This window comes from Zalophus californianus, chromosome 11 (genome assembly GCF_009762305.2).
Source record: "Zalophus californianus isolate mZalCal1 chromosome 11, mZalCal1.pri.v2, whole genome shotgun sequence".
NCBI classification, from domain to species: domain Eukaryota; kingdom Metazoa; phylum Chordata; class Mammalia; order Carnivora; family Otariidae; genus Zalophus; species Zalophus californianus.
The window spans coordinates 108,268,522-108,334,627 of record NC_045605.1 but is presented as its reverse complement, the minus strand read 5'-3'; the positions used below and the strand labels follow the sequence as shown (position 1 = coordinate 108,334,627).

At 56.4% G+C, this 66,106-nt stretch overlaps 6 protein-coding genes and 1 long non-coding RNA gene across 14 annotated transcripts; 4 read left to right on the top strand and 3 right to left on the bottom strand.

The window, feature by feature from the left end:
• Window positions 1-9,847: 9,847 nt before the first annotated feature.
• Window positions 9,848-12,638, bottom strand: GSTP1 (glutathione S-transferase pi 1). The gene is given in 7 exon segments (XM_035722790.1): window positions 9,848-10,093; window positions 10,235-10,342; window positions 10,424-10,527; window positions 11,679-11,766; window positions 11,882-11,988; window positions 12,383-12,418; window positions 12,539-12,638. Coding segments are annotated over 7 exon segments (633 nt in total). The 5' UTR covers window positions 12,540-12,638; the 3' UTR covers window positions 9,848-9,904.
• A 7,143-nt stretch (window positions 12,639-19,781) lies between these two features.
• Window positions 19,782-23,558, top strand: CABP2 (calcium binding protein 2). Its single transcript, XM_027579109.1, has 7 exons — window positions 19,782-19,838; window positions 20,383-20,559; window positions 21,164-21,194; window positions 21,947-22,081; window positions 22,567-22,676; window positions 22,791-22,938; window positions 23,533-23,558. Exons 1-7 carry the CDS (start codon window positions 19,782-19,784, stop codon window positions 23,556-23,558), a joined length of 684 nt encoding a protein of 227 aa, XP_027434910.1.
• A 3,946-nt stretch (window positions 23,559-27,504) lies between these two features.
• On the bottom strand, window positions 27,505-43,208 carry LOC113914163. Its single transcript, XR_003517398.2, has 4 exons — window positions 43,094-43,208; window positions 28,973-29,095; window positions 27,993-28,139; window positions 27,505-27,564 (listed from the first exon to the last, which is right to left on the bottom strand). It is a non-coding gene; the product is annotated as an uncharacterized LOC113914163 (long non-coding RNA).
• CDK2AP2 (cyclin dependent kinase 2 associated protein 2) lies at window positions 28,164-30,479 on the top strand. Of its 2 annotated transcripts, none has more exons than XM_027579110.2 (4): window positions 28,164-28,974; window positions 29,281-29,381; window positions 29,470-29,602; window positions 29,972-30,479. In XM_027579110.2, exons 1-4 carry the CDS (start codon window positions 28,893-28,895, stop codon window positions 30,037-30,039), a joined length of 384 nt encoding a protein of 127 aa, XP_027434911.1. In that variant the 5' UTR covers window positions 28,164-28,892; the 3' UTR covers window positions 30,040-30,479. The 2 variants fall into 2 exon arrangements, with proteins under 2 accessions (XP_027434911.1, XP_027434912.1); XM_027579111.1 differs by having other exon boundaries at window positions 28,165-29,116.
• On the top strand, window positions 31,640-44,865 carry PITPNM1 (phosphatidylinositol transfer protein membrane associated 1). 3 transcript variants are annotated; one of them, XM_027579106.2, is made up of 24 exons: window positions 31,641-31,834; window positions 32,792-32,910; window positions 34,347-34,561; window positions 34,648-34,769; window positions 34,977-35,201; window positions 36,666-36,992; window positions 37,083-37,178; window positions 37,261-37,368; window positions 38,080-38,141; window positions 38,242-38,492; window positions 38,808-38,997; window positions 39,084-39,191; window positions 39,420-39,577; window positions 39,667-39,872; window positions 40,266-40,436; window positions 41,111-41,275; window positions 41,493-41,641; window positions 41,753-41,863; window positions 42,283-42,399; window positions 42,580-42,728; window positions 42,819-42,968; window positions 43,072-43,255; window positions 43,566-43,694; window positions 44,339-44,865. In XM_027579106.2, exons 2-24 carry the CDS (start codon window positions 32,833-32,835, stop codon window positions 44,600-44,602), a joined length of 3,735 nt encoding a protein of 1,244 aa, XP_027434907.2. In that variant the 5' UTR covers window positions 31,641-31,834; window positions 32,792-32,832; the 3' UTR covers window positions 44,603-44,865. The 3 variants fall into 3 exon arrangements, with proteins under 3 accessions (XP_027434906.2, XP_027434904.2, XP_027434907.2); XM_027579105.2 differs by having other exon boundaries at window positions 31,640-31,834; window positions 37,264-37,368; window positions 42,283-42,728; XM_027579103.2 differs by having other exon boundaries at window positions 31,640-31,834; window positions 42,283-42,728.
• Window positions 44,866-45,528: 663 nt separating this feature from the next.
• On the bottom strand, window positions 45,529-51,550 carry LOC113914363 (aryl hydrocarbon receptor interacting protein). Of its 2 annotated transcripts, none has more exons than XM_027579517.2 (6): window positions 51,322-51,546; window positions 48,585-48,764; window positions 47,089-47,277; window positions 46,290-46,466; window positions 46,049-46,190; window positions 45,529-45,785 (listed from the first exon to the last, which is right to left on the bottom strand). In XM_027579517.2, the coding sequence occupies exons 1-6, from the start codon at window positions 51,418-51,420 to the stop codon at window positions 45,580-45,582; spliced, it is 993 nt and encodes a 330-aa protein (XP_027435318.1). In that variant the 5' UTR covers window positions 51,421-51,546; the 3' UTR covers window positions 45,529-45,579. The 2 variants fall into 2 exon arrangements, with proteins under 2 accessions (XP_027435318.1, XP_027435319.1); XM_027579518.2 differs by having other exon boundaries at window positions 45,575-45,785; window positions 46,057-46,190; window positions 51,322-51,550.
• A 7,768-nt stretch (window positions 51,551-59,318) lies between these two features.
• On the top strand, window positions 59,319-64,226 carry TMEM134 (transmembrane protein 134). 4 transcript variants are annotated; one of them, XR_003517677.2, is made up of 8 exons: window positions 59,319-59,595; window positions 60,391-60,455; window positions 60,946-61,035; window positions 61,188-61,264; window positions 63,288-63,371; window positions 63,491-63,535; window positions 63,745-63,798; window positions 63,872-63,913. XR_003517677.2 is itself a non-coding variant. In XM_027581476.2 (7 exons), the coding sequence occupies exons 1-7, from the start codon at window positions 59,422-59,424 to the stop codon at window positions 63,952-63,954; spliced, it is 588 nt and encodes a 195-aa protein (XP_027437277.1). In that variant the 5' UTR covers window positions 59,321-59,421; the 3' UTR covers window positions 63,955-64,226. The 4 variants fall into 4 exon arrangements, 3 of the variants coding, with proteins under 3 accessions (XP_027437279.1, XP_027437278.1, XP_027437277.1); XM_027581476.2 differs by lacking the exon at window positions 63,288-63,371 and having other exon boundaries at window positions 59,321-59,595; window positions 63,872-64,226; XM_027581478.2 differs by lacking the exons at window positions 60,391-60,455; window positions 63,288-63,371 and having other exon boundaries at window positions 59,320-59,595; window positions 63,872-64,226.
• Window positions 64,227-66,106: the final 1,880 nt, after the last annotated feature.

Here is a 66,106-nt window from a genome sequence, read left to right as displayed (position 1 = left end):
CATTGATCCAATCTACTCATCTTGTTCAGATTACCCCAGTTATAGCTGGGCTCGTGTGTGTGTGTGTCTAGTTCTGTACAATGTTATCATCCGTGTAAGTTCATGAAGCCATCATCACAGTTAAGACACTCAGCAGTTCTCTCACCCACGGATCACTTACATCACCCTTTTATAACCACGTGCACTTCCCTCCGCCACCTCCCCTCTCCTGTCCTTAATCTCTGGCAACCTTTAATCTGTTCTCCATTTCTATAATTTGATCATATCAAGAATGTTATATAAATGGAATCAAACAGTATGTAACCATTTGGGATTAGCTTTTCTTTCTTTCTTTCTTTTTTTTTTTTTCTAACTCAGCACAATGCTCTAGATTTACCCAGGTTGTTTTATACATCAGTGGTTCATTCCTTCTTGTTGCCAAGTTGTAGTCCATGGTCTGGATGTCTGTCTGGGTTATTTCCACTTTGAGGCTACTCTAAATAAAATTGCTATAAACATCCATGTACATGTTTTTTTGTGTGTGACTATACATTTACATTTCTTTGGGATAAATGCCCAGGAATGCATTGCTGGGTCACATGGAAATTTGCCTGTTTGGTTTTATAAGAAACTGCCCAGCTGTTTTCCAGTGATTGTACCAATGTATATGCCTACCAGCAGTATACGAGTGATAGTTTCTTCAGATCCTTGCCAGAGTTTGGTGTTGACACTATTTTTTTTTTTTTTTAGCCATTCTGTTAAGTATGTAGTGATATCTCATTGTACTTTTAATCTGCATCTCCCTAGTGGCTAATGAAGTCAAACATCATTTCATGGGCTTATTTTCCAACTGTACATCATCTTCACAAAGATGTCTCTTCATGTCCTTTGCCCATTTTCAAATAGAATTGCTTGGGTTTTTTAACTGTTCAGTTTGAGGGGTCTGTTTTATGTTCCAGGTACTAGTCTCTCACTGGGTAGGTAGTTTGCAAGGATCTCCTTCCACCCACGGCTAGTCTTTTCATGCTCTTAATAGGACTTTTTGCAGAGCAAACGTTTTCATTTTTATGAGATCTGACTTATCAATTTTGCCTTTTATGGGTCATGCTTTTAGAGTCACTAAGAAAATCTTAGAATCTAAGAAATCTTCACCTGGCCTAGATTCTGAACATTTTCTCCCATCTGTTGGCCAACGGCAGTCTAATTGTTCCAGCACCATTTGTTGAAAAGGTTCTTTCCTCCATTGAACTGTTTTTTCATCTTTGAAAAAAAAATCAATTGGTGTGGCGCCTGGGTGGCTCGGTTGAGAGTCCGGCTCTTGATCTCAGAGCAGGTCTTATAAATAAATAATTTAAAAAATAAAAAACAAAAAATCAATTGGGCATATCTGTGTGAGTGGTCCATTTACATTTAATGGAATTGCTGTTATATATTTGGGTTCCAATCTGTCTTATTTTTGTGCTATTTTCCTCGTCCTGTTTCTTTTCTTTCTTGCCTTTCTTTTGGATTGATTGGGTGCAGCATTCCACTTTTCTTCACTACTAGTATATATGGCGTACTCAGTTTATGTTCACAGAGGGTTACCCTAAAAATTACCAACATATTCACCTTCTTGCTTGCTTGTACCTCTATTCTTTCCACCTGTGCTCATTCATCTTCTGCCTGAAGAGCATCAGTGGTTGATTGCAAACTGACTACAAGTTCTTCCCCTTTTCCTACACATGGCCCCCTGCAATATGAATTTGGTGCTCCTACCATCGAGGCGTAAAGAATTTCTCTACCTCCTGAGTCTGGGCCTGGCCATGTGGCTCGCTTTGGTCAATGGGATGTCAACGAAAGTGGAAGAGGCCACTTGAGCATTGAGGCTTGCCCTGGCCTGCCGCTGCAAACCCTTCCACCACTGCACAATCGAGCTTGGGCTGGCCTCCCAGGAAATAAGGGATCAAGGAGAAAGCCGTCCCTGCCATCTCTAGCCATGGGACATGTGGGAGTGAGGGTGACCTACACCATCAAGCCCCCATTGAGTCAGCCCAGAACAGAGGAGCCACCAGGCCAACCCAAGAAATAAGACATATGAATTATTTTAAGCCACTGCACATTGGGATGGTTTGTTATGTAGCAAATAACAGATATGGTCACTTCCAGTGACACCAGCAAACAGAGAGGAAGTCTTTCTTTTGGGAGGCAGGGCTGGAACTGTACACATACGTAAAAATTAATGGAGCAGTATACTTAAGTGTACCTACTGTATGTAAGTTGCAGCTCAGTTAAAAAGTGGGAACAGAAAAAGACAATAAAAGGGTGATCCCTTCTCTCTAAACGTTTCTAGTCGAATGGTAAGGAAACAGACATCAGCGAGCATTCCTGCACAAAACCAAATGTGCCCTTGGAACCTGGAGGCCCAGAAGTGCTTTGGACACATAGAGGGGGAGACATGGGGCCACTCCCCGGAGAAACGGTACAAACCACTGGTTTGCAAAGGGACACTCCACTTTCCACACCTTGACCCGAGTGAATGCTGAGCAGCTGCAGCTTCAAAACAGCTCAGGCCAGCTCCAGGCTGCGGGCATCAGCCCTCACTGCAAGGCAGGGAGGCGTCCAGATCGGAGGGCCTCAGGCTAGTCCTGGAAGAATGGTGCTGGGTGAGAAAAGATCTAGAGGCAGAGGGAGCAGCGTGCAGGGAGACAGCTGTCCCGCACAGTGGAAGCAAGAGCAGGTGCTGAAGATACAGATCTAGAGGGACCATCATGGAGGGCTCAGATGCAAAACTTAAATAAATAAATAAATAAATAAATACATGGACTGTGCCTGATACACAAAAGGGAAAACTACCCAAGCAATTTGTGATGGTTAATTTTATCAGTCAACTTGACTGGGCCAAGGGACGTCCAGATTACTGGCTAAACATTATTTCTGGGTGTGCCGATGAGAGTGTTTAGCAGAGAGATTAACATTTGAATCGGTGGACAGAGTAAAGCAGATGGCCCTCCCCGGTGTGGGTGGGCCTCATCTAATCTGTTGAGGGACTAAATAAAACGAAAAGGCAGAGGAAAGTTGAATTCACTCTCTGCCTGATTGTTGAGCTGGTGTATTGGTGTTCTCCTGCCCTCAGCCTTCCCTGGTCTCAGGCCTTCAGACCTAGACCAGAATCTTCCTCAGCTCTCTGGCTCTCAAGCCTTCAGACCCCACCACCGGCTCTCCTGGGGCTCCAGCTTGCAGACGGCAGACTGGGGGACTTCTCAGCCTCCAGAATCCTGTGAGCCAATCCCTTATGATAAACCTCTTTACAGATAGATAGATGTAGATATAGACATAAATATATATATATATATATATGTAAATCTATAGGTAAAGATACTCATATTGGTTTTGTTTCTCTGGAGAACCCTAATACGCTACTTAAGCAAATCACATATCAAGGCCTGGGTCTGAAAAGGTAGTTTTTTGACCTGTTTGATGTGATTAGAAAAATCACTTTCATTTTGATTCTTTAAGATTTTATTTAGTTTAAATTCAATTTAATATAGTGTGTTATTAATTTCAGAGGTAGAATTTAGTGATTCATCACTTGCATATCACACCCAGTGCTCATTACATCACATACCCTCCTTAATGCCCATCATCCAGTTACCCCATCCCCCCCAATCTCCCCGCCAGCAAGCCTCAGTTTGTTTCCTAGAGTTAAGAGTCTCTTACAGTTTGCATCCCTCTCTGTTTTCATCTTATTTTATTTTTCCTTCCCTTCCCTTATGTTCATGTTTTGTTTCTTACATTCTACATATATGAGTGAAATCATGGTATTTGCCTTTCTCTGACTAATTTATTTCACTTAGCATAATACCCTCTAGTTACATCCACGTCATGGCAAATGACAAGATTTCAAATTTTTGATGGCTGTGTAATATTCCATTGTATATATATCCCACATCTTCTTTATCCAGTCATCTGTCGATGGACATCTGGGTTCTTTCCATAGTTTGGCTATTGTGGACATTGCTGCTATAAACATTGGGGTGCATGTGCCCCTTTGAATCACTGTTTGTATCCTTTGGATAAATACCTAGTTATTTTATTTCATTTTTTGAGAGAGAGAGCGAGCAAGAGAGTGTAAGCAGGGGAGGCACATAGGAAGAAAGAGAGAATCCCAAGCAGGCTCTGCGCTCAAAGCTAATGGTGATGATAAGATCTGCAAAGCTGGGTACTTAAATTTTGTCAGCCGTTTACTGGGCACTTGTCAGGCGCTGGGCACTGCGCTGAGTGTTTTGGGGTGGTTGTCTTGTTTGGGTGTCTTGCTGAGGATCACACAGCCAATGAGGGACAGAGTTGGGACCTGAAGTTGAGCTCATCACCTGTTCTCTTAACCTCCAGGTCTCCTGTCTCTTCAACATAAACAAGGGGCGTGGGGAAGATGCATTGCTGGAATGCCCATCATCAGTGCTCGGCCACACTGGCTTCGGGAATCAAGAACATCAGAATCAGAAGGATGTGCCCTCGTCCCAAGCACTGACCAACAGCCTTGCTGAGTGGCCTCGGAGAAGACAACACGCCTCCACCAAAAGAACCAGAAAGCCTCTGGAAAATAGCTCAGGAGACCTCAGAGCACCTGCCTTGCAATGTGAGCCTGGAACACTTTCTGCCTCACATTGCGGCCATATGGTGTTGGCTTGGTCCTGACTTGATACTAATTATCTATCACTGCCTAACAAATCACATCAAAATTTAGCCACTTAAAACAACTAGCATTTATTAGCTCTGTCTCTGAGTCAGAAATTCGGGAGTAGTTTGGCTGGGTGGTTGTCGCATGAGGTCTCTGTTTTTAAATTTAGCTTAAATTCTTCTTATTTAGGTATGGCAAGGCCAACAGATAAGGAAGCAATTGTCAATTGAAAAGGTAGTTTGTTAGTCACACATCCCAAACAAGCAGAAGGACAGAGTGGAGCTGGCCTTCCGGGAGCTGGAACCAGGGACCTAAAAAAAAAACTCCTTCCTGGGCGCCTGGGTGGCTCAGATAGTTAAGCATCTGCCTTCGGCTCAGGTCATGGTCCCAGGGTCCTGGGATCGAGTCCCACATCGGGCTCCCTGCGGGGAGCCTGCTTCTCCCTCTGCTTCTCTCTCTCTCTGTCTCTCATGAATAAATAAATAAAATCTTTAAAAAAAAAAAAAACTCCTTCCCCCCCCCCCACCCCCTTTCCCCCCCCCCCCCCCCCCACACACACGAGTCACTTTCTCTGTGCATGGCTCCACTCTCAGCTATAACCAACCCCAGTCTGCTCTGAATTCACATCCTTGCAGCCTCTTGAACAGAAAAGAAAATTCTGGCCTCCGACGGAGCCCCTGGCGCCTGGCCAGCAGCTCTCTGGGATGGGTCAGGGGAGGACCCTGATGGACCCAGCCCCGTTCACGTGCTCCCCCAAGCCCTGGGCCTGGGTCACAGGGGTCCGGAGGACAAGACCCGCTAGCAGCAGGGGGTGGTGGGGGCTGGGAGGTGTGCAGGAAGAGAAGCACAGGGACATTGCCAGCCTGCAGCTGGGCGGCCATCCCAGTGTGCGCGCCGAAGTCGGAGCTGCCCTGTTTTGGAAACAACAGGAAAAAAGCAACTGCTCCAAACTCTCAAAATGGTGACTTTTCACAGATGTGGCCTCATCAGTAGGTCTAGTCCAAGACAAGCATACTGAGCCTGAATCTTCAAGAAGCCACCTTCTCCTTGTTGACACACCGTCAAGCCAGAATCCAGTCTTGCTGACCAGGCAGATGATGGGTGGGCCAAACAGCTTCATTTTATTTTCTCCCCTGGGCGCTGCTCTTAAGAACAAGGCTCGTGAAAGTAAGTCGAAGAGGCAGCAAGCAAAGCTCATGCCCCCAGGATCCTGGGCTAGTTTCCTGATCTTGTGGGCGATCCCATGTGGAGATAAAAAGGCTTCCCCCTCAACCTGTCTGAAGTCCTCCAATGGGAAGATTCGAGCTCAAGTGTCGTTTTGTTGCCAAAAACACCTCCCAAACACTTGGCATTTTGCGGGGAGGGGGGATAAATGTTTCTGTAGGTTCCCTGAGAGGAGACCTCTGTCTGCACACACTCACCCCGATTCCAAATCCACACGGACGCAGAGCAGCATGGAAGCCAACAGCAAAGCAGGCCAGGCGTGGGCAGGACCCAGGCCCTTGCTCATTAAAATCTCTGTGGCTTTGACGTGATTTCAATCAGGATATTTAACTAACACGAACATTTTAAAAACCACTTCATTGACTCCTGGATGCGTCCAGAGCCCATTGGAGAGCATTTTCTGGGGCTGTTTGGGAAAGAATGTAGGCATGCTGCTTAGCTCTGACCTGTTTGTTTTCTCATCTGTAAAATGGAGGCTTTAAGACCTGCCAAGTGTCTGGCTACAGGAGGTGCCTGGTAAAACAGTGGGGCACTTTGTGACCAGAGGGATGACAGAAGAAATAGGCCTGTAGAGGATTGGCCGCTTGTCCCTGGCTGCGGCATGGGGTAAGGGTTCCAGGGTCCCAGGGTTCCAGACCAGGGTAGGGAGAGTCCTCAGGCACCCACAAGGCGGGGTAGGGAAGAGGCATGGGGTGGGGGGGTTGTGGTGGAAGGAAGCCCAAGTCAGAGTCATCTGGGAACCCTAACAGAGCTGGGAGAAAGTGGTGGAGGCGGGATGCAGGGATGGAACCAAAGGCAGTGTTGCTGGGCGGGGGGGGGGGCGGGTGAGACCCACAAGCTGAGACCTGAACCCAAGACCCTGAAGCGGCCTCGAGACGTACCCCTGAGGTCTGGGGTCACTCCCTGCACCCCTCATCCCCACCCTCCCAGAGCTGCCTTAGGGGAACTGACAACAGCCCCCTGGATGCCACCCCACCTGAGTCAGTGGCAGCTCCTTGAGGACCGGGACCCCCGGGAGAACTGGAGCTTTTATTCTAACCAGTGGGGAGCAAGCCCAGTCAGCAGTCCCTGAACGTTCCAGTCTTCAAATGGGAACTAGCCCCACTTCTGCCCCTGACGGGCTGGAAGCCCAACCTTCCTCTTAGGGTTCCTGTCCCCCCATATAATTAGAGGGGTCACCAGAGTTACCAAGCCCCTGCGGGTAACTGCAGTCAAGCTGTGCCAGGATATAAAAAAATCGTGGCTCAAGCCTCCTATAGCAGAGTCATTCCAAGGATAGGCTGTGGGGCCGGAGTTCAAATCCTGCCATGGTCTCTTAACCAGCTGTCTGTCCTTGGGCGGGTTACTTCACCTCTCTGGGCCTCAAAGTCATCTGTAAAATGGGGATATTAGTAGCATCTACTAGGCGGGTTCTCCTGTGAAAACTAAATGAGTTAATATATGGGAAGCGCTTGGGACATTGCTTGGAGAAAGCTCCACCTTGGGGGGGGTCACTTGTCACTTCTCCAGCTGGAGGGGCTCCCAGCCTCTCCCCAGCTGCCCAAACGGGGGCCCTGCCACTGCCCAGGGTCCCTCCTCCTCCTGGCTGCAGGGAGCCTCTTCCATCCATCTCCTTGGGTCCACAGAGCTGCACAATCAAAATGCCCAGCCCAGTCACCCCAAAGAAGTTGGAAGCTGTTGGTCACACGAAGCTTTCAAAAGAGCAGCTTTCCTCCTGCTGCCTTGGGACCCACAGGATGCCCGACGGTCCCCCGTGGCTGTTCTGTGGCCTCCTTACGGCCACTGTCAAGCCTGCCCGAGCCGTGAACCACCACAGCCCAAGGGTTCTGCGCTCCCCACCGCAAGCCACTGGCCGCGGCTGCCTGCCCCGCTCACACCAGGCAGGGTTGCGAGCTGAACACGCTCTGGGGGAGGCTAAGAGCAGACAGGGCACTGAGGAGGCGCACAGGCCTCAGCCCTGCCCTGCAGGCGCCCCGGGCAGGCTCATGATGCGAGCAGGACCACAGACTCTGCCCCCAAGCCAGTGGGAGCTTCTGGGTCCCATCCCTGTCCTCTCGGGGACGGATGGGCCCGTCCTGGTGCATTCCACACAAAGACGCCCGCTGTCCTCTAGAAACCCAAACTGCCAGCCAGGCCCCCAAATCCGAAGCACACAAGACCCTCCGCATGAGGCCTCTGCTTGAAGTCCGTTGAGCACAGGCTCCTCTAAGGGGCAGCCAGGCCTCCAGGAGCCTGGGAGTGTCATAACCACCTTGCTCTGCGAACCCCTCTCCGGGCCTGCTTCCCCATCTGTAGGGTGAGGGTACTGGGTTCCATGACTCCCACGGCCTCCTGAGCACTGGGGCTGCTCTTCTTCCATGTCTTCTTTCAAGTCATCTTCCTGATCAAGGTGGAGCCTGCAGTGGCTCCCCAGGGCCCTGGGGTCAACTCCTAGTCCTCGCTGTGGCGGGCAAGGCCTCCACAGGGGAGGCCAGTGTCCCCGCCCACTCCCCCGGGCGCCTCAGCTAGCATCCGGCTCCTGCCGACTCCTGGGTCCCTCCTGCTCTCCTCTCTGGCCCTCAACTCTCTCTCACTTCTCGCCGGGGACCACCCCTGAGAAGCCTGGGAGTCTCCCAGACTGGGTTTCAACCCTGCCTCTCCCGTCTGAGCCGTGTGGCCTCGGACAAGTCGACTTACTGCCTCACTCCTGTCCTGAGTCTGGATTTCCTCCCTTGAGGGGGTTAGATGAGATAACTAAGTCCCCACACGGGGCCAGCACGGTGGCGGGGGGTCGGGGCACCAGGCCTGTGAACTCAGGCAGGCCTCTGACGGAGACTCCCGTCAGACCGACCGGGCTGATGCGAGGGCTAGCTCGCTGCCAAAGCGGTCTGCCCTTGCTGGCGTTGGCACATGTATTCCGACGGGTGAAGTGGATTCAGCCGCCTCACCCAGGGCCAGGGGGACAGAAAGGAGCCAGATCTGATCTCTGACCTCACAGGAGGGCGGCTGGAGGGGAGACAACTGGGCAGGCCAGGACGCCCCCGGAGTGGAGCCGGTGGGCGGGGCAGCGAGCGGGCCAGGAGTGCTGGCGGGGAGCGCAGGGACCAAGGCAGGGAGGGGCCGCAGGTGAACTGGGCAGGGCAGGCGGGGAATGTTCTGGAGGGTGGAGAGTCCTACGCGGGAAGGCCTGGCAGTCTCATCAGGCTGAGGACTTTGTCCGCAGGGCAGCAAGGAGTGCCTGGCAGGGTTGTGCTAGGAATGCCAGGCAGTCCGAACTGTCCGACTCCACCTTGCTCCATGAGCTCATAGGAGGTGCAGGCCAGCTGGGGGAGCCAAGCAGGGGGCGGCCACAGCTTTTCAGGACGGGGAGATGGGCCAGGACTGGGCAGGTGGCAGGACACTCCCACCGGCGGCCGACAGGGGCTCTCCGGAGCTGGGGGGGATCGTGCATCCTCCTTCGGTCCCCAAGCAGCCGGGCCACCAGGAGCTCCAGGCTTGCCTTCAGCCACACACCTGCTGGGCCCTGCTGGCCATCTGCCGCACCAACCTGGGGGTGACCCCTGGTACCACCCGAGAATGCGCCACACTGATGCTCGTGTGAAGCCCCCGAGGGTATGCGTCACTTCCTAGGGTCCATGTGTGCATAGCCTCTGACCGTGAGCCCACGCTGTGGCTCTCTCAGATGTCAGCGACTGTTCGCCACATTCACGGCTGCCCTTCTCTCAGACTGACGGGGTTCCCTAGGTGGCGGTCATCACGCCTGCCCCTGGTGAGGGCACCTCCCTCCTGCAGAAGTCCTCTGGGGTGGATCCTTAAGGCTTAGAGTCTCATCTTCCTGTCTGGATCTGGAACTGCTCTGTCTCCTGGCAGATTAGCTCTCCAGGCGCCTAATTCTGTTCCAGGGCCCGGACGCCCAGCCCGACCCTCATCCACCCAAGGCAGCCTGGGAAGGGGCAGGGGGTCCCCTGTGCCCTCCAGCCCCTCAGGGACCACAGCACAGCTTTCCTCTCTTGGTGTTTATTGGTTCTAAAGGCCAGGCTTTCTCCCAGGGGAGGCTGAAGGGGCTCATATCTTTTGGGCTCCGTGGACAGGGCGGTTCACGTGCTCGGGGGAGGCCAGGTAGGCCTTGAGCTTGGGCCGGGCGCTGAGGCGCGCCACATAGGCCAAGAGCAGGGGGTGGGAGTCCAAGCAGCCAGGGGCCAGGACCTGGTGATTCAGCAATAGGTCCAGCAGGTTGTAGTCGGCGAAGGAGATCTGCAGGGCAGAGGTCAGAAGAGGAGGGGCCGCAGGGAGCCAGGACCTTGGCTGCTCCAGCGAACCTGCCGTGGCTCCCCTCTGGGCCTCAGCGTGCCCTTCTGAGAAATGGATCTACCACGGGCCGGACCCAGCACTCACCTGGTCACCCACCAGGAAGGCCTGGCCCTCCTGGTTCTGGATCAGCAGGGTCTCAAAAGGCTTCAGGTGCCCCGGCAGCTCCTGAAAATACTTGGCCTTGCCCTCCTCCTGTCAAGGGCAGTGATTCAGTGGCAGCCCCCAGCATGCCTGGCCAGGGTGACCTCCCGGGCCCCGGCCCTGAGTGCTTACGTAGCTCCGATAGATGAGCTGGCTGCAGTGCCTACGGATGTCCTCCACGCCGTCGTTCACCATGTCCACCAGCGCCGCCTCCCGCGCGTCTTTGCCGTAGAGCCCTGGGTCAGCAGCCAGGCAGTGGGTCAGGTTCAGGGCTCAGGCTGGGGTGCCCAGGCCCCTCGACTGGGAGGGCCCGCTCTGCCCAGCCCCGCTGCTCCCATTTCCAAATGGGGCTCAGTCGGTTGGGTGACCGACTCTTGATTTCAGCTTGGGCCGTGATCTGGGGGTCCTGGGATGGGGCCCTGAATAGGGCTCTGAGCTCAGCGTGGAGTCTGCTTCTCCCTCCTCCTCCCTCTCTGCCCCTCCCACCGCTTGCAAGCACCAGCTTGCTCTAGCTCGCGCACTCTCTCAAATAAATAAATAAAATCTTAAAAAAAAAAAAAAGCCCGAGGGGACATGCCCAGCTGAGGACCATGCCCCTTCTCAGTCACATCCTAAGTCCCGTCCTGAGACTCAGGAATTCCCTGCCCAAATGGCCCCAAGCTCCCCCCGCCCCCAGATCCATCCCCGTGCAAGGGCGAACCAAGCCTCTGGTGCGCGTGCCCTGGGCTGGAGGGGCAGCTGCGTGCGGAGCCCGGACAGCACTGGGCCGTGGAGACTGGTGTCCCTCTGCAGCGCAGGACGGCACAGGGGCAGGACGAGGTGGCAAGCCATAGTCAGAGGCCTTCGTCCTCCTGCCCTGGGTCCCATAGAAGTCAGGGTAGGCTTGGCCTGGCTGCCACCACGACTTCTCTGTCCCCTTCCCTGATTGCCACATCCTCCTGGGACCCAGAGCTGGTCTAGACCCCCCAAAGTTAGCCAAAAAAGAGGCAGCTACCTCTCTCAGCCATGTTCCTGCCACCATTATAACAAGGCCACAGGCTTGCTCACTGCGAGCAAGGGTTTTCTGGATTCAAAAGAGGCCAGAACAGGAAAAAATGGGCAGGAGGCCTACTGTGAAGCCCCTGGACACACCTGCAGCGGCCTCTAGCCTACACCAGCACATATGTGGGAGCTGGCGGCCTCCTCGGAGTTGTCCTCCGGGAAACGGGCACAGTGAACGCATCTGGCACCAGCTGGCTGGCAGAGCCCTCCTAACCCAGGCCCTGCCCCTTCTTTTAGGGTCATCTGGCCTGTCCTCCACGCGGGAGGACTTCTGGTTCTCAGGACATCCAAGTGGGACCCATCGGGTACTCTGCAGGACCGGACTGCCCACGACCTCAGAACTCACCAAAGGAGCGGCCCAGGTGTCACAGGATGGCATTGGACTGGTACAGGGTGAGGTCTCCGTCCTGGAACTTGGGGAGCTGCCCATACAGCTGGGGGGGGGGCGTGGCAAGGGTCAGTAAGAGATGCTGAGCTCAGCTGCCCCCCACCCTAGTTTTGCCCCGCAAAGGCCCAGCACCTGCCCCCTGCCAGGGCGCAGTCACTCACACAGGAGGCCTTGAGCAGGCCCTGCAGCCAGCTCTCCTTGGTCACCACCTCCTCCTTCCAGCTCTGGCCCTGGTCAGCCAGCAGCAGGCGCATGGCCTCGCAGCGCCCTGGGGGAGGGGAGAACAGGGTGGTGGGACGTGTGCAGAGACCCCAGCCTCACAGCGCCCTGGGGAGGGGGTCAGGAGTGTGGGGACCGGACAGAAGCTTCAGAGCCTGCTGAAGAGATAAACCACGGAGAAACAGTGGAGACCGTGGAGAGGGAGACAGGCAGAGACCCCAGGCCATGGTGCCCCAGGACGCGGACAGAGTGCAGCCAGGAGACCGAGAGGATGCGGCCCTGGGAAAGCCGGACCTGGCCCCGCCCCCGCCCTCCCGGCCCCGCCCCACGACCCGAGACGCCTTGTCCAGACTCCGGCCCCGGCGGGACCCCAGGGAGCCGCCCGCGCGGGCGGCCTGACTCCGCCTGTGCCCTTCGCCCTCCTGAAGGAGCAGGGCCCGCACCTCGGGTGGGGAAGTAGACGATGGTGTAGGGCGGCACTAGGAGAGAAAAACAGGGCGTGAAAGAGGACCCCCCCCCCCCACGGAGCTGCACCGAGAAGGGGGTGGCTCAGCCTGGGTCCCGCCCCCCCCCCCCAGCGTGGTCGAGACCCTACTCACTAGGTCTCGGTGACGTGGAAGAGCAAGCAGGAGGAAGTGGCTGGTGAGCCCAGTGGTCTTATATTTATGGTCTGTTCCACACCCCACCCCCCTTCTCGCCCCACCCAGGAATGCGCCAGAGTCCCTGAGCAGAGCTTGGCCCTGGGCAAGGCTGGGTGTGGCGGGGGCAGGGCCGGACAGGCTCACCTTCACCTCTGCGCGGTGTACTCTGCCTGAAGGGTACTGACTTCAGCATCACACAGCCACTACCAGCATCCAGGCCACACCCAAACCCACAGAACTGCTCAGGGCCCCCAGAGGGCCGGGTCTGAGTCCCCAGCTAGCTGCTGGGTCCCCAGCACCAGTGCACAGTAGGTGCTCCTTAAATGCTTCTTGCATGAATGAGTGCAATTTCGATAGGCATATCCATTTACACCTCCTCTCTCCGGAATAATAATTATGGCAAACCCTTAGGGGCTGAGGACTGTGTTGAGAACTTTATATAGATTACAACCCGAGGACTTGGTATTGTTCTGATCCTCATTCTACAGAGGAGGAACTGAAGCCCAGAAAGGTTAAGTGACTTGCTCAAGGTCACACAGCTAGGAAACAGGCCTTAAAGCCAGGGCTGGCTAGCTTCAGGGGCCTCACTTTTAACCCTCAGTCTTTGTTCTACAAACCCTTGTTATCTCCAAACCATGTTTTGTCTGAGTCTAAATGCTAACGCACTTTTCAAATCCAACGGGACCTGGGGGCATGGGTGGATGGAACGATAGACAGACCGAAATGGGCAGGACCTCCTGGGCCTGAGGGGGCTGTGTTCTTCCAGGCAGAGCCCAGTGCCTGCTTCCCTGCGGGGCCGTATTGATGGCACCCCCAGCCCACTTCTGGCTGCCCCTTCCTGGGTGGGGCAGGGGTTGAGGGGTGTCTCAGTGGGGGGGGGGGGTGGTCTTCCCCGGGAACTGGAGCCTGACTGAACCAGACACCTCTCAGCCAGTTTTTCCTGTCAGAACCACCAGGAGAGAGGAAGGTATCTTTCCCTGGTGCAGTACCTACCTAAAGCCTGGGGGGAAAACCCAAAACATGCCTAATCAGGAGCATCCCTTAGCCTCATTTGAGCCCACAGCTGCCTGGGGCTGGGAGGGGTGGGGGAGATGGTGCCAGGGCTGGGTTCTATCCCTGACTCACAGCTGGAGGAACATCTGCCGGGCACTTAGCAGCTTACAAAGAGCTTTCATGGAAATGGTCTCATTTCATCTCCACCACATCCTGAGAGGGAGGGAGCCTTGTTCCCATTATACTGATGAGGACACCAAGGTTCACAGAGGTTCATTCACCTGCTCTGGCCTGGAACATTCACGCCCTCCCTTTGCGCACAAGCATCAAAGGCCTGGGAGACCCCTTCCTGCCTAGTGGGCCAGCCTCCTGCCGGCTCACACCCTCCAGCCCTCACACTCAAGCTGTCCCCCAGCTCAGCTCCGCTCTATTCGGTGGTGTTCCAGGGGGCTGCTTTTACCAACAGTCCTCGGGCTCCCCAGGCAAAGCCGTGGACTAGCTCCATGGCCTAGCTCCATGGCCACCCTGGGGCCTCCACCGCTGGGGTCCAAAAGCACAGTTTTCCCGGCCCAGTGGGCCAGGAACCTTCCTGTGCCCATCCCCGCACCCCCAGTCCACGGGTATGTCAGCACCTGTCTTCGGCAGTTTTTTTAAAAATATAAACAAACCACTTTGTTGCTACTTAGATTTCACCCTTATAAAGTGAACGTTCGGTGGTTTTAGTATATACAGTGTTGTGCAACCGTCACCACTAAGTAGTCCCAGCACATTTACATCACTCCCCAAAAAACACCCTGTACCCCTGGGGCAGTCACTCCTCATGCCCCTCCTCCCATCCCCACTAATCTAGTGTGTTGCTGTGGATTTGCCTATGCTGGGTATTTCATATAACTGGAATCATACACTCTGTAGCCTTTTGGATCTGGCTGCTTTCACTTTGCAGAATGTTTTTGGGCTCATGTATGTCATAGTGTGTAACAGTGCATCATTCCTGGAGCACCTGGGTGGCTCAGTTGGTTAAGCGTCTGCCTTTGGCTCAGGTCATGGTCTCAGGGTCCTGGGATCGAGCCCTGCGTTGGGCTCTCTGCTCAGTGGGGAGTCTGCTTCTCTTTCTCTCAAATAAATAAAAATCTTAAAAAAAAAATAGTGCATTGGGGTGACTGGCTGGCTCAGATGGTTAAGCGTCTCTCTCAAATAAATAAAAATCTTAAAAAAAAAATAGTGCATTGGGGTGACTGGCTGGCTCAGATGGTTAAGCGTCTGCCTTCGGCTCAGGTCATGATCCCAGGGTCCTGGGATCGAGACCCACATCAGGCTCCTGGCTCAGTGGGGAGCCTGCTTGTCCCTCTCCCTCTGCCTCTCCCCCTGCTCATGCTCTCTCTCTGTGTGTGTATCTCTGTGTCTCAAATGAATAAATAAAACTCTTAAAGTAAGATTTTTTAAAGATTTTTATTTATTTATTGAGAGAGAGAGAGAATGGTAGAGAGAGAGCATGAGAGGGAGGAAGGTCAGAGGGAGATGCAGACTCCCCGCTGAGCAGGGAGCCCGATGCGGGGACTCGACCGTGGGACTCCAGGATCATGACCTGAGTCGAAGGCAGTCGCTTAACCAACTGAGCCACCCAGGCGCCCCAAATAAAAATCTTCAAAAAAAATTGTGCATCATTCCTGTCTACGGCTGGGTAATATCGCGTGACATGGGCATACACATTTTGTCTACCCATTCCTTCAATGATGGACATTTGGGTTGTTTCACTTTGGGGCTTTTATGAATCAGGCTGCTATGAACATTTGTGTGCAAATTTTTGCAGGAATTTATGCTTTCAATTCCCTTGGGTACTTACCCAGGGGTGGACTTGCTAGATCACATGGTAGCTCATTTTGAGGAACTGCCAAAACTCTTTCCCAAAGTGGCTGTACCATTTTGTAAACCCAACAGCAGCCTGCGAAGGCCCCAACTTCTCCACGTCTTTACCAACACTGCTACTGTCTTTTTCACTTTCGTTATCCTGGTGAGTGTGAAAGAGTATCTCTACATGGTTCTGTGTGCCAAGCCTGGGGTGACTTGTGGGGAACAGGGTGGAGAAGGAGCCATCTTCTTTGCCATCAGGAGAATCACAGCTCAGGGGTGACTGGCTGGCTCAGTCGGTGGAGCATGCGACTCTTGATCTCAGGGTCGTGAGTTCAAGGTCCAAGTTGGGCATGGAGCCTACTTAAATAATATATTTTTTTTTTAATAAAAAGAAGAATCACAGCTCAGAGTGGAAGAGATAGACACAAGTTTCATTCACACACTTATTAGTATGTACCAGGCTGTGAGTGGGCTAGGCATCATGGCAAACACCAGAATGGGTAAAATACGGTCTCCATTCTAATCGATTCTTTCAATGAAGAATATAAAGCCTTCATCAGCAGTCCATCCACCCAGCCATCTATCTACCTCCAATCATCTCTCTGTCTATATACCCATCTATCCAATCCTCCACCCACCCAACAACCAAATGTTTGACCAGCAGTCCATCAGAACATCTACCTATTTCTCTCTCCATCCATCCAGCTACCCACTTACCCACCCAGTCATGCTCCACCTGACTATCCATCCATCCACCAACTATTTAACCACTAGCCTATCAAATCATCTGCCCATCCTTCCATCCAGTCAGCTGCCTATCTATCCATCCGTCCACCCATCCGTCCACCCATCCATCCATGTCCGTCAACCACTGATCCACATGGACATGCTAGGTACTGGAGCTGGAGCTCCAGCTTGGCCCAGTTGGACTGGGCAAGTCAAGGGCATCAAAATGAATACCCTAGTATGTTGTTAATTGAACACAAGTGAGGAAGGATTTCCAAGCCAGGCTTTCTCCACCTAGATACAAAGGCTTCGCTTCTTGACGGAAGACACTTTTATCCACTATACTCTGACCAGTTAATGCCCCCACTACTTTGGCTTATACTTTGGGGCACACATTTCTCCCACTTCCCACCTTCTCAGATGGTCATTTGGACATAGGATCATTCGTCACACGTGGCATCCACCATTTTTTGAGCCCTTCCTATGTGCCAGGAACCTGCTAGGTCTTTTACTTAATTTTCACAAAGGTACCAGGAGGCCTAGGTCAACCGCCATTTTCCAGCTAAGGAAACTGGGGCTCAGAGAGGTGAAATACCTTGCTGAGGGCCGCATAGTAAGCACACAGGGAAATCCCGGCCTGTAGGCCTTCTATAAGATCTTGCAGAAAATGCTAGCATTCCTGCATCTGAAGGATGTTTGCAATGCTGCCTGGGATGTAGTACCCTTCTGGCCTCCAGGAGGAGGCGAGACCCTGAGGGCAGACAGGAAGGTTGCAGGCTGGGGAAGGCTGAAGCTTCTAGTGGTCAACTTGAGCGGTCACGAGGAGCCCTTCCCACCCTTGACCACGTAGCCGGTGTCCGCTCACTTCTGAATCCTGACCCTTACTCAGACCCTCAGCCGTGCTCAGGGCTGGGGGCTGCTCCCTCTGCCCGCGGGCCGTCCTTCCCTTCAGGTGGTGACTCCCACCATTTCTCTGGTCTTGGCTCCCACGCCACATTCTCAGACCCCGTCACAGCAAGGTCTCATTCTCTTCCCTCTCAATAGCCTGTTCTCCTCCATAGTCATTCTGAGCTTGCTGAATGTGCATTCCCCACTGGCTGGAAGGTTCCAGGAGGCAGGGACTGGTTCCCAACACCCGGGAAGGCACATAGTAGGTACTCCATGATGCTTGTTGAAGATACAGCCCCTCTGAAATTTTCTCTGGCCTCTCGCCACCCATACCCTCTCCAGGGGCTACTGACTTCTGCCTCCCTCCTGAGGGCCTCTACCTAACATACTCTGCTGGATGCCAGTGCCTGGAACATTCCACATTCACAGTTGATCCCTGCCGGGGTCCCAGCGCTCATCCAAGGCTGAGCACAGGTTAAACCTCAGTGGGCAGTGCCTAAAAGGCCGCCCCATCCTCTCTTCTCCTCCATGAAGCCCCCCTGTTGTCTGGGCCAGTGCTCCCAAGCACCTGGAGACTGTCTGTGGCCCTTTCCTGAGTTTGATGTGCCTGGTACCAGGACCCTCAGGACAGACCCGGTCTGTATAGCCCCTGAGGCTCAGTCCCAGCTGGCCTCAGATGTTTGCAAAAGGAATACATGAATGGGTGGCCGCTCGCGTGGCTGAGCAGGGCCAGAGCCACCAGCTCGGGTGGCAGGTGTCTGGTGGGATCTGTTTCCCTCAGACAAAGGCTGGTGCGGGGAGCAGGTGAATAAATCATGAGGGGCCTGGAGCAGAGCTGGGGCAGGACAACTGACCTCATTGTGGGAGGTGAAGACCAGGCAGCTGGGCAGGAAGAGGGCTGGGGGCATAACAAAGGGGCACAAGAGGCCAGTGGGGGCTGCCTGGCCCAGCCCCACATCTTGCCCTGAGGAGCAAGAGGTTGGAGGTCAGCAGAAGGTAGGTGGGAGGTGCTGGCAGAAGGTGGGGGGGTTCAGAGCTGCCCGGGGGCTCTGGGTGGGGAGAAGGGGGCATGTCTGGGGGCAGGCTCCAGTTGGGGGGGGCTGTCTTTTCAGAACCCAGGGGTCATCCTGGGAGGGGGGATGGTGGGGAGAACAGGAAGAGCAAGGGTGGACAGACAGAAAGACGGACAGACCAATGTGAGAGAGATTCTCATGCCACAGAGGGAGGGAAGGACAGAGATGGGCATGAGTGGTCAGAGAGACCCACAGAGACAGCTGGACAGATGTCAGCAGGGTGCAGGGAGTGGCATGAGACTGCAGACGGGATGGACGCAGAACTGAGGGCTGAGGGGGCAGAGGGAGTGGCGAGCAAGACAGAACAGCCGGGCAGTGAGCATGGGGGTTGTGAGACCAGGCGGCTGGGGGTCTGCAAGGGCGGCCCAGGGTCGGGGCGGGGGGGGGGGGGGGGCAGGGCTCAGTCGGTGGCCAGCGTGGGGCTGGAGGCTGGTGGATTGGGGGAGGGGTTGTGTAAGCAGCTTGGGGAGCTAGGAAAGCTACAGGATTTGGGGGTCCTGGGCCTGTGGAGAGAGGAACAGAGAAAAGAGTAGCAGGGACCCTGTGGGACCCCACCCACAGCTGCCCACTAAGCCACCCTCCCACAGGAACGGGGCGACCAGAGTGGGAGCAGGAGGCCCCAAGCCCCCGTCTCCATGGCCCTTCCCCAGGGCCAGGCAGATGGCAGTCTCCCTGCGGGGGACCCCGGCCCCTCTGAGGGCACTCCAGGGCCCAGCCAGGCTCCTGCCAGCCCAGCAGCCACCAGGAGGCGGGCACTCTTCAGGGAGCTGGAGGCCCAGGTGCAGGCGGCCTACGGGCAGGTAAAGGGCACAGGGGTGTGGGGCATCTGAGGGCACCATAAGGGAACAGCGGGGACCCCACACTCTAACGGGGGCCCCGTAGGACAGATCCAGGGCAGAGCTCAGGGAGGAGACCCGGGACGTGCATTTTGATGGAGGGCTCAGGGGGTCTGTCAGCTGCCCAGGAGGCTGGTGTCTCTGCCCACTTCTGCCCTCACTTGAGCCCTGCATCCAGCCCACAGCTCCCAGAGTTGGCCCCCTTCCACTCTTCACCTGAGTACAAGGGCCAGGGCGCTGGTCCAGGCAGGAGTGCTGAGGGCAGCCAGGGTGGGCAGGTGCTCCAAGGTGAGAGCAAGGGTCCTGGCAGAGAGGGGCAGGAACCCCTGGACTGGGCCAAGACTGCCTCCTCTCGGGATGGGGAGTAGGGGGAGGGTGTGCTGAGTCCATACGGAGGGCTGGTGCTCCGGCCCTCCCCGGCACACCGGGCACCTGATGTCCTCCCCCCAGGTCCAGGCCCTGCTTCTGAAGACATTAAATCTCTACTGATTGGGGGAGATTATGGGTAGGGGTTGCGGGAGAAAGCGCTGGAGAGGGGGTATCTGGAAGACCCTCAGGAGTGAGCACAGAGAGGCTGTGCCTTCCAGGGGGCCTTGGGTCCTGAGTGGCCCCCCTCATCAGCAGAGATGCTCAGAGATAATCCTGGATTAGGACCCAAGCCCCTGTGCCCAGGGCTCCCCGCCTGCCCACCCGCTCCCAATCTTCCCCACAAAACCCTAGGAAAATCCCCTGCAATGCTCCCAGACTCTCACTGGGAGCAGCTGGGGGCTGGCAGGAGCCCACAGCATCCGCTGAGGCCCAGGCCTGGGCTGCCCCCAGGACTCCAGGCCTGGCATGGTTCAGGAGCCCATGGGAAACTGTGCCAAGCGGCCTCGACACCGGGGCCCGAAGGTAGGACGGCTGAGGGGAAGAAGCCAAGGCCAGGAGACCGGGCTGTAGCCTGGAAGGGTCAGGTGGGGTGGGCAGAGCCCCGTGTGAGGGCTGGGCTGGGGTTAGACATAGAGCACGGCAGGGGGATAGAGGGGCTGGTTCCCACTGCCCTAGACCAATCCAGATTTCCCCGGGGAAGGCCCCAGACTCTAGCCCCTCCCAAGGACCACTGGGCCTTCCCTGCCAAGCTCATCAGGCCCCCCAGCTGCCCATCTAGCTGCCTGTGCCGGCTGCCCCTGCCCTCTGCTAGTCAGAGATGGGACGTGCAGAGCTTGAGCTCAAGGTCCCATTCCGCCACCGGCTTTCTGAGTGACCTTGGCCCAGTCCCTTCCTTTTCAGGGGGCCTCGGTTGGCCCAACTGAACAATAAGGGGATGGACACTTCCAGCCTAGAGTGTTGATGGGTGAGAGCCCTCACTGTCCTGGGCCAGGATCCAAAGACGGGAGAGGCTGGTAAATGAGGGCGGAGGGGCCGCTACCCCAGCTCATAGCTGGCTTTGCTGCAGGACCACTGGCAGTGGCCCAGCTCCCCCCCAGGGGGCTCCCGCCACAGCCGTGGCCCCGGCCCCGGCCCTGAGGAGCAGGGGGGCCCAGGGCCGGGCATCCAGGGCTACTCGGTGCTCAACAGCCTGGTGGGGCCCGCCTGCATCTTCCTGCGGCCCAGCATCGCCGCCACCCAGCTCGTATGTACAACCGCCCCTGCCTTCGCCTCCTCTCTGCCTCTCCTTGAGTAGGGGGGAGAGGATGGAGTGGGGTCTTCGGAGCAAAGGCACACTGATCCAGGGGGTGGGGCAAAGAAAAGTGGAGACACAGAAACAAGCTCAAACAGGGGGAAGACCCAGGAAAGAGAGAGGAGAGGACAGAGAGAGACCCGGAGAACCTCAGAGACAGCCACCAAGGGGGTGGGCAGGGAGGCTGCAGGGCCTCCAGGAGAGGCAGAGAGAGAGAACAAGAGACATACAATGACACTGAGGTCCCCGGGGCCAAGTCTGAGGTTCTGCCCGACCCCAGATCCACTTCTGGCAAATGGAGCTCTGAGCCCTACAAGAGGGTGGGGGCGGGAGATGGGCCCTGGGAAAGATCTGGGCAGGGGACAGGGAAGGGGGGGGCCCAAGACACCCAGGCCAGTCAGCAGAAATGGGTAGGAGCAGGTCTGAGCAATGTCAGACAGACACAGGCCCTGCCCGTCCCATTGGGGGTGCTGAGTGGGGGGCCCCAAAGAACCAGAGGAAGGGGTGCAGGTGCCTGGGTGGTCCGGGGAATTCTTAACCTCTCTGTGCCCCCCAGGACCGGGAGCTGCGGCCAGAGGAGATCGAAGGTAAAGGGTTTTTGAAAAGGCTAGAGCCTCCAGAGGGGTGGGCACTGGGTGGGGCCTCAGCTAGTCTCCAGGAGGGACTAGGGGCAAGGAGGAGGCTGCGGGAGATCGAGGAGATGGGGACCAGACTGAACGGGGAGGGCTTGACAGAGCCCCCAGGTGCCAGTTCCCAGATCTCATCTGCCAGGCGGGTCAAGGGCCACTTTCATATTTGTTCATTCAGCAAACACCTCCTGGGTGCCTACCGTGTGCCTAGCCCTGTGCCGGGAGCACCGGGGAAGGGAGCAAACTGGACAGATGTGGCCCATGTCCTCCGGGGACAGATGTCAATAAGTCAACTATGAGTATAAATGGTGCTAAGTGCTCTCAAGGAAATGAACAAATGGGCTGGAGGGGACCCAATGTAGAGGGAAGACTTTCTTGAGTAGGTGACATAAGGACCAGAAGAGGGTAGAGTGTTCCAGAACGTGAGCCCCATGAGGCTAGGGATTGTTTCCTTTCCTTTCCCTCCCCTCCCTCCCTCCCTTCCTGCCATATCTCCAGTACTTAGAGCAGAGCTTGGCCCATAGTAGGTGCTCCTTAAATATTTGTTGAAAGAATGAATTAAAGAAATAGCATGTGCCAAGATGCTCAAGTGGCAGAGAAACTGATGTTTACAAGGAGGAAGTGATTAGACCAAGAGAAGAAGGGTGTGCTGGTCCAGGCTGGGGTCCAGGGGGACGTGTGGGAGGAGCTGACCCCACCCTGCCCGGCAGAGCTGCAGGTGGCCTTCCAGGAGTTTGACCGAGACCAGGACGGCTACATCGGCTGCCGGGAGCTGGGCGCCTGCATGCGGACGCTGGGCTACATGCCCACTGAGATGGAGCTCATTGAGATCTCACAGCAAATCAGTATGTGCCTCAGACCTGCCCCACCCCCAGTCCTCCAGAGACCATGGCCACGGCTCAAGCAGCTGGGCCACCCGGGGAAAGGCAGATACCCACACAGGTTGGCCCCCAGAGCCCAGGACCCTGTTCATTCTCAAGGCACTTTCTCTGCCTCTGAAGAATCTCACCATCCCCTACAAGGTGAGCAGGGCAAGGACCATTATCCCCATTTTTGAGATGAGGGAACTGAGGCTCTGGAAGCTTAAGTGACTTGGCTAAGGTCACAGAGCCAGGTCATGGGAGCCAGGACTTAAACCCAACCAAAGTCTTCAGGAAAATTAAGAGAAATCACCAGAAAACACAGATGATCCAGCCTGGGCCCCCGCTAGAGGGAAGGGCCCACTTAGTGGGGCAGGGGAGAGAGCCAGACGCCAGGAGAGGCGGGCAGGGGGAGCCAGGGCTGGGCAGGGGTCCCTGATTGCTGAGATCTCTGACGGCATGGCCCCCAGGTGGTGGAAAGGTGGACTTTGAAGACTTTGTGGAGCTGATGGGCCCCAAGCTGCTGGCAGAGACGGCAGACATGATCGGCGTCAGGGAGCTACGGGACGCCTTTCGGGAGGTACGGCCACTGGCGCTGGAGGGCAGGCGGGGGGCCGCGGGTCTGCTGTGAGTGAGGCTTGAGTGAATGAATGATTCGATCGGGGACTCAACACCACGACCAACGCTACCACAGTTTGACACCAACGGGGACGGCTGCATCAGCTTGGCTGAGCTGCGCGCAGCCCTCAAGGCCCTGCTGGGGGAGCGCCTCAGCCAGCGGGAGGTGGACGAGATCCTCCATGACATTGACCTCAACGGGGACGGCCTGGTGGACTTTGAAGGTACCACCCGCCGCCCTCCGCCTTCAGTGCCACACGCCCTGGGAGGTTTTTAAGAGGCAAGGAAAGGATAAAAGGAGCGTTGTCACTGCGTGCCAGACCCCGGGCTGAGCACTCTATGTCCTCTCCCCGTAAGCAGGACAAGAAAGTCAATTCTTAGGAAAGTGTGAATGCTTAGCAAAAGATGTGGATGGAGCCGAGATGTGAGGCCAGGAGAGCTGACCAGAACCCAGTTCTTGCTCTGTGCTGGATTCCCACAGGGCGAAAACAAGGGTTAAATAATAATAGGAAGCCAAGGAAAATCAGTATGTAGCAATTCTCCAAAGCAGGCCCCAAAGTTGTTCCTGAGCTTCCTGGCAGCCAAAGCAAAAAGGGAAATAGGTTTAGTTACAAGGGTTTTGTTTTTTTGTTTCTTGTTTTCCCCATAAAACAAAGCCCCTCTTCTTAGCCCAAAGGCCTATTCCCTACCAGATTCAGAAGACTCCCTTGCAGGCCCCGCCCTGGACCGCACTCCCTCCCACCTCAAGGCCAGTATGTTGGTCTCACAGCGATTGGGCTCCAGAGAGCAGACCTGCAACCTTGGCTTTGTCCTGGCAGAGTTTGTGCGAATGATGTCTCGCTGAGCCTGCACAGAAGCTGGAGACAGCAGACAGGACTTGGGACCACAGCCAGGAAGCCCCCTGCCTCCAAATGACCCTCCCCCTCTCCTTCCTACCCTGCCTGTGTGTAACACCCTGGCCTGCCCTCACCCCCACTGCTTCACCAAGCCCCCATGCCCATCCCTGTCTCTCTAAGAATAAAGTATCTTGGGGCCTGGAGAGATGGCTTTTACCTCTCACTTTTGTACCCTTGAGGACCCAGTCTTTGGCCCCCCAAAATTAAGTCCTGGGCTGTAAGACCCCTCGACTGTGAACTCCAGGTGAGCAGGGGCCTTTTCTGGATCCTGGGCCCATCCCAGAACAAGTGTCAGGAAACGCCACCTGCTTTTCCCAGAGGTGGGATGCACTCGGCCCCTCATCCTTTAAAAAAGGCTCCTGCCAGGCCCAGGGCGACACATGCCCTGGCATGTGCTGCCAGATTCTTCTTCCCAAAGTGTGACTTGCGTTGCATCACACTCCTCCTGTTCAGGAACTGGTCGTGACACACACACCCCCATTGTCCCCAGGTTAATCCGGCCCCTGCTCCCGGCACCAGAAGGCTCTGGGAGGATGAGGGCTGGCATAGAGTCACACACAATTAGGATGATGCAGAGGTGGGACTCACCCCCTGGCTCCAGTGCACGGGAGAAGGTGCCTCGGAGTCAGGGAGGCCCCGGGCCTCAGGCTCTCCTAGCTGCAGCAAACACCTGCTCTGCAGAGCACTGCGTGACCCACTGTTGTGCCCGCCCACCGGGAGGGAGGGGAGCCCTGACCTCCTGGTCAAGAAGGGGCGGGAGCTCTCAGCACCGCTGCCTCGGCTTCACCATCGCCGCTGCCCACAAGATGGCCTTGGGACGGAGAAGGCAGGCAGTTACTGGTGTCCCGCGCAGCCCAGAGCCTGGACACCGAGGTGCCAGGGTTGGCTGCAGCAGCCTCAGCACCACTCACTCGCCCAGCAGATCCCAATTAATCCTAATACTCAATTATGGGCTCTCTCCTGCCAGTGTGGCAGGCCTGGGGATGAGGAGGAGATGCCCCAGCCCCACAACTTCTCTGGGAGCTGTGATCCACTCTCATTCCCACCACCCCTCCACCAGCCGGAACAGAGGGCATTTCCGCCTGAGATGTCTGTCCCCTCTGCGGGGGCTGGGGGGTAGTATGGAAGTGTGTCGGAGGAAGACTAGAATCCCACTGCCCCCCGGCTCCCAGTCTGGCAGGCTCTGGGGTTGGGGTGGGGGCGGGAGGCAATGATGGGATGGTCTTAATTGGCTGCCGTGTATCTGCTGGCACCAAACGTGCCCTTCTACCCCAAAAACGCTGCTGGCCCGGAAGATCCCAACAAGGTAACTGCTGGAGCTGGGAGCAGGGCCGGGAAGGAACAGCGAGTAGGCAGAGACTGTGCCAAGTTAAGAGCCCCTTCTCTGCTTAAAGGGGGCACCTGCCACCCAACCCCAGCGACTGCTGCCAGGTGAAGCAGGCTGGAGCTCTGAGATCTTCTGATTTTCCGAAAGAAGCTGGAAAGTCCAATTTACATTAAGTCCCCTTTAAATAGTTTGAGTACTGATGATAGCATTCAATAAGGTGAATAAACCTTAAGTGTACAGCTCATGAGTTTTACATGTGTGTGCGCTCAGGTAACCATCACCCACATCATGATATTGCATCCACTTCTTTTATTTAGAACAGTTCTAGGCTTACACAATCATCCTGAAGATAGTACAGGGAGTTCCTGTATACACTCCACCTCGGCAGCTTCTCCTGTGTGTTAGTCAAGGTTCTCCAGAGAAACAGAACCAACAGGAGATACGTGTGTGTGTGTATGTGTATGTGTGTGTGTGTGTGTGTGCGTGTGTGTGTAGTGTGTGTAAAGATATTTATTGCAAGGAACTGGCTCAGGTGATTATGGGTGCTGAGCAGTCCCAACATTTGCAATCAGCAAGCTGGAGACCCAGGAGAACTGGGGGTTCGGTTCCAGTCTGAGCCCGACAGCCTGAGAACCAGAAAAGTTGATGGTGTCAGTTCTAGTCTAAGGGCAGAGGACTGATGTCCTAGCTCAACAGTCGGGCAGGTGAAGTTCCCTCTTACTCAGCCTTTTTGTGCCATTCGGGTCTTCAACTGATTGGATAAGGCCCACCCACCATGGGAAGGGCCATATCTTTACTCTGCCAATTCAATGGATGATAATTGCACCCGGAGACACCCTCACAGACACACCCAAAATCATGTTTGACTAACTATCTGGGCACTTGTGACCCAGGCAAGTTGACACCTAAAATTAACCATCACACACTATTAGTATCTCACATTAGAATGGTACATTTGTCACAGTTAATGAACTAAGACTGACACGCTGTTATTAACTAAAGCCCGTATTTTATGCAGATTTCATCATTTTTTCCGATTATCCTTTTGCTGTTCCAGAATACCATCCAGGACACCACATTACATCAGGCATCATGTCTTCTCAGACTCCTCTTGGTTGTGATAGTTTCTCAGACTTCCCTTGTTTCCTTATGATCTTGACAGTCTTAAGTACGACTGGTCAGATCTTTTATAGAACATCCCTAAATTGGGATTTGTCTGATGTTCCTCTCATTAGTCTGGGGTTATGGGTTGGCAGGAGGATGACCACAGAGGTCAAGTGCCCTTCTCAAGCCATCCAATTAAGGGTGCATACTACCAACATGACATCACTATTGATGTGGACCTTGATCACCTGGCGTGAGGCAGTGTCACATTTCTACACTATAAAATTACTTTTTCTTTCTCCCGTTATGTACTACACTCTCTGGAAGAAAGTCACTATGTACAGCCCACACTGAAGGGGTAGGGGTTACAACCTACCTTATTAAGGGCAGAGTACCTACATAAACTACTGGGAATTCTTCTATATAGATTTGTCTCTTCTCCCCCTTTATTTATTCAAATATATATATATATATATTTATATTTGGGCTCATAGGTATTTATTTTGTACAAGTTATAATCCAACACTTTAAATTTTCAAATCGCTCCAGCTTCGGCCACTGGCCACAGCCTTTCAAAGGCTCCTGTGTGCCTTTGGGCATATACCCATCATGTGTGGCATTTGGGGTTTGGGGGTTTTTTGTTTTTTGTATTTTTAGCATTTTCTTACGTTTTGGTACTATAAGATGCTCTAGGATTATCTTGTATATTTTTTGTCACGTTCTGCGTTCCCTCCTGGGATCCCCTGACCTCCTCAATGATTTCTTTAATTCTGCATACATTAAAGTTTACTCTTTATGACAAATGCTTAGTATCTTGTATTCACCATTACAGTATCATACAAAATAGTTCCACTGTCTTAAAAAAAAAAAAAAATCCCGTTTTACCCATTTAATTCCACCCCTCCCCACCCCTGGCAACCAGTGATTTGTTTACCTTATGTATACGTCTTTCTTTTCTGGAATGTCAGACTTTTCAGACTGGCTTCTTTCACTTAGTAAAATGCCTACCTGTGTCTTTTCATGGCTAGATGATTTCCTTCCATTGCTGAATAAATAGTCCATTTTGTGGATATATCACAGTTTACTTGTTCATTCACCAATTGAATGCCACCTCCTCTGGGAAGACTCCTGTGATGTCACCAAGCAGGCTCCTTCCTCTAAGTTCCAATGCATCCTGTACCAGTCTCCACACTTACTGTACAGTGTGTCTTTGCTTTCCTGTCTGTCTCTCCTTGAGTCTAGGAGCTCCCTGAGGACAAAAGCCATGGCCAGTTTATTTCTGTATCATCAGTGTTCGGCACAGGGCCTGGGATGGAAGATGGAGTCAGAAAATGTCTGTTGGAGCGCCTGGGTGGCTCAGTCGGTGAAGCGTCTGCCTTTGGCTCAGGTCATGATCTCAGGGTCCTGGGATCAAGCCTCCCATCGGGCTCCCTGACGCTCAGCGGGGAGTCTGCTTCTCCCTTTCTCTCTGCTCCTCCCACCTGCTCGTACTCTTGCTCTGTCTCTCTCAAACAAAATAAAATCTTTAAAAAAAGAAAGAGAGAAAGAAAGAAAATGTCTGTTGGATGAACGAATGAATGTCCTGGAGATGAGGAAAATCTAGACCCGGGGCATGAAGGGTACACAAGGCCAGTGAAGTTTTGAGGAGAAGTAGCCTGGCAGAAAGGGTTACTGTTTGGAGAAGAGTCTAAGATCTAGGGTTGTGACGAATGAGGTTTGAGGGGAGGGGTCTGGATGGAGAAATGGACAGTAAAGAGGACAATGAAACAAGCTCCTTAGGAATATTCATTTATCCACACAACAACCCTGTAAGATAGTTATTATTAACGTCCGCATCTTAAAGATGGGGAAACCCAAGCATATTGGGGTGAGTAACTTGCCCAAGAGGAAATCGCTGATGGGGGTGGTATGAGATTCGAACCATCAGCCTAACTCCAATCGGTGCTCTCACCCACGATCAGTCTGGTACAGGGCCCGGCGTGCGGTGAGTATTCAACGGAGGTGAGCGTTCCTGCTGTTGTCAGTATGAGGCACAGGCTCGGAGTCTTGGGGGACAGGTTGAGGGGTCTTTGAGGTCGCCTTCGGACCTAACATCAGCCTGGACCGGAGGACGAGGCAAATTGGTAGAGGCGCGGTGGTGGCGTTGGTGAGGGATCCGTTGCCATAGGAACAAACGAAGGCTTTAGGAGGGCGCATGCGCAGACCGGGGGAAGGTTGTTGAACCGGTGAAAGGTGACGTAAAAGCGCACGGGGTGAGACGCAGGGCTCCGAACGTCAAAGCCCTGCGTCCTCCGGCACTCAGAGCGGTGGAAAGGCGCGCTCGGTGGTCGCGGCGGCAGCGCTAGCAGGCCCAGCTGGCCCGACACCAGGCAGTGCGAAGCTAACGTGCAAAGCAGCGCGAGTGAAGCGTGAGGGCGACGCCCGCGCCGGGAAGACCCCTCCGCGCGAACCGCGGCCGACCAGACCCGGGTCCCGGCTTCCGAGGCTCCGCCTCTCGGGCCTGGGGACTAATCGGATTGAGAGCGCGCCGGCCCGGACCGCGAACTCGCCAATTGCGTAAAGCGTCAGCTACCGCCCAATCCGGAGCAGACAGGTGCGAGGTCCGAAAGGCGGAGACCAATCAGCAGCGGTTGCGGCCTGTTGGGTTCGGTCTCGGCCAATGAGGAGGCCCGAGTGACGTCCTCGCGCACCAATCGGGAGTGAGAGAGCATTGGTGCCGCCCGCCCTTCCGGCCTGAGCTCTATTTACCAGGGGCGTGCGGCCGGTTTACCAATCAGAGCGCGGCTGAGCGGCCAAGCAGCCAACCCCGGAGGAGCGGCCGGCCGGCGTCCGCCGCACCCGAGAGTTGGGGATGTCCTACAAACCCATCGCCCCCGCCCCTAGCAGCACCCCTGGCTCCAGCACCCCTGGGCCCGGCACCCCGGTACCTACAGGTGAGGATTCAGCTCTACCCCTGCTCGTCTGCCCGGGTGGTCGAGGTCTCGAAGAGAAGACGGCCTGAGTTCTGCAACATTGGGCCTGCCGCCTACCCTCGCTGAGCCTCAGTTTGCTGGCCTGTGAAGTGGGCGTGGTCATGTAAGGGCTAGTTGGTGGAGCGCAGGGGGAGGGGTTTGTCCCTGAAGTTGAGCGCCTGGAGTGAAGCATCTTTGGAGGGAATCGGGCGAATCCGGTCGGGGGTTTGGAACGCTGGGAGGAGGCGTCCCGGCCCCGCGCTGACCTCTTACTCGCGCATGTTGCAGCCGGAAGTGTCCCATCGCCATCGGGCTCGGTGCCGGGAGCCGCTGCCCCTTTCAGACCCCTGTTTAACGACTTTGGACCGCCCTCCATGGGCTATGTGCAGGTGAGTGGGGACGAGGGATTGCCTATGGATGGGGACTGGAGGTCCCTTCGGGGCCTGAGCTCATTGCCCTGTCCTTTTTTTGACATAGGCAATGAAGCCACCCGGAGCCCAGGGCTCCCAGAGCACCTACACGGACCTGCTGTCGGTCATAGAGGAGATGGGCAAAGAGATCCGGCCTACCTATGCTGGCAGCAAGAGCGCCATGGAGCGCCTGAAGAGAGGTAAGTGAGGCCTCCACCCTCCCTGTTCAGGAGACTAACACTGGACAGTCCTTCCTTAGGAAAGGAAGGACATCTGGAGGCCACTTGAACCAAGCCTAGACAAGGGCCGGTGTCACTATCCAGAGAGGTGTTTTGAATTGAATTGAAATTGAGCCAGTTTTCGGGAAGGACCAGGGCATTTGTCTTTCAACAGGACAAATGTGAGGATTAGCCAAGCCGCTAATCTCGTTAGGCCCCTCTTTAGATTATAGTCCTGGTCCCTTTCACTGAAAGGAAAGCGGGTGGGGAGGGAGGGAAGGGTCTTTCTGTGGAGGGCAGGGGTGGGCCTGGGGAGGGTCGCTGTATGTTACTTGCCCATCCCCACCTCAGGCATCATCCATGCCCGGGCCCTAGTCAGAGAATGCCTGGCAGAGACAGAGCGGAACGCCCGCACGTAACAGGACCCAACTCCGCCACCGAGTCTGGACCTTTCCTGGCCACTGCAGAGCACCTGCTTCTCCCTGGCCTTCACCCCGAGTTGCACTTCCCAACCTGGGCTTCCTGTCCTGTGTCCCTTGGTGGGTGCCCTCCAGGAACCAGGGGGGCTCTCACTTCAGTCGACAGCACTGACTGGGACTTTTTCGAGAGTTAGTAGCGAGGTCGCTGTGAGTCCCACCCATGACCTGCCAACAGTGTTGATCCAACTGGAGCTTGCTCCTTTCTGTGGCCCCCACCACTCAGCACTTACCCAGGACTTTTCACCACTTTTCCTAGACCCCTCCCCTAGCAGGGCCTCCGAAGGCCTGTCACCTCCCTGCCTTGTCTCCTGGGCCATAGCGACTCTTTTTTCAGTGTCTTTTGCTAAATATGCCCTTTTTGTATAAATAAAAGATAATTTGGAGTTGTTCTCTCACCTCTTAGTCTTTCTGAGTGTGGTACTTCTGCTGAGCCAGGAAGAAATTGGGAAAGACGAGACTCAGGGAGGGGAAAGGGGCGGTACAGTGGTGGGAGAGAGGGCCACTGAGCCTGGCCTTGCCTGGCCCCTGCTGTCCATTGGCTTGGCTGGGGACCCTGCCCTTCTCCAGCCCTCAGCCTTCCCAGTTTAAAGTAGTGGAAAGGGTTGAGCTCCAGTAGCTGAGAGCCCTACCCTCCTACACGTGGTGCCACCAGGGGGCAGCGCAAAGCCTTAGCAGCTTCCACAGCTGGAGGGCACTGTGGCCCGCGTGGGCCTAGAGGGTTCTTTGGATTGGCAGTCATGCCTGGCAGGGTGGAAATGTCAGTTTATGTAAGCCAGGCCCTCACATGCCTTCATGCCTTCTAACGTCTTAAACTCCAAGTCAGCCCTGGGAGGCTCTGAATACATACTGACTCCTCAGAGGAGAGGGGGCACTGCTTCCTTCTCCCCAGCACCTGGGAAACAGCCAAGGGGAGAGGACTGGCTTCCAGCAGGGGTGAGACCCAGCTCCATGCTGCCATCCACTGTCCCAGCACTTTCTAGCTGGCTGGGTGTGGTCCCTTGAGACCAGCCCTCAGGTGTCTCAGCCTTTGCCCAGGGTCTGGTTGGCCAGACTTGTGGACCCGGAAGGCCTCAGTGGGGAAAGCCATGGGGCCCCATTCAGGGGGCTAGACCAAGGATTCAGAGTGACTACAGCCTTCTGCCTGTAGCTGAATGACCCTAGAGGCCTGGGGCACTGGAACCCTGGCCCCTCAGAAGAGGCAAGCCTTAGACCAGCTGCTTCTCGCCAGACTTTGCGGGCTGAGGCATTTCCCCTATCCCGGGGACCAGGTTCGAGGGCTGGGGAGAATGGGGATGGGGTCCCGCCATATTTCCAGGGCACCCAGGAGGGCTGGGCTAGGGTGGAGATAGGAACCACGAGTGCTTAGGGGATTCCAAAGAACATAGAGGGAGTAAAAAGCGCTAGCATTCGGAGAACTGCCTCTTCCTCCGCCGGCTTGGGGAAGGAAGGCAGGGGCCGCCCTCCGCCGCCGCGGGCGGGGCTGCCGGGACCCCGCGGGAGTGGGGAGGGCCTACCGGGCCCCGGAAAGGGGCGGGGCGGCCGCAGTGACGCGGCGGGCGGCGGGGAGGGACGGCAGGGGCGCCGGCGGGCAGACCCGGAGGAAGGTCGGGGCCATGGGCCCGCGCTGCGCCTCCAGAGGGTCCGGCCACTGCTGGAACCCGAGACTGGGGCCGGGGGCGCTAGCCCCGTCCGCCCCCGCCCGTACCGGGTGAGGGGTGCCCGCCCTAAACTAGAGGTGAGCCGGGACGTTGGCGGGCGGGCCAAGAGCACGGCGGGGGACGGGGACTCCGGGGAGCAGAGGGAAGTGGGGACAATGGGGCCTCTCGCCTGTTCGCTGGGTGCGAGGTGGGGAGATGGGAGGGGTGCCTGCAGCGGAACCGGGGCGCAGGTGGGCGGAGCGGGCCTCCCAGGGTGGGGGCCCGTGGGATACCCAGTGGAGCCACTCTTGTCTCAGCCCGAGGAGGGGTCAACGGCGGGAAGGATGATGGGGTGGCAGCATAAACGAGTGCCGGGGGTCCAGGAGGGATGCTGAGGAGGGAAAGTCGAGGACCGGGCTGCGGGCCAGAATAGGGAAGGCAGGTCTGGGGGCCGTAGGGGTTAGTTATGTGGTCCTGGAAGGTAGGTTCGGGTGCGGGGGGTGGGGAACACTGACAGACGCTCAGAGGAGGGGCGCACGGATCTGCTCTGCGGTGAGCCACCCCGGGGGACAAGGTTCTAAGTGGATGTCTGGGAGTGGGGGACGTGCGATCCCACCGAGTATGGGAAACGGGGTGCAGGGGGCGGGACCCGAGGGGCTGGTTGTGGAAGGCGGGCCAGGAGGGAGGGGACGGGGGCTCCTGGGGTCGCGGCGCCGAGGGATTTTGAGGGGGCTTGGGACGTGACCGCGGCTGGAGAGGTGAAGGTGGCCCGTTAGCCCGCCGGCCCGCGCCAGCCGATTCGGGGGGGGGGGGGCCCGCGTCAGCGCGCGGTTGCCATGGCGACGGGCGGGCGGGGGACGGGGGCTGCGCGGAAAAGAGGTCAGCGCTCAGCCTCGCTGCGGCTCGCGGCCCCCGGCGGCGCTGGGCTCGCCTCTGCCTCCCCGGTGGCGGGCCCAGGCATGGGGTCCAGCGGCCCGAGCCCTCCGGCCCGCGCGCAGGGCTCGGGGCCGCGCGCCGCCGCCCCGCACTGACTGCCGCGCCGTGCCCTGCGCCAGGCGGAGCGGAGGCCGCGCGCGGCCGGCAGAGCACCTTCAGGATGCTCATCAAGGAGTACCACATTCTGCTGCCCATGAGCCTGGATGAGTACCAGGTGGCCCAGCTCTACATGATCCAGGTGAGGGCGGTGGGAAGCAGGAGACCAAGGGGGCCACACTTCATGATGGGGTAATGGCAGGAGCGCGCAGGCCGCACCTGGGACAAGGGGCTGGGCCCAGCTCAACCCCCATCAGCCCGGCTCTGAGCCTAGGGGAGGACAGAGAAGTCTCCCTTCCAATGCGGGGGGGGGGGGGGGGGTTGGGCCGGGGGGGGGGGGCGGTGGCTGTGGGAAAAGGGGCAGAAGGGCCTAGTGGTGCCTCCCCATCCCCCAAGTGCCTGGCCCCTGGTTGATGCTCAGCCCACTTCTGATCTCCTTTAATCCTCCTTAGAACCGTAACCCCTTGTGGGAGGGAAAGGAGTGCATGAGGAGGCAAGAGCGAGAGGCAGGGAGCCAGGAGGGGTGCTAGGTGGTAGAGAAGACTGGAAGGGGGTCCCCAGAAGGTGCATGATCCTGACAACCCCAGGTGGTCAGGGAGATGGGAATGAGGATCAGATCCCAAAACTGTGACAGACAGGGGCAGGCAGAGACCCAAGAGGGTGAGGCAGGGATCTGGGCTTGGGAAGGATGCAGCAAGGCAGGGTCTCAGGGCAGGAAAACTGTTCAGGGCCTCAGGGAGGCCTGTGTTCCCCAGAAATGAGGGTTAGGGTCTGAAGAGACAGGAGCGCCAGGATCTGGCCTCAGGGGGTTGAGTGAGCCAAGTTCAGGCTCCAGAGCTATAAAAGGGCAGGAACTTTGCTCTCAAGCTACAAGGGGTGTGGCAGGAGCTGGTACTGGGGTCCCAGAGAGGGAGGGGACTGGGGTCAGGTTCTCAGAGAGGTGTGGGCCCCTTTCACCGTCCTCAGTTCTTCCAGCCCACCCTCCCAGACCTCTTTGCTGCCGCTGGAGCACATGTGGCACACTCCTACCTCAGGAGCTTGTGTTGGCATCCCCTCTGCCTTGAATAGTTCCCCCCCAGCCCCATGTGCACTCCACATCTCCCCTCCCCCACTTCAAGTCATATTCACACTGTGGTCATGTTATCTTCCCAATGAGGCTTTCCCTGATCATCCTGTCATAATCGTACACTTTCTTCTTCCCATAACACTTAGCACTTCTAACATACCATGTCATTTGCTTCTCTTAAGTCCCTCCCTCCCCTGGAACCGAAGTCCCACAGGGCAGGCAGGGGTCTTTGCTTTGTTCATCAACAGGAGGTCCCAATGAATTTAATCCCAGTGCCTGGAACAGAGCGGACAATAAGTACGTGAATGAGTGCTGGGTTGCAAGCCCTATGGAGGACTGGACAGCAGCTGTGATCCTGATCCCAGGGAGCTGCAGGGGACCAGGGTCGGGTTTCAGGGAGGTGGAAAGGCTGGGGCTAGGGCTCCAGCACTGTGCAGGGGCCAGGCTGAGCTGGGGACCCCAGGAGCTCAGCTGGGGCTGAGCTGCCCTTTCTGCTCTGCCCCGGGGTGCAGAAAAAGAGCCGGGAGGAGTCGAGTGGTGAGGGCAGTGGTGTGGAGATCCTGGCCAACCGGCCCTACACAGATGGGCCCGGCGGCAGCGGGCAGTACACACACAAGGTGTACCACGTGGGCTCCCACATCCCAGGCTGGTTCCGGGCACTGCTGCCCAAGGCTGCCCTGCAGGTGGAAGAGGAATCCTGGAATGCCTATCCTTACACCCGAACACGGTGAGTGGGGGGCAGCAGGCCTGGGGCGACAAGGAGAACAGCCCTGGTGGGCACAGTAATGATCCTCACCCCTGCCCTGTGCCCAGGTACACCTGCCCCTTTGTGGAGAAATTCTCCATTGAAATAGAGACGTATTACCTGCCTGATGGGGGGCAGCAGCCGAATGTCTTCAACCTGAGTGGAGCTGAGAGGAGACAGCGCATCCTGGGTGAGACCCAGGGCCAGTGAGGGGACCCCAGAGCCCCTCTCAGGCCACCTGCCACCTCAGTGGGCAGCCTCTGACAAGTCACAGGCTCTCTCCTGGCCTTGGCTTCCTGGCCGTGGAAGGCTGCCCTCCCAATCCCAAGGCAGGGAAGGGGTGGCCGGGGGGTAGGGGACTGGTGTGGTTCAGTGCCGCTGGACCCCCCGCCCCCAGACACCATTGACATCGTGCGGGATGCAGTGGCCCCAGGAGAATACAAAGCAGAAGAGGACCCCCGGCTATACCGCTCAGCCAAGACTGGCCGAGGACCGCTGGCTGATGACTGGGCGCGCACAGCGGCCCAAACAGGGCCCCTCATGTGTGCCTATAAGCTGTGCAAGGTCGAGTTCCGCTACTGGGGCATGCAGGCCAAGATTGAGCAGTTCATCCATGATGTCGGTGAGCACCCCGCCACAGGAGGTTCCCTTGACCCAGCATGCACCAGGCACCCCATGTTTGAGCCAGGGATGCTCCCAGGCTACTGGGGATGCAGAAGAATAAAGCCATCATTTCCATTCGATATGGCACTGAGGCAGAGGGGAGCAGCCCAGCCCGGCTGGGGGCCAGGGGGGCCTAGCCTTGAGGCATAGGTAAGAGTCAGGAGGGCAAGAAGCTGGGGACATGATCTCTGAGGTCCAGAGGGCTCTGACATTCAGAGATGCTGCTTTTCATCCGTTAAGCTTCCAGGATTCTCCAACGTTCTGTGGGTCAAGGGAGACTTAGAAACACTCAAAAGGGCCAGCAGCCCTCACCAGCAACACACTAAGAAGTCCAGCCTAAGGCTGGGACTCTGCCATCATTCTGTTGGGGTCCCTCCTGCTCCCAGCTCCCATGGCCCCATGCTCTGGCCCCGGTATCCAGGAGTCCTGTTTCTAAGCCCACAGCGCCTGCAGCTCAGCCCCGCCCCATCCCCCAGCTCTGAGGGTGGGCCACCTGCTGGTAGAACAGTCCTCAGATGGGGGCGTGCAGGGGCCTGGGCCTCCATGGGACCTCCACTGAGCCACTTCCCATCTCTGCACCTTAGTTTTCCCTTCTGTGAACGAGCAGGAGGCTGGGCCAGGTATTAAGAACTAATACTGACTGAGCATTCACAACACGTAAGGTGCTTGGCTAATCACTTTTCCTGTAAGGTTTCCTTTAACCCCCATGACACCGCTGCAAGGTAAGAACCGCTATTCCCATTTTACAGACCAGATGAGGAAATTTAGCTTAGAGAATAATACAGGCTCCTTGTCTTACATTTGTAAAAATACCAGAAAGCACAAATAAGAAAATGAAATCACCCACATATAACTGCTGGTAAGGTTCTGATATATTTCCTTCCAGAAGTTTATAATTATAATCCAACCCTTATTAGTTTATTTCCTAGATACTGAAGTTTTAACTTTATTCCTCTGCTTCAGATGAAAATATCCCAGAATGGGTATCATCTTTCGCTACAAACTTCATTAAGTGCCAACACTTCCATTAACTATTAACACCTTCATTAACTATCAACAATTTCATTAACTGTTAATGCCTAATTGTTAACTCCTCTGAAGAAGTCAGCAAGAAGCTAGTGAGAAAGCCAACAAGAAGCCTTGGTCCCAGCTTCCCAGGGTGTCAGCGCTGGGTTTATGCTCAGAGTTGGGGTGTCCAGAGGGATAAAGGAGGGAGGTGGGGCAGGAAGACAAATGCCCCAGTTTCTATTCCCATCTCCCGGACGGTACCTGCCCTGCCCTACTTTATGGCTCTGGGTGGGTGGTGTGCCCAGGGGAGCCATCACCCAATGTAGAGGGCTGGGCCTGTGGCTGCCCAGGGGCAGTGGCAGGGAAACTCGGACTGGGGGTGAGGGGCATGGTTCTGATGCCTGGGCACCTACAGGTCTGCGTCGGGTGATGCTACGGGCCCACCGCCAGGCCTGGTGCTGGCAGGATGAATGGACAGAGCTCAGCATGGCTGACATCCGGGCGCTGGAGGAAGAGACCGCCCGCATGTTGGCACAGCGCATGGCCAAGTGCAACTCGGGCAGTGAGGGGCCGGAGGCCCAGGCCCCTGGGAAGCCTAGTGTTGAGGCCCGGGCCGCGGCCAGCCATGCCGGCACCCCCGATGGGTCTGAGGCACCCTCCGGCCCCGACGCCTCGCCAGATGCCAGTTTCGGCAAGCAGTGGTCTTCGTCCTCCCGTTCCTCCTACTCATCCCAGCACGGAGGTGAGGCTGGGGCACCGGGGCGGGGCACCGGGGCGGGAGGGAGCCGCCCTCAGGCTGGATGCCCAGGCTGAGGTGGGCGTGGCCCTGCAGGGGGCGTCTCTCCCCAGAGCTTGTCTGAGTGGCGCATGCAGAACATCGCCCGAGACTCTGAGAACAGCTCCGAGGAGGAGTTCTTTGATGCCCACGGTCAGTACCACAGCCCTGCTGGGGGTGGAGGTGTCCCTGAGCAGCTCCCACTGCCCCGTGATACAGCCCCTCGTCCTTTCAGAAGGCTTCTCGGACAGTGACGAGGTCTTCCCCAAGGAGATGACCAAGTGGAACTCCAATGACTTCATTGATGCCTTTGCCTCCCCCGTGGAGGCCGAGGGGACACCAGGTAAAGATTGCCAGCCACCAGCACCCTGTATGCCCTCGACGCTCCGAGAAACACTCAGTCCTAAGCTTAAAGGGGTCCTAAATCGAATGTCAATCCGGAGAGGGTGCTCATTAAATACACAGGTGAATGGTGAGTGGTTAAGGGGTGGATAGATGGATGTGATTAGACTGTATTCCGAGTTCAGACATAGCCCCAAACATGAAGGAATTAATTTGGAGTCCAGGAAGGCTTCACGTGGGAGGTGATGTCTAAGCGGGATTTTGAAGAATTGGACTAGCTCAGGCCAACAGAACTTTCTGCGATGATGGAAATGTTCTAGCCACTAGAACACTAGAAACCACGTGTGGTTTCAAAGCACTCGAAATGTGGCTAGTGCGACTGAGGAGCTGAATTTTGTATTGTATTGCATTTTAATTTATTTCAGTTTAAATAGGCACACGTGGCTGGTGGCTACCATATTGGACAGGGGAGGATTAGAAGGAATTTTCCAGGCAAACGGGCATTGTGGGGAGAGGTATCCCTGACAGCAGCAGGACCAGCATGTGCAAAGGCCCAGAAATGTGAAATGACCCATGAGAGCCTGATGAGGGAGGACAGGGGAAGATGGGGGGTTGCTCGGGCAGACAGCAAAGCAGGGGTATCTGAAGTACCAGATGAGGGGATTCCCAAAGGCCCCTCAGCCTCCTTCACTGGCTTCGCCCTGTCCTACAGAACCTGGAACTGAGGCCACCAAAGACATTGGGGATGGGGCCCGAGCACCCAGGGACTCAGAGGTGAGTATGCTCAGCCACCCCACGTCTGCAGTTCTGCCACCCCCCCCGCCCCGTCAGAGCTACTGCTCTGACACCCCTGGCACCCACTGTGCCCCCACAGGGCCCAGATGGAGCCGGGGAGCTGGGAGCCGAGGCATGCGCAGTCCACGCTCTCTTCCTCATACTGCACAGCGGCAACATCCTGGACTCAGGCCCCGGAGATGCCAACTCCAAGCAGGCGGACGTGCAGACCCTGAGCCTGGCCTTTGAGGCTGTCACACGAATCCACTTCCCCGAGGCCTTGGGCCACGTGGCACTGCGTCTGGTGCCCTGCCCACCTATCTGCGCTGCTGCCTATGCCCTTGTCTCCAAGTACTAGTCAGGGGTGGGTGGGTGGGTGGGGGGACATACAGGGTCTTCAAGGTGCAGATAGCACGGGGCTCGAGGGGCCAGAGAGGCCCCGTGAGGAAAGGGGAGGAGGCCAGGAAGCCAGACACCTGGGCCGGCCACCCACCCAACTGGACTCCAGTTTCTAGTCAGTGGCTCCATGCCAAAGGCCCCTTGGGTGCTGATGCTCCCCACAAAGGCCCCACGGTGCTAGGACTTGCCAACAGGCCAAGGGGACTCGGAGGGGGCAGTGGAGGGGCTGGAGGCCCTCCCACCCACCCACCACACCTCCTCCTACAGCCTGAGCCCCTACAGCCACGACGGTGACGGCCTGTCCCGCTCCCAGGACCACATTCCCCTGGCTGCCCTGCCACTGCTGGCCACCTCATCCTCCCGGTACCAGGGCGCGGTGGCCACTGTCATCGCTCGCACCAACCAGGCCTATGCTGCCTTCCTGCGCTCCCCTGAGGGTGCCGGCTTCTGCGGGCAGGTCAGGGGGTAGGGATGTCCCAGGGAGCCCTCCAGCTGCCTGCCTCTGCCGCAGCCCCTCCTCATGGCGCCACTCTCCCGGCTCAGGTGGTGCTGATTGGGGATGGCGTCGGCGGGATCCTGGGCTTTGACGCGCTCTGCCACGGTGCCAGTGCGGGCTCGGGGAGCCGGGGCAGCAGCCGCCGAGGGAGCATGGTCAGTGTGGCCCGAACCCTGCCGCCTCAGGAGGGGGGTGTCTCTCCAGCTCTAGGGCGCTGGCCCCTGCCATAGGACTTCTCTTCGGGCAGCTCCCCGGCTGCCTTGTGTGGTCCCCTCTTGGACTCCGCCCGAGGTCCAGCCCCCAAGCCTCTCTCCTCACTTCCAAATAAGTGGAAATCAAATCGTCTCCAATCCTAAGGATATTTCTGTCCCCTGTTTGTCTAGAACAATGAGCTGCTCTCCCCGGAGGTCGGCCCAGTGCGGGACCCCCTGGCAGATGGGGTGGAGGGACTGGGCCGGGCCAGCCCAGAACCCTCAGCCCTGCCTGCCCAGCGCACCCCCAGCGACATGACCAGTCCTGAGCCCGAGGGTGCTCAGAACAGGTGACACTTCTGCCCCATAACCCATGCCCTGGGCTCGTGTTGGGCTGTGGAGGAAGCAGCACTGAGCACCCCTCCCCACCCCCCGACAGCCTGCAGGCAGCCCCCGCAACCACCTCCTCTGGGGAGCCCAGGCGGGCAAGCACAGCCTTCTGCCCACCTGCTGCCACTTCTGAGGCTCCTGATGGCCCCACCAGCGCTGCCCGCCTTGACTTCAAGGTCTCCGGCTTCTTCCTCTTTGGCTCCCCACTGGGCCTGGTGCTGGCTTTGCGCAAAACCGTGATGCCCGCCTTGGAGGGTGAGCCCTCAGGGTGGGGGTGGGAGCCACACCTTTTCCTTCATCTGCTCCCCCCTAGCTCTTTTGTCCCCCATGAGATGCTGGCTAGAGAAGGGGAACCTGAGGCCCAGAAAGAAGGGACTTGCCAAGGCCAAGTTTCCCTTCTCCTCTTGAGAAGGGGTCTGACAGGCAGGGGAAATACTTCATCCTGAATCACATCAGCAGATGAAGGTTCTGATCTCTTCTTAGCCGAGACACCTGTCTCACTTTCTCGGGACCCTGGTGACCTCCCGGGGAGTGCAGTTTGGGAAGTGCTGGCTCAGGGTCACGCAGCCTGTCAGGTGCTGCTTCCCATACCCCCTGCCTCCCAGCATGCCCCGCTGAACCCGCTCCTCCCTTTATCCTGGGTTCCAGTGGCCCAGATGCGCCCAGCCTGTGAACAGATCTACAACCTCTTCCACGCGGCCGACCCCTGCGCCTCCCGCCTTGAGCCCTTGCTGGCCCCCAAGTTCCAAGCTATCGCCCCACTGGCCGTACCCCGCTACCAGAAGTTCCCCCTGGGAGACGGCTCATCCCTGCTGTTGGGTATGCTCCCAACCAAGATATGGGGAGAAGGAGGAGGGCAGCAACAGGGAGGGATGGGAACGGGCTCCCCGCACCCAAGAGGACGTGAGCTGGTTCCTGCATCCTTGATGACCTCTCACGTCACCCGTCCCAAGCCCACGGAGCCCTACCCTGGCCCTTTGTGAGGTCTGGATCCCCAAGACCTTCTGACATTCTCTGCCAAGGAGTGGGGGCCAGTAGTGATGGCTGGGTTGGAGAAAGGAGCCAGTGGCACTGGGGTGCTAGTGTCTGGGAATAGCTACAGTGTGGGGGGCTGCTGTATCTGCATGTAGGGGTGCACAGCATATCCATATGCACTTGTGTTCATGTCTCGGTATGGGGCATGTACCCGTATGCATGCAAGTGGGTACCCATTTGGCCCCGTGAGAGGAATGGGCCTGTGTTGGAGGGGTGGTAGCAGGCATTCTGGCAGGAACATAGTCGGCTATCAGCGTGAGCTAGGAGGAGAGAATGCCCCCCACTCTTCCTTTGCGTCCAAATGTGGGGCACTTCAGCCTCAGCCAAGACCTGACCAGGGAGGGCTGGCAGGGGAGATGGTGGAGGTGCAGGGACCAAGCTGTCTTGGAAGCCCTGGGTGGGAAGACAGGAGGGCAGCCTGGCTCAGACCGCTGCTCAGGTTGCCCCACCTCCCCCAGCTGACACTCTGCAGACACACTCAGGCCTCTTTCTGGAAGAGCTGGAAATGTTGGTGCCCTCAACACCCACCTCTGCCAGCGGTGCCTTCTGGAAGGGCAGTGAGTTAGGCACCGATCCACCGACCCAGCCAGCTGCCCCCAGCACCACCAGTGAGGTGGTTAAGAGTAAGTCACCCAGCCACCCAGCCTGGGGAGGGGACACTTACTCTACCTCCCTTGCCCCCAGCGTTTGTTCTGGAACCAGAGGGCCCCAGCACCCAACTTTGGACTTGGCAAAGGGCAGGCTTGGCGGAAAGGAGGGAGGAAAGAGTACCCAGGGCCCAGACATGTGGGCACGAGGAGGGAGGCCACCCCTGACTCACTGCCCAACGTGGCCGTGCAGTCCTGGAGCGCTGGTGGGGGACCAAGCGGATTGACTACTCGCTCTACTGCCCCGAGGCGCTCACCGCCTTCCCCACCGTCACGCTGCCCCACCTCTTCCACGCCAGCTACTGGGAGTCGGCTGATGTGGTGGCCTTCATCTTGCGCCAGGTGGGCCAGGGGATACGGGGTGGGAGATGTGAACTGGACAAGGGATGGGGAGCTCCGGGCCAGGGGAGGCGCAACCCCAGGCTCCCCGTTCACGTGGCCTCACGTGCACAGGTGATCGAGAAGGAGCAGCCACATATGACGGAATGCGAGGAGCCGTCCATCTACAGCCCGGCCTTCCCCAGAGAGAAGTGGCAGCGCAAACGCACGCAAGTCAAGATCCGGGTAGGTGCCCTGCCCCTCGCGCCCTCAGGAGCAAGACCCTGCCCTCTCCCCCAGCACCCCCGCCCAGCTCCTTCCCGGGACCTTCCCCGGTGCCGCCCCCGCCCCCTACAGTCCTGGCCCCGCCTCCTCGAGCCTCGCCCCCGCCCCTGGGAACCGGGGATTTCCTCCCGTTCCACCGCTGATTGGGACGTCGGATCCTCGCTCTCCGCACCGATCCTCGCCCCCTGAATCCTGTCTTGTCACGGCTCCATCCCCTGGGAGCCGCAGTTTACACGCACCCCCGACCTCAGGTCGGGTCGGAAAAACGCCCACCATTGGGCCTTGCCCCTGTCGGCGCGGGCCCCCCCCCCCGCCCCAACAGCTCCTCCCGCATCCCTGTCCCCGCCGGGCTGCGGGCTCACGCCGTCTCCTCCCGCCAGAACGTCACTTCCAACCACCGGGCAAGCGACACGGTCGTGTGCGAGGGCCGCCCCCAGGTGCTGAACGGGCGCTTCATGTACGGGCCCCTGGACGTGGTCACGCTTACTGGAGAGAAGGTCAGGACACGGCGGCCTTGGCCCCGGGTACACCCGCCTCCATCGAGCCGACCTCGCGCCGACGGGGAACTCTCGGTCCCTCCACCCCCGACGACAACCCGCCCAGACCGTCCTCCACTCAGGGTCCGGGGGTGCGCAGGGCTCCAGCCCATAGGCCCTCTCGCCCGCTCTTCCCACCAGGTGGACGTCTACATCATGACGCAGCCGCTGTCGGGCAAGTGGATCCACTTCGGCACTGAGGTCACCAACAGCTCCGGCCGCCTCACCTTCCCGGTGCCCCTCGAGCGCGCGCTGAGCATCGGCGTCTACCCGGTGCGCATGGTGGTCAGGTGAGCGCCGGGCGGGCCGGGCTTCCGCGGGCCGGGGCTCTGCTGGGGCCTCACTCGCCCTGTGCCGCTCACGCAGTCCGTGGGCCGCAGGGGCGACCACACGTACGCCGAGTGCTGCCTGACCGTGGTGGCCCGCGGCACTGAGGCCGTGGTCTTCAGCATCGACGGCTCCTTCACCGCCAGCGTCTCCATCATGGGCAGCGACCCGAAGGTGCGCGCCGGCGCCGTGGACGTGGTCAGGTAGGAGCGGCGCCACCCGGTTTGGCTCGCCGCGGTGACTGGCCGCACCCCCGCCCCCTCCCCCCACCCCCGTGATGGAGCTGACCGCCGTCCCACCCCGCAGGCACTGGCAGGACGCCGGCTACCTGATCGTGTACGTAACGGGCCGGCCCGACATGCAGAAGCACCGCGTGGTGGCCTGGCTGTCGCAGCACAACTTTCCTCACGGCGTCGTCTCCTTCTGCGATGGCCTCACCCACGACCCACTGCGCCAGAAGGCGATGTTTCTGCAGAGCCTGGTGCAGGAGGTGTGGCTGCGGAGGGTTCCGCCCCGCCCCCCTCCCGGGGCAGTAGGACCCGCGGAGGCCCACCTGGCCCCACCCTCCCGCCCCGTGACCCTAACTGGCTGGAAAGGCCCCTAAGGCCTGCCCCCTACTGGTCCGAGAGGCCTCTAGTCCTCCTGACCAACTCCGGCTCGCGTCGTGGCCCAGTGACGTGAGCCCTGTGGCCCCGCCTCCGGAACCTTCCGACCTGGCACGCCCAGCGGACCCACCCCGGTCTCGCCCCCGCCCCCACCCCCCCGCCCCTAGGATGGCTGACTGGCCTCTCCCGCCACAGGTGGAACTGAACATCGTGGCTGGCTATGGGTCCCCTAAAGACGTGGCCGTCTATGCGGCGCTGGGCCTGCCCCCGAGCCAGACCTACATCGTGGGCCGCGCGGTGCGGAAGCTGCAAGCTCAGTGCCAGGTGAGGGCCGAGTGAAGGCGGGGATCGGGAGCTGGCCAGGGAGCCCGAGCCTGGGTCTGAGGCCATGAGGACCACCTGTGTTAAGAAGCACCTGAGGGGACGGCTGTAAAAAGGCCAGCTGGCCTCAGGGGCCTGGGCTCCTCCTAGGATAGGGTCATGAGCAGCTTGGAGCTCCTGGGCAGGCCAGGATTGATAACCGAGGCGGGGGTGTGCCCAAGACCTTGAGTGCTCGGTCCACTCTGGCTTGGCCCTAGGCATGGACCTTGAGCTTTCGGGGCCCCAATTTCCTGTCTGTAGAACAGAAATAATGACCTGGCACCAGCCTCCACAGCTCTCATGAACATCACATAACACGCACAGGGCTGGGAACAAAGCAAGTGCTTACTGAATGTTAGTTGCTGTTCTTTCCCGCCAAGACCTCAGGAAACTGAAGCCCAGAGAGGCGCAGAGCGAGGACTAAAGCCAGGGTGCTCTGGCTCCCAATCTGGGGTTCCTATCTGCTGAGAGAAGGCTCTGGGTCAGGCTGTGCCAGGCCTATAGTGCTGCCAGCACCGGGAGAGCCTGGGGGCGTCGGGGGGCAGGTGAGGGCTGCATGTGGGCCTGAGACAAGCCGTGCCCTCATCCCTGCCCACCTCTGCCCACAGTTCCTGTCAGATGGCTACGTGGCCCACCTGGGCCAACTGGAGGCAGGCTCCCACCCTCACGCACCCACAGGACCCTCCAGGGCCGCCCTGGCCAAGAGCAGCTACAGCGGGGCTGCCCCTGTGGACTTCCTCCGCAAGCAGAGCCAGCTGCTGCGCTCCAGGGGCCCCAGTCAGGTGGAGCGCGAGGGCCCAGGGACACCGCCCACCACCCTGGCCAGAGGCAAGGCCCGGAGCATCAGCCTCAAGCTGGACAGCGAAGAGTGAGGCCCACACTGTGGCTGGCCCTGAGATATTTATTCATGTACGCGAGGGGCCCGAGTGGCCCGTGCAGGAGGGCTGGGGGCCCAGACCCATGGCCCCCCAACCCCACACCCTGCATCTTTGTCTGCCCCTCAGCGTTCCTTCCCTTTCATGTCAGGGGCACCTAGCCTCGGTGGGGGTTGGAGGGAGCAGCAAGGGCCCAGCGGCTTTTCCAGTTTGTGTAAATCGATGAAAATAAACCACGTGTAACCCACCTGACTGCCCACCTGCCTGGCACCACAGTGCAACCAAGCCCAGTTTCCAGTTTGATGGGGACACTGAAGGGCTGAGAGGGGCCGGGATGCGCCCAGGGTCGCAGCATGGGTTAGAGGCAAGGCCACGCTGGGGGCCGGGGCCCCGGAGGTCTCATGGAGGGCTCTTCCACCCGGCGCTGCCTCCTGAACAGTCCCCCCACCCCACCCCGCCCCCCCAACCTGTGTCAGCCCTCCAGTTCACAGGGGCCTGGGGCCGTAAGACCACGGGACCAGAGGCTGGAGGGGAGAGCTACAGTGGGGGGCCCATCTCTCTCTGGCCTTCCTGGCTGTGCCTTCATCTCCCCCTGAGGACTGAAGGCCCCCAGGCACCTCGGCCCTGGCCGGCAAAAAAAAACACCTCCCTTGTGACAGAGACCCTCCTGCTCACCTCTGTTGGGCACACTGAGGCCCAGAGAGGTCTTGGAGCTGCTAAATGGGAAGCTCGGGTTACGACCCCAAACCTTTGCCTCCCAAGACCACCCGAGTACCAGAAATTCGAGGTGATAACCCCGGCTCCCCCAATGGATCAGCTCGGCAGGCCCAGGGAGAGATAAATACGGCCTTTATATACAGAGAGGCGGGACGTCATGGGGGTGGGGGCGGGCAGGGGTGCCGGCAGCCGCAGCAGTGGGCGAGGCGGGGCGAGGCGGGGCGAGGCGGGGCGAGGCGGGGCGAGGTGGGGCCCTGTCAGTGGGAGAAGATGCCCCGGAAGCGAGCCTTGTCTTCTTCGTCCTTCTGCCGGATCCGCGCCTCCAGGGCCCGCAGCTCACGGGTCACGAGGGGCGCCAGGGCAGGGTCCAGCTCCAGCACCTTGGCAAAGTCAGCCTGGGCCTCCTGGGCATTCCACACAGCCGCGTGCGCCTTGCCCCGCTTGAAGTAGGCCTTGACATTGTCTGCAGGGGCCCCAGCGGGCAGCAGGTGTGCAAAGGCATGAGGGGGGGCGGGCGGGGGGGCAGGACAAGGCAGCTGCCCAGCCTGACTTTCTGGCACCGCGGTCCCCTCCTGGGTTAGAGCCCTCCCAACCCGAGGATGCCAACCACACCCTGCCGAACCCCATCACTGGCACCGCAGAGCCCACGGCCCTGCGCGGGTGGAGGATGTGTGCAGGGGCTCGTGCCGGGGCCCGGCAGGGCGCAGCGCCGCGCCCGGTGCTCACCGTCATACTTGTTGAGGATGGAGGAGCAGTGGTCCAGCACTTCATAGTACTCCTGCGCCACCAGCTTGCACTGACAGTAATTGAGCAGCAGCGGGGTGATCTGCTGATCCAGCTGGATCCAGTCAGGGGACCCAGGCTGCTCCTGGGGGCACGGGCGCATGGGGAGGGCAGCAGGTGCTGAGAGCTGGGTCCCTTGGCTCCCCACCTCACCCCCACCCCACCACAGCCCCCGGGGCCGCACCTTCATCTGCAGGTTCTTGAGGCAGGCGATGGCGTCATAGTACTTGGCGGCGGCCTCCTTCACGTGGCCCTCACGGTACAGCTTGTTGCCCTCCTGGTGGATGACCGGCACCGCCTTCGCCTTCTCCTCATCCGTCATGGCCCAGGGGTCCTGCTGGTATGTGCCGGGGTTCTCCACCTGCCAGAGCGCGGGCCGCGTCAGGGTGAGGCCCTGGGGGGGGGGCGCGCGGCGGGGGAGACCACGGCTTCTCCGCGGCAGGCCTGCCTGGCCTCTGGGCCTCGGACACCAGGAGCAGAACCTCCTGGGTTAGAGCCCTCCCAACCCGAGGATGCCAACCACACCCTGCCGAACCCCGTCACTGGCACCGCAGAGCCCACGGCCCTGCGCGGGTGGAGGACGTGTGCTGGGGCTCGTGCCGGGGCCCGGCAGGGCGCAGCGCCGCACCCGGTGCTCACCATCATACTTGTTGAGGACGGAGGAGCAGTGGTCCAGCACTGCTTGTTCACTCACTGACCGCTCGACAACCATTTAAGGAGCACCTCCTACCTGCCCAGCTTCCAGGAACAGAGCCGCGAACAAGACGGTGAAAAGCTCCACCCTCACAGAGACTTCTGGAAGCAGTGGGCCCCCCCCTCCTAGGCAGGGGGGAGACCCAGGGGGACTGCTGGGGTCCCACCAGGCGTTCTTGTACCCACCCTGTCCCAACCCCCACAACTGTCCATCCACTGAGCCCACAGCCCCGGGCAGGCAGGCGGGGCCAGTTTCCGCGTGAGGCCCCTGGGGCTTGGTGGCCCCTCACCTTAAGCATCTCAATGTCGAAGATGAGAGGCTGGGGGTTCTGCTGCAGGGCGTCCAGGTCGGCATGGCCCAGGGAACTGTGCTCCTGCATCTGGGCGATACCACAGCAGTGCCGCTGGCCCTCCAGAGGGTCCTTGCCGGCTGCGATGTTGCGCAAACTCTTGGCCACCAGCGGATACAGGACCACATGCTGCAGAAAGGCGAGCGGGCACCAGGGGCTCTGTCAGCGTGGGCTGCCTGGTCACCAGGCCCAAGAGGCCCAGCCCCTGGCCCCATCACCATCTGAGAAAGGACACTGAAGCCCAGAGAGGGCAGCAACTGGCTCAGGCCCCTGTCCGTTAAAATGCAAGAGGGCTTCTCCCTCAGGAGTCCTCTGGCGTCCCAGCCTTCTGTTCTGTCGAAGTCCCCAGCTCCTGCCACACTCTCTGGCCACCAAACTAAGCACCCCTCCCACGCCCAACACAAACACACACTCTCACTGTCACCCCATCTCCCCTGCCCTTACAAGCTCAGTGGGACTCCTGCCTCTTCCTCCTCCCGGAGGTGTAGCCCACAAGCTGGACTTCTCACCGTCCTGGGGTCCCTCCCTCCACACTCTGTTCTCAGCGTCTCTTGCTTCTCTCCTGCCCCAGCCCCACCCCATTCAGGGCCTGTCTCAGGTCTGGGCCCAAGATAGGAACTCAAAGCCCTTGGCCAAGACCTGCAGGCATAGAGGACCTAGCCTTTGACCTTTCACTAGGAACAGCTGCTGAGATGGTGGGAACCAGACTCTACAGCTGCCAAGATGAGAGAGAAGAATGCGGGGGCAGATGCTGGAAGGTGAGTTAGGAGGTGAGTGAGACTAACCCCCACCCCAGTACAACCAGCTCTGCTCACTGCCCCTACGACCTATATGGGGGCAGACTGCTGGAGTACGGTTTATCCAGCCAGCAGACACGTCTTAAGTCTTGGTGCTGAGTGTTTTGAGCTAACGGTAAACAGGTCCAGTCCCTGCTCTGCAGTAGCTGAGACCCAGGCAGAGGACCAGACCCTGGCCATGCAGGGCACGAGGGGTTAGAGGACCCACAGGAGGGGTTTCAAGCCAACCACCGGCAGTCAGGGAGGGTTTCCTGGAGATAGTGACCCCAGGAATTCACTGTGAAGCATGAGGGAGGATCTTGGCCAAGAAGGGGATGGAAAGGAAAGGCAGGGAGGTGAGTGGGAGGGGAAGACTGGCAGGAGTCGGACCCTGCAGGGCCGCGGGACAGTCTGACAGTGACTAGGGCCCAGAGAGGATTAAAGACGCAGTTGTGCGGGTCATTCGCATTTGAGAACCAGTCCCCTGGCTGCCGCCTGGCTAATAAAGAGGAGAAGGCAGAAGAGGCCAGGACCCCAATGTCCTATTGGTGTGGCGCCCTGGAGGGAGCTGGCGGTGGCCTAGCTAGGGCACAGGCCCTGGGATGGGGAATAGGGAACGGCAGGACAGACACTACAGGTAAGGTGCCGGATGCCAGGTACCTTGACATCACAGCAGAACTGGGCGATCTCCCCCTCACGCATGGTGCACACGATGGTCTCCCACACAGGCAGCTTGAACTTCTTGCCAATGATGAGCTCCATGGGCTTGCCACGCACCCGGCTGTCGTCCAGCACGGCGCCCTCCTTGTCGCTGTGCAGAGTCCGATAGTGGAACGTGGCCTACAGGCCACATGTGGGATAAGGCAAGGGCACAAGCTCTCACCAAGCCCCCAAGGCCAAGCCCAGCTCCCAGCCTGCAGATAGCACAGGGTACAGGCCTCGCCCAAGGGTCACTACCTGACCTCTACCCCACCACCCAGGGGAAGAAACTAAGTCACACGGTTTGGGGGTGGACAGGCTGGGATGGGATCCCAAGCACTCTGGCACCAAATGTTCTTTCAATAAATATTTGCTGAGCACATATTATGTGCCTGAGCTCTGTGCTAGACACAGCAGTAAACAAAGACAAAAGTCCCTGCACCCACAGAGTTCACATGGAACTTCCAGGGAAAGGAGATGAGTCTGAAACAAAACAGCGTACTGTGGACAGTGGAGCTAAGGGCTACAGGTCAGAAAACAAAATGCAGCAGAGGAAGACGGGGCGGATTTATACACGGGAGGCGGGCACTGTCTGAGGAGGCAACACTTAAGCAGAGATCTGAAGAGAGGAAGAGAGGAAGCACGCCAGACCAGATGCTGGGGTAGGACACTGGTGTGAACCTTCTATGCCAAAAGAACAGCAGGGTGATCGTGTGGTGTGTTCAAGAAGCATCAAGGCCAGTGTGGCAGAAGCAGAGTGAATGAGAGGAGGGGTGCACTGTGGGGTCACCGGAGTCAAGGGGACAAATCCTGCCGGGCCTGGAGGCTGTGGTGAGGACGTCGTGTTTTTACTCTGGGCGGCTCCATGCAGAGGAGGGACAGGATCTGACTTGGGTTCCACAGCTGCCAAGATGAGAGAATAGAATGCGGGGCGGGGGGGCAGATGCAGGAAGGTGAGTTAGGAGGTGAGTGCAGTAGGCCAGGGCGGACAACAGAGGCCTGGACCAGAGTGGTAATGGGAGAAACCTTGAGAAGTGGTCAGATCCTGGGTGCGTTCTCAAGACGTGAGCGAACAGGAGGGGCCATGGAGGGTTTTGGCCTGAGCAACCAGAAGGCTGAACGTGCCCTTCACTGAGATGGGGAAAGACTTGGTGCAGCAGGTTAAGTTTGAGTTGCCAACCAGCCATCCAAGTGGTGACAGTGAGTTGGGAGCTGGATATCAGGTTTAAGGGAGAGGCGCAGCCAGAAATACACCTGTGGGAGTAGTCCAGGCATGGAGGGCTTTTTAGGGATGAGCCTGGGGAGATCATCCGCGGGTGAGTGCAGAGAGAAGGGATCTGAAGACTGAACCCTTGGCAGGATATAGGTAGAGAAGCCCACGTTCTTGCCCACCACACCAGGCCGCAACCCTGAACTCCGTTTCCAAGTCAATACGGTGGAAGCACTCACAGTCTCCATCCCACGTTGTGGGAATGAAAGGAAATAAACCTGTGTGGTATTTAGCACAGGGCTCACTGTGAGCACTCAGCCTACGCTGGGGATTGTTACTGGGTATTACCTGTCCCTGTTTTTTGGTGCCACTGTTCACATATCTTCACTATCTTTACAATGTCTCTCCTTTTGGTGTCTGTTCCATCCAGGATCTCCCTTGCCAGGACTTTCTTCAAGGCCGTCAACCCCCCCAGCCCATCGGGATATGCAACCACCCCCACACCTCTTCTCTCCACTCTGGAAGGAGCCCTCTTAATATAGCCGATCACCAGAAGGATGCAGCTTCCCTCGCTCTCAGGGCACTCACACTGGGCCAGCCTAGGATCTTTACCTGCTCAACCTGGGCCTAGTGCTGCTGGAGGACAATGTGTTCATTCACAGCCACTCTTACTTTCGGTGTCCCAGTCGAAGCCAGGATCTTTGGTCATTCGTTCAATTTGCATGTTCTGTGTGACTGCTCTGCTGGGCCCAGGGGCTGCCCCTGGGAAGCTCCTGACTCTACAGACAAGTGGCAACCGGGAAAGGCCCTCCAGGAAGAGGGAACTGCATGAGCAGAAGCAGGGAAGCTTGGAGACATAGGGGAAGGGGGCTGGAGAGGCATGGGTATACAAAGGAGGAAGGTAGTAGGCTTTTTAATTTCCTAGTCCTTATCTGTCCTGAGCAACATCACCTAGCCGTCCTAAAAAACTCTGCCGAAGAGTTCCAGTCTGGCAGACCTGACCTCTGGACAAATTCAATAGGTTTGTGTGCTCCGGGGCCTCATTTTTCCCATCTAAACAATGGGAGCTGGTCTAAGTGTTTTCAGAAGGCCCTCCCATCTATAAAAGAACTTGAACCTTGCAACCCGGAGGCCCAGGGCCTCCTCCTCAGTCCCGGGGCACCGCCCAGGTCCCAGATCTCCTGCTCCGGGTCTCCTCCAGCGCCCGGTCCGCTCAAGCACTGAAGCCAAACCCCTGCAACCTTCTTAGGATGACTGACGGCCTCCGCGACCAATGCGGCCACACGGCCAAGCCACGGGGCGAGGCAGACATATCCAAAATCACCCCCTACTTAAATCCAGACCAACCAGCGTCGAGCTCGGCATGTGAGCAGTAGGGTCACCGACCGCTGCTATCTGGGCATGCGCAACCTCTCGCCTAAGGCCTCCTCCCGCCTCGCATGCGCACCGCGCCGCAGAAGGGGTGAGGGGAGGGGGCTACGCACGAACCTTGGTTCCATCCTGAAAGTCAGGGAGCTCTCCTCGGCCCTCCTGTATCACACGCTTTTGGATCCCGTCCTCCCGGAGTCTTGCGGTGATATCCGCCATCCTTCTTCCCCGCTGCTCTCTTTCGGTAACTTCCGGACTCCTTCGGCAGCTTCCGGACCTGCTTCGGCAACTTCTAGAGCTTCGGCAACTTCCGAGATGGCGCCATTTTGGCTGAGGGCAGACGCCAAAAAGGGACTAAACGTAGAGACGGACTGTGATTGGTTCTCTGCGCAGCGGCCGAGCGCGCGCGTCTCGCCAGGGGCGGGTCCGACCGGGAGGCCCCGGGGGCCTGTCGGAGAGGCGGGGCCAGGGTCTGCAGGGCGGGAGCGGGCGGGGCGTCCCTGGCAATCGTGTCCTTGAATGGATTTGGACTGGCCGTTCCGCGTGGTTGTGTGCCCCCACCCAACCCGTTTAAAGTTGTAGTACTGCAACAGCCTTACAGGGCGCGGAGAATGCGGGGGACGCCATCCGTCACGCCGCACCCTAAAGCTACTGTTGTTGTGTATCCTTTGCTGGCCTTTAATTTTCTTTTGACTTTTGCGTCCTGGATTTTTCTCTAAAAAACAACAACATCAACAACAACAACAAACACCCCAAATAAGTGAAAAATAAAAAATAAAACCAGGAGTAAGAGGCAGGGGAAGGAGGGTTTCAGTATTCCTGTGAGTACAGTAATCTACCAAGAAGGGACGGAGAGAGCCCCTCACGGGGTCAGGAGTGGGTGAGTAGTCCCCTGAATCCACAGTGTCAGGCACACAGTAGGTGCATAATAAATATGAGAAAATATATGACCGATAGAAGTGAGGTACTTTGGGGACTAAAACAAGGTTTTTCTTGGCCTCTGGAAACTAGCTGTGAACAATAGTGATAAGAGCCTTCTTACCACTTTAATTTAAAGGATTTAAAGGATTTAAATTTAAAGGATTAAATTTAAAGGATTTTTAAATTTAATTTAAATTTAAAGGATTTAAATTAAATTTAAAGGATTCCTACTCCAGGAAGGGGAATGTCTTGAGGCCTGTGCAGTGTCTTCATCCTACCGTCCTAAGTGGGAAGGTTCTTGTCCCTCGCCTCTGACCCAGGTGCTAAGTGCTTCAGACATTCACCCTGGTTCATTGCCCACAAGAAGTCCCCTGAGAGCGGTGGGACCTCAGAGGTGAAAGGGAAACGTGCTTTGTTTGTTTGGTTTTTGCTTTTGCTTTATACCAACACAGGAAGTTTTACAGCTAAGCTCTGCCAAATTTTGAAGCAGTTTTGAAGCCTGTATCTTATACAAATTGTTCCAGAAAATGGAAAAAGAGGAAAGCTGACCAATATATTTTATGAGGCTAGCTTTATCTTGATTCCCGAACCAGATGAGTATACCGAAAGACAAGAAAGGTGTAGGCCCGTTTTACTGATATGCATAGATATGAAAAATACTAAATGAAATATTAAGCTAGTTGAAACCACTAGTGTGCACAAAAATGCATCAATATGCTAAGTGAATGTCATTCACAGAAAGACAAGTACTATGTAATTCCATTTACATGAGGTACCTAGAGTAGTCAAATTCATAGAGGCAAAGTTGAATGGTGGTTGGTGGGGGAGAGGCAAATGAAGATTTGTTGTTTAACGAGTATAGAATTTCAGTTTTACAATATGAAAAAGTCCTACTAGAGATTGGTTGTATAACAATGTGAATATACTTAACACTACTGAACTGTGCACTTAAAAATGTTTAAGATAGTAAGGGGTGCATGGGTGGCTCAGTCGTTAAGCGTCTGCCTTTGGCTCAAGTCATGATCCCAGGGTCCGGGGATCAAGCCCCGCATCGGGCTCCCTGCTCAGCCCGATGCTTAGCCGGGAAGCCTGCTTCTCCCTCTCCCACTCCCCCTGCTTGTGTTCCCTCTCTTGCTGTCTCTCTCTCTGTCAAATAAATAAATAAAATCTTTTAAAAAAAATGTTTAATATAGTAAATTTTATGTGTATTTTCTGACAATTAAAAATTACACTTTTTAAAGATTTATTTATTTATTTATTTATTTGAGAGAGAGAGAGAGAGACAGAGCACAAGCAAGAGGGAAGAACAGAGGGAGAGGAAGAAGCAGACTCCTTGCTGAGCAGGGAGCTGACACAGGGCTCCATCCCAGGACCCTGAGATCACGACCTGAGCCAAAACCAAGAGTCAGACACTTAACCAACTGAACCATCCACGTTCTCCTCTCAAATAAATACATAAATGAAATCTTTGAAAAAATAATAATAAAATTTTGATATTTTGTTCATCATGTATTTTTGCCTTAAATTTTATTTTTAAAAATAGTACATTAAAGTATTATTGATCTTGCTTGGTCTTTTGATGTCCCCTTAAATTTTTCACCCTCACCTGGCCTTCCAAAATCCCAGCGCTAGTAAGAAGACAAATGCCAGTGCAATTTGGCTCCAGAGTCAGTGAACTACCTTGTTGCAACACTTTTCTGTATAGTAAAACTATCAGGCCTGGAGAATATGATGTTGGAGAATATCTTTGTGATCTTGGGGTGAGGAAACACTTCAAACAAAACTCAAAGAGCACAAACCTGATGGACTTGAACCTATAAAACTGAGGATCTTTTTTTTCTTTTAATGAATCTTCGTGTCTAAAGTAGAAGCAAAACAAAATGAATTTATTGACAAATTTATTTTTCAGAAACAAACTGAAAATTTCATTTTATAGCAGGGGACAAACAAAACAAAACCAAACCCAAAATACCTCCGTCACATTCCAGTGATTTGAGTAATGGCCCAAATATATGGTAAGAGATGGTGTATAAAGGAACGCAGCATCTCTGATAGCAGTAAACAAATCTGGGAGAGTTTGTTTCAAATGTTAGTGTGTATCTGCTGGGAGACCCAGTGGCCACAAGCTCTCCCCTTTTGCCTTCTTAGCCTGAACTGAGCAGTCTGTAAACTTTGATCCTTCCTTTTTTTTCTCTTTCTTTCTTTCTTGTAAATTCACAAAACTTTGGAAGGAAACACAATAAATTTTTGCTTTCACATGGCTTGATCTACCTCTTTGCCTTTGAAGTGCCTTTGAAGTGTATGTCTAACTCCCTGTGAGAGTATCCTGGGCCCCCTATCCCTCTTTCACAAAATAAACCAGGCAGTGGTCAGCAGTTACCTTTATTTGGACCAGAGACACTACTCGAGCAATATTGCCAACAATCAGACCAACATGACTTGTGAGCACAAACAGACAAAAAGAGGAAACCAAACAGGAACAGTTTCCATTTTCCATGTGTGTTCCCAGGTTTTTGTTTGCTTTTTGAGTTGGCCTTGAATATGAATTCAGAGGAAGCTAAGGAATACCAAGTACTATACCATGAAGAGATCCTACATTTACACAACAGATGTGTCATGTCCAGCTGCCCCTTGGCTTCAACAGAGAAAAAGCCCAGAAAGATGAGGAAACTATTAGGAAGGGTGAAATTATCTCTCAGGAAGCACACTTCCAGATCAGGTTGGAGATATCAGGCCTCAAGGTAAAGGGACTTATGTCAGGTGTCCTGTAAAAGCATAGAAGACTGGGCACCTGGGTGGCTCAGTCAGTTGAGTCTGCTTTCGGCTCAGGTCAAGATCCCAGGGTCCTGGGATGGAGCCCTGCATCGGGCTCCCTGCTCCACGGGAAGTCTGCTTCTCCCTCTCCCTCTGCCCCTCCCCCTGCTTGTGCTCTCTCCCTCTCTCTCTTTCTCTCTCTCAAATAAATAAATAAAATCTTTAAAAAATATATAAATAAATAAAAATGAAATTTAAAAAAAAACATAGAAGGCTAAGGTTTGGAACGAGAATAAATAAGGAGTGTTAAAAAAAAAATCTATTCTGGGCTGACCTGTTCAAGACAGAAACAAAACACATTCCAGTTTAACCCATTTCTGACTGAAAGTCATACCAGGGCTGACTCTCTAGGAAAAGTAAGTTTAAACCTCTTACAGGGGCGCCTGGCTGGCTCAGTTGGTAGAACATGGGACCCCTCGATCTCAGGGTGGCAAATCCGACCTTCACTTTGGGTATAGAGATTACTTAAAAATAAAGTCCTTAAAAATAATGAATTAATTAGAAAAAAAAACAACCTCTTGCACAATACTTTTCCTCCAGGGGTGGGGGCAAGAAAACATGATATTGGGGCACCTGGGTGGCTCAGTCGTTAAGCATCTGACTTTGGCTCAGGTCATGATCCCAGTGTCCTGGGATCGAGCCCCGCATTGGGCTCCCTGCTCCGCGGGAAGCCTGCTTCTCCCTCTCCCACTCCCCCTGCTTGTGTTCCCTCTCTCGCTGTGTATCTCTGTCAAATAAATGAATAAGGGGCGCCTGGGTGGCTCAGTCGTTAAGCGTCTGCCTTCGGCTCGGGTCATGGTCCCAGGGTCCTGGGATCGAGCCCCGCATCGAGCCCCGCATCAAGCCCCACATCGAGCCCCGCATCAGGCTCCCTGCTCCGCGGGAAGACTGCTTCTCCCTCTCCCACTCCCCCTGCTTGTGTTCCCTCTCTCGCTGTGTCTCTCTCTCTCTGTCAAATAAATAAATAAATAAATAAATAAATAAATAAAATCTTTAAAAAAAATAAATGAATAAAATCTTTTAAAAAAGATCTTTTAAGAAAGAAAGAAAAAGAAAGAAAGAAAGAAAGAGAAAGAAAGAAAGAAAGAAAAAGAAAAAAGAAACAACATGATATCGTTTTTAACGAATGTTAAAGAGGCATAATTTTGAGTTTAAAAGTGGCCTGAAAAATCCCGCTCTTCATTTCGCCAATTAGTGATATGCTGTAGAAAATCATGAGTCAGGGGTTCAGTCACATGTATATTGTGGGTCAAGTGACTCACGAGCATTCCAAACAGACCATGTTTCTTGGAAGTCTATGCAGTTTCTGATCTGGTCCTGCTCGCGATGGAGCTCGGGCACACAGTGAGGTTTTGGGCACTGCTTCCCAATAACCTCGCCCACAGCCCTCTGTCCATCCTCCAGTGACACGTCCGTAGAAGGTGAGGGTTCAACGTGGCTCCTGCCAGCGCCTTCCTCCTGTGTGCTGCTGCTGGTGTGTTTCAAAAGCTCCTGAAGACATAGATTCTGAGCGGTTTTCCTCACACTGGGTCCAACAGGAAACTGCCCCATGGGCATCTCCACCCTGGGCCAGTGGTTATTTCTCTCTTCTTTTTCTTTCTTTTCTTTTCTTCTCAAACTTGTAGGAGGAGCTCTGCAACACAAAAAGCAGAAGCATACGAATGAGAAAGTAGGAGGCAGAGACACACAGAAGGGTTAGATGTTCATGGGAAGTCTTAGGTCCTTGTCCTTTGAAACCACCGGCTGCAGAGAAGGCCTCAAATAAATGTGGAGAGAGCCGGAATTCGAGTTGTCACGGTGTGAACCTGAGTAGAAGGGGGTGCGGATCCCCTTGCAGCCTCATTTGGAGAAGCCTCATTTGGAGAAGGCATATGTGGCAATGGGAAAGATAGCAGCTGAAACAGAAGCTGGCAAAACAGTCAGGACTTAAAGCACGCTGGGCGGTCCCGTAGCAGAAAGTCTTTGAACTCCTCAGGAATCCTCTGCAGCAGGTTTCTCAGGTGAGCCCAGAGAGAGTTCTGGGGGCACCACCTGCAGGTCAAAGAGGGAGAGCGCTGGGCGTGGGAGAGGAGGGTAGAGGCCCATCTCAGTAGCCACTCCTGGGCAGCGCTGGTACTGAGAGTCCCCATCATCCGCTGGTTGGGGCCTAGCAGAAGCCAAGGCTGCACTCACCGAGAATGCCCAGGAGCGACGTGGGCCTCAGCCTGCACTGCATCCCAGGACTCCGAGCATTGTTAACTAAGGGAAGTTCAGACAAAGTAAGGAGACAGAGCCAGGGAAGAGATCTGCACAACTCCAAGGCATCGGTACTTTTCCAGGTATAGACGTGCAGATCAGCAGAAAGAAGGCTAGAAACCCAACAGAAAAAAATATGAACAGACAGTTCGCGGAAGAGGGAACCACCATGACTGCCAAGGCCAAGAAGAACTATTCAAATTCCCCAGTTGTCAGAGGACCCAGATGGAAATTAGTAACCACTTTAGATTCATCAGATTAGTAAGCATTTGAAAGCTGGAATACCAAGTGCTAAGAGAAAACCAGAACCCTCATGGTGAGTGTGACAATTCATCCAGCCGCCCGGGAGAGCATCTTGGGTGCTTTGTGAAGTCAAGGGTATGTGTACCCTATAGCCTGGAAGTCCTACTTCAAGAATTCTCCCACCATCCATAAGGAGGTAGCATAAAGGTGTTCATGGCACTGATGTGACAGGGGCATTGAGGCCAAGCTAAGCGTGCATCCCTGAAGGGTGTGGTGGGTAATAAATGTGCTTGCTGGATGCTCAACATGGTACAGTATACATGCGACTGGTAGCAGCAATGAATGAGACGCATATGGAAACCATGAGTGTTGAGTGTAAAAAATGCAAAAATGTAAACAACAGAATGAGTTTTATACACGACACCATGTTTGACATCCACATAGGAGCCAAGCCACGTGTAGTAGAGAACTGGGCAGGGTGCATGGAAGCTGACTGCACACACTGAGACAGCCCCGGTTTTTAGCGGTGACGTGTCATAAACTGAGAAGTAGGACTGATTCGACTCTGTCCGTGAGGTCATACAATGAAGTGTGGTGGGTGGAGGATGAGCACCCCGGGAGCTAGATGAGCTTGGCTCCCCAATTCTACCACCCGTAAGCATTTGAGATTTTGGCAAAGCATTCGTTCATTCATTTCATCCACAAATATTTAAGGAGCCTCTACTCAGTGACAAACACTGTTCTAGGCACTGTGGACACAGTGGTGAGTAAAACCGTGTAAAGTAAGTTAAGTTCAGGTAAGTGCTGTGTAATGTGAAACTGACTTTAGATTGTATAGTCAGGGATGGCACCCGTGAAAGGTGACATTTGAACAGGGACACAGATGATAAAGACCCAGTAGTGAAAGAGCATGGTTAAGTGCTTTCCGGGTATAGGGAACAGCATGTGCAAAGGTCCTCAGGTGAGAATACTTTGGCCTGTGTTGCAGAGTGGGTGAAAGAGGGGCAGAGGAGGCTTGATGAGATCGGATAGGTACACAAGGACCAGAGCGTTCACAGCTTTCTGGGCCTTAGTCAAAAAGAGCCCAGATATCATTCCAACCACAATGGAAAACCAAGGGACGGTTTTATACAGAGTGACTTAGCCTCATACTTAAATTTTTTTTATTTTTATTTATTTTTTTTACTTAAGAATAACACACAGAGAGGGGCACCTGGGTGGCTCAGTCCTTAGGTGGCCAATTCTTGGTTTCTGCTCAGGTCATGATCTCGGGGTCCTGGGATCAGGCGACCTGGCACTCCTCGCTCAGCGGCGTCTGCTTGTGGATTCTCTCTCTCTCTCTCCCCCTCTGCCCCTTTCCCTGCTCTCACCCTCACGCTCTCTCTAATAAATAAATAAATCTTTAAAAGAAATAACACAGAGAGAAAAAGATCAGATATATTTTAAAAAATCACTTTGGCTGCTGAGCAGACACTGGGTTGGAGGAGTGGAAGCCACATAAGCTTTCTTGAGCCTCAGTTTCCAGATCTGCGGTGGTGAGAATACCCATCCCGTGCAGGTCAGCAGTGAGTCAGGGTGGGGACACAGTCTGGTCCCAGGAGTCTCCTTGGCACTCGAGGCGCGGGCTGGGATGCAGAAGGCCCCATCTCGGGCCTGGGAGGCTGGCGCCCTAGCTACCCCTCCAAGTCCATGACACAGACCTGGGAATTGACTAGGCAATCCCGCTGTGGCTCACGAAGGCGACCGCTGGGAGGCGCCGCGGCTCCTGTGCAGTCCCCAAAGGAGGCCCCGCCCACTGGTCCGCTCGGCGCTCGGCAGCTCGGGCCTGCTGCGGGCGAGCGGGGGCGGGGCCGTTACGTGAGGGCGGGGCCTCGGCCGGGGCGCCGGACAGTCGCGCTCCCAAGACTACGGCCCGGGGCGGGGCCTGCGTGCGGGGGCGGGACCGCGGCGCTAGGGGCAGGCGGGCGCCGATGGCGGCGGCGAGGGGCACCTGAGCGGGCCGGGGCCATGAGCGCCACCCGGCCCCAGTTCAGCATCGATGACGCCTTCGAGCTGTCTCTGGAGGACGCGGGCCCGGGGCCCGAATTCAGCGGGGTCGCCCGCTTCGGGCCGCTGCACTTCGAGCGCCGGGCCCGGTTCGAGGTGGCCGACGAGGACAAGCAGTCCCGGCTGCGCTACCAGGTGAACGGCCCGGCCCACCTCAACCCCAGCCCGGGTCCGGGCGGGACCCCAGGCCGGACCCTGGAGAACCCCAACTCAAGGGAAAATCTGTCTAGAGGCCCCAGCCTACGTGGCCACTGATCCAGGGCCCTGCCCAGACCCTCTCAGCTCTGATTTTGGCCCCCAGCCACCACTGGAGAGCCCAGAACCGGAACCCGGGATCAAGTCTCCTAGCCCCAATTGGAAATCCCAGCGGGCGTCCCCACCCATCCTGGGTACTGACCTAACCCCCATCCCCCTGGGCTGGAGAGCTCTCTGTACCTGATCCAGACCTCCCACTAAACTAGAAATCTCCATTCTCCCTAGAGGACTTCCACCAACTCTAGGATTCTTTTTTTTTTGGAGACGTGTACCAGATTCCTGTGCCCCAAGCCTGGAAACCATGGGCTTCTGCCCTTCCTTGGCACCCCAAATCCAGAGCCTCCATACTGGGCCCCTGAAATACCATTCCGAAAGGTCCACCCTGACTCCCAAACTTGGGAGAATTCCTGGCCCTGAGACCCATGTGAGGAGCCCTCAACCAGCCCCTGTGGTCCCTGCCACCCCCAACCCCCCAAGCCCCAGCACCCACCTCCTACCTGGGTTTCGGTTTCTGTGAATCATCAAACCCGTTTTGCGGGAGGGTGGAGGGCCAGGTGAGCAGCTGTCAGGCGGCCAGGCAAACAGCTGTGTGGCCTTGCTCTCCTCCTCTCCCTGAGAGGGGTGTAGGAAGGGCCTGAGCCCAATAACCCCTCTGAGCCCTGTGTTCTGGAATAGAACCTGGAGAACGATGAGGACGGAGCCCAGGCCTCTCCGGAGCCGGATGGGGGAGTCAGCACCAGGTCAGGGCCAGGTGGGGACCCACCCTGTACCTCTAGCCCTGTGCTCCTGGCTCCTGGCTCCCAGGTCCCTGGCCAGTCTTCCACCTCACATCCGTCAGCTCTCTCACATCCTGTTCTACAAGGATTCCCTAGCCTGATCCCCACTCCCCTCATGGGTTCCCCTGTCCCGCAGCGTCCCCCTTCCCCAGTGCCAGCCACACCCACCCACCCCTACCAGGCTCTTTATCCTGAAGAAACCCCCCAGCCTGGTCTGGCCCCTACCTCTCCACAGGTCACCTGTCCTGCAGCCATCCCCAGCTTGAATCCTCAGCCTTTCTCCACCCTCAGTCCTGCAACACCCCCAGCCCTTGGATTCCTTGTCACCCTGTCCCCTCTCAGGGGCCCCATCCCGCAGGAACACCCAGCCCTAGTCCCTGCCCCATCCCCCACCACATCATCATGACCCCTTCCTTGCTTCCTCTGCCTCTCACTGGGCCCACCTGGCCTGCAGGGATTCCAGCCGAACGTCCATCCGCAGCTCCCAGTGGTCCTTCAGCACCATCAGCAATAGCACCCAGCGCTCCTACCATGCCTGCTGCAGGTGAGACCCTGTCCTGCTTAAGCCCCCTATGCTCTGTGCCCCAGAACAGGCAGCCTGGGCTTTCTCCCTCAGTCCTCTGGGTGGGGAAGGGTAACAGGAGGGAGTTGGGCTCCTGTCACCTCTCACACCCATCCTGCTCTCCCGCCACCCAGCTGGACTCAACACCCTTTGATCCAGAAGAACCGCCGGGTAGTGCTGGCCTCCTTCCTGCTCCTGCTGCTGGGGCTGGGTGAGTGCCCTGAGGGTCCCCTGCCTACCCCCAGGAGGGGTCCGGCCTCCCTTTGTGCCGGCTCAGCATCCCCCTTGGCACACTGAGCCTCCCTGCATCCCGAGCAGGCAGCTGGCTGCCATCACCCCACGCCCATTTTACAGGTGAAGAAACTGAGGCCTTGGGAGGAGCGGGCCCAGTCTCCTGGGCACACAGCCAGGATATTACATGTAATTGAAAATGGAACTTGGTTCGGTGCTCCAAACTTTTTTTTCTTTCTTTTTTCTTCTTCTTCTTCTTTTTTTTTTTTTTTCCTAAGCCCATGTAATCCATCAGGGAGCAGAAGAGTAATAGTTCTACCATTTATTCTGTGTCTACTTCGAGCCAGGTGCAGGGGAGGCTTATTTTCCTGCCTTACGGAGGTCACACAGCAAGAGGGAGGCAGGGCCATGACCCAGAACCTGTGTAGGGACAGGTTCTCAGAGATATCCCTGCCAGCCCTACCCCTAGAGCAACCTGTCATTTCCCCTTCTCTGGAGTCTGAGCGCGGATGAGGACCTCTCCCCGCTCCGCACTGGGCACATCCATTGCCCAGATGGGGAAACTGAAGCCCAGAGCAGGCAGATCTCGCAGCCAGGTGTTTTTGGACTCATTCTATGGGGCTGAGGCCTCAGGATCCCCAGAAAGGACAGGGTTGGGTCAAGAGGGACCCATAAGGACAGCCCAGCTGTGGCAGCTGCTCTCCCTGCTCCGGGATGATCAGAGACCCCTGGCCAGAAAGCTGAGCAGCAGCCTTGCCTCAGCTCTGGGTGTCTATGTGCCAGGGGGATGGGGGGAGGGAGTCATCGCTTCTCCAGCAGCCACTGCAAGCTGGGCACTGGTCACACTGGCCACCTGCCTTACCCCTCTCATTCTCTCAGTACCCATGAGGCCAAGCATTATTACCATCCCCGTTCAGAAGTAAGGACAGAGCTTCAGGCAGGTAAAGGGACTTGCTCAGACCTCAGCTGAGTAGATGAGCTGGGATTTAAACCCACATCACGGACAGTACCAGGCCTGGAGGCCTCCATAGACCTATTAAGGGCCTTTGGAGGAATTAGAAAAAGACGCCTCCTCTGAGTGGGCAGGGCCTCCAGCCCTAAGCCAAGGTGGCAGGTAGTATATCAGCCCCAATCCGTGCCCTTTTTGAGGTGCTCTGTGCAGGGCACAAATCCCATAGCAGTCCATGGTAGCCCCTCAAGCCTCCGTGCTATATTGCCCCCCTTGCTGCAGAGCCCGGGTCCCCCCACCTCCCAATCCCATCTTCTAACTGGGGACCTAGGACTCTCTCTGGGTCAAAAGTTGATCCAGCCATGACTTCCCCAACACTCACTGTCCTCAGCCAAAGTCCACATCCCTCACCGGGTCTCCAGGCCCTGCCAAACACCTCAAGCCTGGGCTCTTGCCTCTCCACTCTTGCCAAAAGCAGGAGGCTCCTAGAAAGCCCCAACCTCCCTCCAGACGCTGGGCCTTTGCCATGCTTCTCCCTCCGTCTGGAGCACTCCTCTCCTTTTCTGCCCGCATGATGACCACAGCAAAGCGTCTGGAGTCAGATCGCCTCCTTCTGAGTGCAGCTCCTTGTGCCTCAGTTTCGTCTTTTGTGAAATGGGGATGATCATACCTGTTTCATTCAGTCACACTGATAATAAAGCAGTGCAGGTAACAAGCTTAACCCAGTGCCTGGCAGCACCTGGTAAGTGGTAACTACATGTTACCTGCTGTTGGTACTGCTACCCCTGCTCAGTTTCGTCGCCACTGCCTCCAAGAAGCCCCTCCCTGATGCCCCAAGGCTCCCATGCTGCCTGATCTGGCCTTTGGGGTTGTAGCTTGGAGGGTCTTGTTGGTTGCGCCACTAGGGAAGGGCCATGAGAGCAAGGACCTCATTTGCCTTTCCCTGTGGGATTCTCAGTACCAGGCACACAGCAGGTGTTCGATAAATATTTGTTGATTGACTGAAAGGCCACATCAAGGAGCAGAGACAAATCTGATTTCGGATATTTCCCAGGGCCTGCCGGGTGCCCTGCTCTGAAAACACAGAGCTTGCTGAGCTTCCCTGGAAGGGTCTCTGGCTAGGGAACCTTCAGCTCAGGTGGGGGCCTATTCCTAGGACCTAAGCCTTTCTGGGGGTTGTGGGTGGAGGTCCCCGCCCTGCCCCCAGCGCCTGCCCCCTCCTCCCGCCCTCACCCTCGCGGCTCCATCTGTGTGCAGTGCTGATCCTGATCGCCGTGGGACTGGAGGTGGCCCCCTCGCCAGGTGAGCGTCCCCTCCTACCTCTGCTGGCAGCGGGGGTCCCCTCAAGGAAAGAACTCGGGGACCCGCGAACCCCCAGCCCCCTCGGAAGTTTGCTTCCACCCTCCTAAGCAGGAAACGGTCCCTTCTACAGCGGAGAGACTAGCCCAGGCAGGGACCCCTGGGCCCCGCCCCGTGCACCCCCATCCTTGATTCGGCCCCTCCTCCGGCAGGTGTCTCCAGCGCCATCTTCTTCGTGCCCGGCTTCCTGTTGTTGGTTCCCGGAGGTGCGAAAGGGCTCCGGGGCGGGGTGGGGCGGGGCGGGGCGGGGCCTCGGCGCTGACCGGCCCCGCCCCGCAGTCTACCACGTGATCTTCATCTACTGCGCGGTCAAGGGCCACCGGGGCTTCCAGTTCTTCTACCTGCCCTACTTCGAGAAGTGAGCCGTGGGCGGGCGGCCGGAAACCAGCCTCGTCTCCGAGCGGCCCCAGGGGGCGCTCCTCGGGTCCGCCCCGCTCTGGTTCCCTCATCTCCAGGGAAGAACTCCGGGACCCGGGAGCCCCCAACCCCCTCGGAAGTTTGCTCAGGAAGTTTGCCCAATACCCAGGCCTGGAAAAGTCGCCCCTGGCCTGTTCTGTGCCTTAACTTATTCTCGGGCCCTGGGGCTGCTGGGTTGGTGGTGTTTTGTGCTAATAAAAGAATGTACTTCTTTCCAGAAGAGACCACTGATATTTCTTTCCCAGCCCGCCAGCCTGGCCACAGCCCCCCTCCCGCAAAAACTGAGGAAAGGGCTGATGGAGCTGAGGGGTCCAGGACCACCAATTTTCTCATTGTACCCGTGACAGTCCTGATGCTCCTAAGACTTGCTCCTGCGCTTTTGGGGCAGAGCTGGGCCTGGGACTCTGTCCTGCAAGCCTTTTGGAGGTCCTTCCAGCCTCCCATCTCCTCCAGCCCTTAGCAGAGTTGGCCCTGCCCATTCTCTACCTGGAGGCGCTGGCCAAGGGCACTCAGATGACGCAGGCCTGGGGCCTGGAGGCTGGTATCCTGGTTGCAGCCTGGCTCTGGGGCCCTGGGCTGCCACAGCCAGCTCTGAATGTGGGCCATGACCAGGCAGCAACCCAGCCCTCTCCGCCCACTGCCCTACTTCCCAAGTCCTGGGATTGGGAGAAGTAGGGGCAAAGACTAATGGGAAACGGGGCCCATATCACAGAACCTCAGTGATCGAAGACTCTTAGAACCACAGAACATTGGAAACAGGCCATCTCAGACTTTTGGAAAACCCAAGCATCTCAGAATCTTGAGAGCCAGGAAATAGAATCTTCGAGAACCCTGAAATCTGGAATCCTAATAGCTACCATTTATCAAGCTCTTAGAAGGCAGCAGGTCCTGTGCTAAGCACTTAACACAGGTGATTTCTGATAATTACCACCTTAGCCCCATTTTACAGATGAGGAAACCAAGGTCCAGAGAGACTGATTCACCCAGGGGCAGCGTTAGGAACATAACCCAAGGCTTCCATGACACCTGGGTGTGGGAGGGAGAGGAGAGGAAACAGCACGTGTGTCCCCAGCTGACCACCCAAGGGGCTGACTGAAGGACTATGGGCTGAGGTAGATCCTGTTCATATACTTAGATATTTACAGTAAACCATGAGTGCTGTTGAGAAGAGATGCAGCCTGGCCTTCACTGTGTCTGCAGCAGCCAGAACAATATCTGTAGATTTCTGTGACTGTTGAAAGAATTAACCCCCCAGACCTGCTCTCCTGGCCCACTCCTGCTCTCCTGGCCCACCCAGAATTCCCACCCTCAGCCCCTCAGCCCCCAGTCAAGGCACTTTTAAGGGTACCAGTTGGATGCCGGAATTCCTAAATCAGTGGTTCTCAAACTAGCTCTGGTAAAGGACCAGTTTTCATTTCTAATCCATCGTGGACCAGTACTTTGGCAAGATAAAATAAAACCTGGGAAAGTGAAATAAAAAAAGACATATAGAATATAAGCCCACAATCTGCATTACCAGACTAATCAGACATAAAATTACATTTCAATGAATATAATCAGAACAAACACAGGGAAAAAGGAAGATCATGGAAACCATTCATTGTGAGCAAATAGGCAATTAATACAGAGTTGCTACTATGCTCATAACTTTTTGTCATTCCACTATCTTAACTAAACAGGAAGTTATTCCGGAAGTTGTGAGTCTCCATATTATAAGACTACAGCAGGTATCAGCAAGTGATAGCCCACAGACACAATATGGTCCCCAAGCTAAAAGTGGTTTTTACATTTTAGTAATGGTTGGGGGGGACAGTAAAAGAATAATACAATTTCATGACACATAAAAGTTGATAAAATTCAAATTTCAGTGTCAGTGAATCAAGCTTAGTCAATTAATTACTAAATTTCCAGCCCAGCCACACCTATTGGTTTCTATGTTGGCCATGGCTGCTGGGGGATACAGAGCTGAGCAGTCGTGACAGGAACCACATGGTCCTCCAAGCCTAAAATCTACACTGGCCTCTTACAGAAGAAGTTGACCGATCCCTGGTCTATGTGAACACATTGACAGAACACTGAATCACAACATTTAAAGTT

Excerpts from the sequence above, each read along its gene's own strand:
- CDK2AP2 (XM_027579110.2), top strand. The coding sequence starts at position 28,893 with ATGTCCTACAAACCCATCGCCCCCGCCCCTAGCAGCACCCCTGGCTCC. Across the intron at positions 28,975-29,280 it reads CGGCACCCCGGTACCTACAG|CCGGAAGTGTCCCATCGCCA; the intron begins GTGAGGATTCAG and ends CGCATGTTGCAG. Across the intron at positions 29,382-29,469 it reads CCTCCATGGGCTATGTGCAG|GCAATGAAGCCACCCGGAGC; the intron begins GTGAGTGGGGAC and ends TTTTTGACATAG.
- LOC113914363 (XM_027579517.2), bottom strand. The coding sequence starts at position 51,420 with ATGGCGGATATCACCGCAAGACTCCGGGAGGACGGGATCCAAAAGCGT. Across the intron at positions 48,765-51,321 it reads ACTTTCAGGATGGAACCAAG|GCCACGTTCCACTATCGGAC; the intron begins GTTCGTGCGTAG and ends TGTGGCCTGTAG. Across the intron at positions 47,278-48,584 it reads AGTTCTGCTGTGATGTCAAG|CATGTGGTCCTGTATCCGCT; the intron begins GTACCTGGCATC and ends GCCTTTCTGCAG.
- CABP2 (XM_027579109.1), top strand. The coding sequence starts at position 19,782 with ATGGTTCAGGAGCCCATGGGAAACTGTGCCAAGCGGCCTCGACACCGG. Across the intron at positions 22,677-22,790 it reads TACGGGACGCCTTTCGGGAG|TTTGACACCAACGGGGACGG; the intron begins GTACGGCCACTG and ends ACGCTACCACAG. Across the intron at positions 22,939-23,532 it reads CGGCCTGGTGGACTTTGAAG|AGTTTGTGCGAATGATGTCT; the intron begins GTACCACCCGCC and ends TTGTCCTGGCAG.
- TMEM134 (XM_027581476.2), top strand. The coding sequence starts at position 59,422 with ATGAGCGCCACCCGGCCCCAGTTCAGCATCGATGACGCCTTCGAGCTG. Across the intron at positions 61,265-63,490 it reads GCTCCTGCTGCTGGGGCTGG|TGCTGATCCTGATCGCCGTG; the intron begins GTGAGTGCCCTG and ends ATCTGTGTGCAG. Across the intron at positions 63,536-63,744 it reads GGAGGTGGCCCCCTCGCCAG|GTGTCTCCAGCGCCATCTTC; the intron begins GTGAGCGTCCCC and ends CTCCTCCGGCAG.
- PITPNM1 (XM_027579103.2), top strand. The coding sequence starts at position 32,833 with ATGCTCATCAAGGAGTACCACATTCTGCTGCCCATGAGCCTGGATGAG. Across the intron at positions 41,276-41,492 it reads CACCAGTGAGGTGGTTAAGA|TCCTGGAGCGCTGGTGGGGG; the intron begins GTAAGTCACCCA and ends GTGGCCGTGCAG. Across the intron at positions 42,969-43,071 it reads GGCGCCGTGGACGTGGTCAG|GCACTGGCAGGACGCCGGCT; the intron begins GTAGGAGCGGCG and ends CCCACCCCGCAG.